General features: G+C 43.1%; 1 protein-coding gene and 3 long non-coding RNA genes across 7 annotated transcripts; 3 read left to right on the top strand and 1 right to left on the bottom strand.

Annotated features, from left to right (window-relative positions):
* LOC110437695 lies at positions 17,211 to 17,854 on the top strand. Its single transcript, XR_002455633.1, has 2 exons — positions 17,211 to 17,340; positions 17,557 to 17,854. It is a non-coding gene; the product is annotated as an uncharacterized LOC110437695 (long non-coding RNA).
* Positions 20,793 to 24,336, top strand: LOC8084764. 4 transcript variants are annotated; one of them, XR_002446938.1, is made up of 7 exons: positions 20,798 to 21,166; positions 21,265 to 21,396; positions 21,529 to 21,666; positions 21,779 to 21,864; positions 22,427 to 22,986; positions 23,093 to 23,452; positions 23,537 to 24,336. It is a non-coding gene; the product is annotated as an uncharacterized LOC8084764 (long non-coding RNA). The 4 variants fall into 4 exon arrangements; XR_002446937.1 differs by having other exon boundaries at positions 20,793 to 21,166; positions 21,253 to 21,666; XR_002446936.1 differs by having other exon boundaries at positions 20,794 to 21,166; positions 21,265 to 21,666.
* On the bottom strand, positions 25,710 to 27,471 carry LOC110429783. The gene is made up of 2 exons (XM_021446360.1): positions 27,005 to 27,471; positions 25,710 to 26,102 (listed from the first exon to the last, which is right to left on the bottom strand). The coding sequence occupies exons 1-2, from the start codon at positions 27,149 to 27,151 to the stop codon at positions 25,908 to 25,910; spliced, it is 342 nt and encodes a 113-aa protein (XP_021302035.1). The 5' UTR covers positions 27,152 to 27,471; the 3' UTR covers positions 25,710 to 25,907.
* LOC110429540 lies at positions 42,966 to 45,954 on the top strand. The gene is made up of 4 exons (XR_002446607.1): positions 42,966 to 43,067; positions 43,166 to 43,231; positions 44,753 to 44,899; positions 45,735 to 45,954. It is a non-coding gene; the product is annotated as an uncharacterized LOC110429540 (long non-coding RNA).

Genomic DNA, 72,089 nt, shown 5'->3' with positions numbered 1-72,089 from the left:
GAGCCGGTACTGCCCTTCCGGGTCCCGGTTCGGGCAACCGGGGCTAAAGCCCCCCCCTTTAACACGGGTTGGTAACACCAACCGGTGTTAAAGGGTCCTGCCAGGGCTGCCACGTTGCAGGACCCTTTAACACCGGTTGGTATTACCAACCGGTGTTAAAGGGTTTCTTTTTCTTTTTTTTGGTTCACTTCTTCGGTTCTATTTATTGTCTATATATAATATATAATAATAGGTTTTTCAATACATGTTTTGCTGATACAATAATATATTTATATTACACGCATATTAAGCATATATAAATGAAAATTATAGGCTTAGCTTAATAATTAAGCTTTGCCTATAATAAAATGAATAGACCACATCAAAAATTAAATATATATGTAAAAAGCTTTATATATATATAGTTTTATATGTACAAAATTCGTAACACATATATACATAGAGTTTTTTCTCCCAATGTCTACAAACGATACAAATGATCATCATTGTTTGGAATAAGAGTTTCGTTGCCGTTGAAGTGAAACTCGCCGTTTGGATTGATCACTTGGTCGCGGAGAAATCCTGCTATCGTCTCTTGGATAGCTTTGATTCGGTCTTGTTGTAGGACCTTTTCCCTCAGCCATTCCGTCTTTAATTTGAAATAAATAAAAAAGGTATTAGTTATCTAAGTTATTCAATATAATTCAGGAGATAATGAAAAGAGACATGTAACGTACTCTGAGCGTCTCTGTGGGTGTTTGATTGACTTGTGCCATCATGAATTTGCACACGTAATATGCACATAGATTGTTCTCCCTTCTTGTCTTAAACACCACTGTACGATATATATATATATATAAAAATATTCACGACCACGACAATAAGAAGGCTAAAAGTTAGCGAAAGTTTGTTAGCTAGTAGAACTTACTTGTGGATGTATTATGTTAAGCGGCGCTTTACATCCACTGAGATGTTCACGGTCAATGAATCTTTCCCAAACCCTATGCACAGCCATTGTGGATCGTGAACTAATAATTACAGAGTCATATTATGATATTTTTGTAGCTGAGATCGACATTACGTACCTTTGAATAACGTTTACCATTTGTTGATAATTTTCTTGTGGTTTTCTCATTGAGTCAAAGATTATCAATCGGTTCTTGGGAATTTCAATGAAAGCTATTTACACACATATATAGGGTCAGTTCTATAATGTAAAATAAAATATGCATGCACTTAATAACTATATAACTCACTCGAAGTTGAAGGGGAAGAGTATTTTTTGTTTTTCTTTTGGTTCACAAAGAACCTCATAAGATTGGTGCAGATTTCTGTCTCATGATCTGCTATCCACACTGCCTGCGGAGCCTTGAAAACAATATAAGGGTCAACGAACCCAATACTATTGTCATTTCTCATTCTGAGCTCTCTCATTTGGTGCCTGCATATATACGTACAAATCCTAAGTGTGTAAGGATTATATACATGTAATTAAAGAAGTTAGAAGTATAATAAAAAGAAAAAAAATACTTACAGACAAAAGCAGCTGACAAGAGATTTGTCAAGAGCGTCGAGGTGGCATAATTGGTGCAATTCTTCGAACTGCACGTATATGAGGTCATCTCCACGGAAGTAGTGATGTTGTCTAATACGAACAGAAATCCAATTCTCTCCCCTTTTAGACGCCTCAATGCACCATTTATTTATTGCAAACATTTGTGTGCCGAGCTCGTGTAAACGCTTAGGGTCGAATAGACTCCTGCCCGGTTCATATCTTGCCCTCCATTGATCAACTACCTCGGCTTTTTCAAATGTTTGGCATCCAAGAATGGCGGCAATTTCTTCCATATTTAAACCGCTCTGTCCAAAGTAACGCTCAAGCGAGTCTAGCTCAGACAACGCTAAGGATTTCTTTGGCATCAAGTCTTCATTTGAGTCGTATTGATTTGGCACAATCAAAGGGGGCACCGGTTTTGATACTTCTCCGAGTTGTGGGACCCCCTTTCCTACTCTCTTCTTAGTAGGCTGTGAAGACTTGACCAGAGACCGCTCATAGTCCGAAAGTGCTGGCTTTTTCTGAGCTTCGCGTTGCTTCTTTTGATGGTCCGCCACCTTCTGCCTCAGTTCCAATGGCTTCACATAAAAGTACGGCTTTTCTGGGTTAAGCCGTTTTTTCCTATCCTCCTTTATTTTATCAAAAAATTGTTTGACCTCAGCTTTGGATGTAGCAATTACCTCCTCTTTACTCTTTTCGTAAGGTAATTTTTCTAGCGTCTTAGCTCTCTTTGCTGAGGCAGCCTTCTTTGGAGGTGGGACCGATGACTTCGGTCCTTCTTGGGCGGACCGCTTCTTACTACCTCGCTTTGGAGGCGAGGGGACCGACCGTGCACTCTTTGGAGAGGGCGGTGCAGGCGGTGGAGGTGGTGGGGCCGATCTTTTTGGCGTTGGAGAACACGGTGGAGGAGTTGGAGACCTCGGTGGAGGAGTTGGAGACCTCGGTGGAGGAGGTGGAGACCGTGGTGGAGGCGGTGGCGGGGTCGGTGTGGCAACCGCAGGTGTTGGAGGAGATCCAGCATTGTCACCGCCCGCAGCACTATGATGCGCTGGGGAGAGAACTGGACTTAGGTTGGAGGAGTCCCTGCAAAGAAAACAATTACAAGTTTTGTGAGTAAACTTTTTTTTAATTTCAATACATAATAAATAATATAAGAAGTAAAATCACACACAAACCTATGCTGAGGAATAATTATGAAGCGCTTGCGCCAACAAATAAATGTCTTCTCAGCTTCACCTAAGGTCTTCTCTCCGTATCCCCCTTCTATGTCTAGTGGCACATTGCCACAACCTTTCTCAACCCTATCAACCGATACGCTAGCATATCCACCAGGTACTGGTCGATTATGGATTCTTGGAGTTCTCGTTCGGTCGATAGGGTTGACAACAGCGATAGCCACCTTTTTGGTGGCATTCCCATCTGGTACATGCAGCTCACAGGTAGTAAAAGCCTCTGTGACATCATCCACGGGGAAGTGTAGCTTCGTGTCATCCTGAATGGTTGGTACTTCCATGGATGCGCAGCTGCTTTTCAACTAGCCTGGGGGGCTAACATTGACCTCGCTGTGATGTACCTTGCCCTTTCGTCATTTGACTAAGTGCTGCTTGCACTTGCCTTTGAATCTCTGCCTGCATCCATTCTTCACGAGCTTTCTCGCGCTCTTGTGACTGCAGAACAAAAGCTTCCAGGCGGCGGATCCGCTCTGCCTCCTCATCCTTCTTTCTCTGGCGGCTTCTGTAGGTATCTTGATCGGCTTGGAATGATTGCAGCCACGGAACTGCCCCATAGCCTCTCGTACGCCCACCGTGCTCAGGATTTTCAAGCGCATAGGTGAGTTCATCCTTCTCCCTGTTAAGCCTGAACTCACCAGACTGAACCGCCTCTCGTGCACGGACTAGTCTCTCTGCTGCTCTAGAGATTTCTTGGCCCCAAACTAGCGCCCCGGTGTCTGGGTCCACGCTTCCCCCATGACCGTAGAACCAATGCTTGGGGCGCTCACTCCAATTCTTTGCTATTGTCTCGGGTGTGACCCCCCTAGCAAGCATCTCCTGTTCCATTCGGTCCCACTTGGGAACAACACTCTTATAACCATCTGATCCCATATGATGGTGGTATGTCTTTTTACTGGCATTCTCTTTGTTTCTATTGGCTCGTTCCTCGCCCTCTTCTGATGTTTTGTACTGCACAAAGTCATCCCAGAAGGCCCTCAGTTTTACATATTGCTTGAGGTTGAAATCTGGAGTCTCGTTTTTCTTGACATATTTATTGTACAAAGACTTCTTCCAATTCTGGAAGAGTACTGCCATCTTCTTCATAGTCCAGTCATAAATTCGCACCTTCAACTCTTCATCGTTGGTGTCGAAGGTGAAAACGTCTGTGACGGCTTTCCAAACTAACTCCTTGTCACGATCAGAGACAAAACTGATCTCAGGAGCACCTCGCTTCTCTCTCCATTCACGAGCACTGATCGGTATTTGATCTCTCACAAGATATCCACAGTGACTAACATATTTATTTGCATGCTTACCAAGTGGTCTGCCTGTAGCTATCTCAAACTCAGAGATTACATAGCGGCCCTCCAACGGCTTCTTTGGCCCTCGTGGAGGTACGCTTCTCCCCGTAGAGGTCGATCGAGAAGGCTACACGTACATATAGAAACAAAAATACTAAATTAATAACCAAGTAATAAGTCTAAAACCTAATGTAAGAGATGCATTAATTATATATGTTTACATTTACATACCTCGCCAGTATTTACATATTGTTGCACGACAAGTTGTTGCTCAGGGGCATTGCCCTCTTGTTGCTCAGGGGCATTGCCCTCTTGTTGCTCAGTAGGATTGCCTTGCATGATGTCGTGGTAATCAACAAAGTACTGACTACCGTCGTCGATCATATTTTGAATGGCATCTTCCATATAATCAGGATCATCATGAGGACGGTCAGCCATTTCTATGTCTGCAATCATACATATATATATATATATATATATATATATTCTATATAAGATAATACTACTACAAATGAAAGTGTTGGAGTGCTCTAAAAATGATACTAGGATCTTTTAAGCCAAGTAATACATTAGAATAAAAAACAATACTAGAATAATATATAGTACAAACAAAAATATATACAAAACCCTACTAGAATAAATTTGGTGGCTAAACACTACTAGAACATATATTAGAGACTTATATACTACTACTAGTACTACTACAAATGAAAGTGTTGGAGTGCTCTAAAAATAATACTAGAATCTTTTAAGCCAAGTAATACACTAGAATAAAAAACAATACTAGAATAATATAGTACAAACAATAATATATACAAAACACTAGAAAATAAAATATGATACAAGAATAATATACAACAAATATATACTAAAAAAACTACTACAAATAATATGTTAAAAAAAATAATACATACATACATACATACAAACAATTATAATTCATACATACAAACTATATATATGTGTATATATGTACAAAAAATAATATACATACATACAAAAAATAATACATATATACAAAAAATAAAACATACATACATACTATATATATACTAGAATAATATATTAAAAAAATAATACATACATACATACATACATACAAACAATTATAATTCATACATACAAACTATATATATGTGTGTGTATATGTACAAAAAATAATATACATACATACAAAAAATAATACATATATACAAAAAATAAAACATACATACATACTATATATATATATACTAGAATAATATATTAAAAAAATAATACATACATACATACAAACAATTATAATTCATACATACAAACTATATATATGTGTGTATATATGTACAAAAAATAATATACATAAATAAAAAAAACAATACATATATACAAAAAATAAAACATACATACATACTATATATATATATAGAATAATATATTAAAAAAATAATACATACATACATACAAACAATTATAATTCATACATACAAACTATATATATGTGTGTATATATGTACAAAAAATAATATACATACATACAAAAAATATTACATATATATACATAAAAATATATACAAAAAATAATACTACAAATCAAAACACCATATATACATATATATATATATATATATGTATATATGGTGTTTTGATTTGTAGTATTATTTTTTGTATATATTTTTATGTATATATATATATATATATGTAATATTTTTTGTATATATATATATATATATTTCTGGTCTAGCTAGTGTATATAAATACTTAATTAATCAATGGCGTTCTCGATCTATACTTAGCACACAGCCGGCCGGAGAGAGGAAGATCGACGTGGGATGATGTGTGGCCCGCGCGCTCGATCTGGCCGTGGCCGGCTGCGGCGGCGCTGGTGGATCGCCGCGGCGGCGGCGTTGGCGGAGGGCCGCGGCGGCGCTGGTGGAGAGCCGCGGCGGCGCTGGTGGAGACGGTGGTCGCGGCGGCGAGGGAGTCGAGAAACGACGGCGGCGAAGACGATGAACCCGGCGGCGCTGGAACGAAGACGAAGACGAAGGAACTGCGGATCCAGGGCAACTGCTTGGTTATATAGGGCTGGACCCTTTAGCACCGGTTCCCACTATGGGCCGGTGCTAACCCTTTAGCACCGGTTCCCACTATGGGCCGGTGCTAAAGGCCCATTTTTTTAGTTTAGGGTTTTTCAATTGTTTTATATATACAGTTTATATTATAAATTGTATAGTAAATTAAATATTTTGCATAATGTTTTTTAAACAGTGACATATATTATAATTTGTTTTAATGTACACATGAAAATTTTTAAACTTAAATATCTTATTGTATTTTTATAATTTGCAATGATTTTGTAAGAAATGTTTAGTATTTTGTTAATGCAAAAATATATTATTCCAATAAATTTACAAAAACTATATCCAATGAACTGGAAATTTATTTTCACATCATATTGACGTAAAACTTTTTATTTTTGTTATTTATTACTAGGAATGCTAGTTGGGTATAATTTTCATCAAATAAAAAATCATATAAAAATATATATCTTGATGAACACACCCTTTGACCGAACCCTGGATTGTCCCAAATGGAAAAGTCATGAATACAAAGTTTGCTACACTCATCAAGTTCTACATTTTGTCTAATGGTCAACTTTTCATTTGGAAAAGTTTGAACCACTGAATTTTGAATTTTCATAGAACTCATAGCCACGCAGCGGTTTCGGAACCCTAGATGGTCTCGAATGGAAAAGTCATGAATATCAATATTGTTCCACTCATGAAAATCTACATTTCATATATAGACCATTTTTGCATTTGACAAAGTTTTGGGAAGGTGTAGTTGAAAATCCACAATTGACACATATAGTCATGACAATTTTTGCATTTGATGATCTCTAACAATTGGAAAAGTCATGAATACAAAGTCATGAATACAAAGTTTGTTACACACATCAAAATTCACAATTCTCAAATATAGTTTCATACAAAGTCAAGCCGACACAACAGTGAACTTCTTCTTGACGTATGACCCTTGGTTATGATCCTGCCGTAACCATGGAGTATCCTCATTGTTTAACAGAATGCTTGGGTCTTTGTTGACTATGAAGGGCGGAATTCGATCATCCCTTTCGTAATCGCCTGACATGTCTGACTTGTCCTCAATTCTGACAATGTTTCTTTTCCCAGAAAGGACAATGTGGCGCTTTGGCTCATTGATGATTGAGTGGTCATCATTTTTTCCTCTCTTTGGTTTCGTAGACATATCTTTGACATAGAACACCTGACTCACGTCTGCAGCAAGGACGAATGGTTCGTCTTTGAACCCACTATTGTTAAGGTCCACGGTTGTCATCCCATACTCCTTGTCGACTGTTACCCCACCTCCGGTCATCTTCACCCATTGGCACCGGAACAAAGGAACTTTAAAATTAGCTGCATAGACTAGTTCCCATATGTCTTCTATGCATCCATAATATGTTTGTCTGTTCCCATTTGGATCCGTGGCATCCACGCGTACACCACTATTTTGGTTGGTGCTACTTTTATCTTGGCCAACTGTGTAAAATGTGTTACCATTTATCTCGTACCCTTTGTATGTGAGGACATGCCATGATGGTTGCCTGGCCAACAAATAAAGCTGCTCATCAATGTTTTCATCACCTTGACATTTTTTGCGCAACCAATCGCCAAAAGTTTCCATGTGCTGATGCATTATCCAAGCTTCATTCTTCCCAGACCACTGGGACCGTAGGAAATCTTTGTGTACCTCAACATATGGTTCCACCAATGAGGAGTTCTGGAGAACTGTGTAGTGTGCTTTATTGAAGTAATCGTTTCCCGTACCAATATATGTTTTCTTCCCAAGTGTTCCCTTTCCGCTGAGTCTGCCCTCATGTCGAGATTCAGGAATGCCAATTGGGTCAAGGTCTAGAATAAAGTCAACACAGAACTCTATGACCTCCTCTGTTCCGTAGCCCTTGGCAATGCTTCCTTCTGGCCGGGAATGACTATGGACATATTTCTTTAGGACACCCATGAATCTCTCGAAGGGGAACATGTTGTGTAGGAACACAGGACCGAGAATACGAATCTCTTTGACCAGATGAACTAGGAGGTGTGTCATGATATCGAAGAAGGATGGAGGGAACACCAACTCAAAGCTGACGAGACATTGAACGACATCATTCTGTAGAGTAGCTAGTTGCTCTGGATTGATTGCCTTCTGAGAAATTGCATTGAGGAATGCACATAGCTTTACGGTGGCTAGACGTACGTGTGGAGGTAGAATTCCTCTTAAAACGACCGGCAGCAATTGCGTCATTAGAACGTGACAGTCATGGGACTTCAAGTTCAGGAATTTCTTCTCTGGCACATTAATTATTCCCTTGATATTGGAGGAGAATCCAGATGGGACCTTGATGCTGCTAAGACATTCAAACATGCTTTCCTTCTCTTCTTTGCTCAGAGTGTAGCTAGCAGGGCTTAAGTAATGACGTCCATCATCTGTCTTTTCTGGATGCAGGTTGTCTCGTTCTTTCATGCGCTGCAAGTCTTGTCGTGCTTCAAGTGAATCCTTAGACTTCCCGTAGACACCCATGAATCCGAGCAAGTTCACACAAAGATTCTTTGTTAGGTGCATCACGTCGATCGCGTTGCGGACCTCTAGGACATTCCAGTAAGGTAGCTCCCAAAATATGGATTTCTTCTTCCACAAGGGTACGTGTCCCTTAGCATCCTTGGGAATAGGTTCGCTGCCTCGTCCCTTTCCAAATACCACTTTTATATCCTTGACCATTTCGAGTACATCATCCCCGGTTCGATTGAGAGGTTTGGTCCGGTGGTCTGCCTTGCCTTTAAAATGCTTGCCTTTCTTTCGTACTGGGTGGTTCACAGGAAGAAACCGATGATGGCCAAGGTACACGACCTTTCGACATTTTTTCAAAAATACACAGTCAAGGTCTTCATAACAATGTGTGCATGCATTATATCCCTTGTTTGACTGGCCTGAAAGATTACTCAGAGCTAGCCAATCATTGATTGTTACAAACAGCAATGCTCACAGGTCAAAGTGCTCTTATTTGTACTCATCCCACACGCGAACTCCTGGTTTGCTCCATAAAATTTGAAGTTCCTCAACTAATGGCCTTAGGTAGACATCTATGTCATTGCCAGGTTGCTTCGGTCCTTGGATAAGCACCGGCATCATAATAAACTTCCGCTTCATGCATAGCCATGGAGGAAGGTTGTAGATACATAGAGTAACTGGCCAAGTGCTGTGACTACTGCTCTGCTCACCGAAAGGATTCATACCATCTGTACTTAAGGCGAACCGCAAGTTTCTAGCATCATCTGCAAAATCTGGGAATTCTCTGTCTATCGCTCTCCACTGGGATCCATCGGCAGGGTGTCTCAGCATATTGTCTATCTTACGGTCTTCTTTATGCCACTGCAACAACTTTGCATTGTCCTTATTTCTGAACAGATGTTTTAATCGTGGTATTATAGGAGCATACCACATAACCTTGGCTGGAATTTTCTTCCTATGACGTTCTTCACCCTCAACATCGCCAGGATCATCTCGTCTAATCTTATACCGTGATGCCTTACATACTGGACATGCATCCAAATTCTCGTATTCCTCCCCACGGTAGAGGATGCAGTCATTAGGACATGCGTGTATCTTCTGGATTTCTAATCCCAAAGGGCAGACAACCTGTTTTGCTTCATACGTAGTGGTGGGCAATTCGTTGCCTTTCGGAAGCATCTTTTTTATGATCTTCAATAACTGCCCAAATGCCTTGTCAGATGTACCATTCTTTGCCTTCCATTGCAGCAATTCTAATGTGGTACCCAGCTTTTTTTGCCCCTCTTCAGCGGTGGGATATAGCGATTTTCTGTGGTCCTCTAGCATGCGCTCGAACTTGGCTTTCTCTTTATCACTTTCACATTCTCTTTGTGCATCACGGATGGCATCACCAAAAGCATCATCGCCCCGATCATCTTCTGCCGCCACCTCTTCTTCATTATCTCCCCCCATTGCAACATCATTGAAGCCACCGTACTGAGCAATAATATTGGCATGGTCCAATTCTTCTTCTTCTTCTTCTTCACCTTCATCCATTATAATCCCGCTTTCTCTATGTTTGGTCCAACAAATATAGTTTGGTACGAAACCAGACTTTAATAAGTGTGAATGAAGAATTCTTGAGTTAGAATATTCCGTCAAATTCTTGCACACGGCACATGGACAGCACATGAAACCGTCCCTCTTATTTGACTCGGCCACACTTAAGAAATAGTGCACGCCATTAATGAACTCTTCGGAGCGCCGATCGGCATTATACATCCAATTACGTGTTACCATCTGCATTAAATATAACATATATATTATGAAAACCATGCACACATATAGTTTCTCATCTTATTGCACAACATGTCTAAGATACATAGTTGATTAATTTAGGAAAGCTTGGCTACAACAAATACAATCGCAACTAGCACTAAAAAAACCAAAACTAAAATGCACTTAAGCAACATAATTAGTTCGCGTCCGATCCCAACTATAATAGATAGATCATTCGCTTGATCAACATCATTGAACTCCTTTCGTCGGCTCACTGTCTCACCACCTTCAGCCTCAACCACCTGTGCAAAAGATTTCTTAATGTGTTCAATGTATTCTTCCTCCCAGTACCAACCTGTACATCCGCCGGTACCGTCCCACTGAAATTAAAAGAGAGAATCAAAAGTTTAATTAATATCATTTAAAAAAATATGCACATATATAAGCAAATGTCTGGAAATAACTCACATTACGATCTGGACACTTGTAGAATATACGACCCTTGTTTACTCCCTCTTTCGACACTTTGTACTCCATCAAAATCTTCTGCCCACACTTGCCACAAGTAATGAGAGAGAGTTCCGGACGATATCGCTTTTGAACCCGTTGAGAGACCGAAGACCCGGTCACGGTTGCCATCTACTATCCATACTCAATTTTTAAACAATTATAAATTCCACATTTAAACATGTATGATACAATGGACATTATATGTAGTAATAAAAATAAATCAAGTGATATTAACAAACCAATTAATTTGAACTATCCTACTTTCTAAGATCATAAAAATATACTATAATTCATTCTTGCAAACTACATTAATACTAGGTCAACCATGAAATATGATATATATATGGATACTAATTCATGTGAAATGATTGAAAATAACAACGTGGATTTGAGCTAAAAATAATGGAAACATCACAAGCCAAAAACAACATGAAAAAAACAAGAAAGACAAAAGTTAGTCACCTCCAAACACGAAGAAACGATGACGGAGTCGAATAAGATCAACAATGGGCGTCGAAGACGAAGAACAAATGAGGAAGAAGAAGCTCCAAGAACAACAATGGTGAATGGTGCTCTCGGTTTCAAATAGGCAGAGAGGAGGAGTGATCCGGCCTATAAACCGGACCCTTAGAACCGGTTCATAAACAAAACCGGTGCTAAAGGGTAACACTCAAACCGGTGTTAAAGGCTTTGTCTCGCCCCGTGGCGCTGGCCGGTGCTAAAGGGGACCCTTTAGCACCGGTTGGTAACACGAATCGGTGCTAAAGGGTCTCTGCCCCGACAGCACCTGTCAGTAGCCGTTGGGCAGGACCCTTTAGCACCGGTTCGTGTTACGAACCGGTGTTAAAGGGGTCTTTAACCCCGGGCCGCAAAAAGGCCGAGGTTTTTAGCCATTTTGGGCATCGACCAATGCCTCATTCTGTAGTAGTGCGGGTGGCATGGGACATAGTGGGACGCAGCACGAGAAGCAGTGGGAGGCGAAGCTCACTGGTGCGGCGAGGCCCAAAGCTCATCGCACTTGTGGGTGCCTCCACCTGGACAAGTCGTTGCAACGAGGCCTCCCAGTCGACCTTGGAGCATTTCGCACCGGCTCCCGCTTGCTAGTTAGAGTGACAGTAGCAAGGGTGCCTCCTTCACAACCGTTTGTAGGTACAGCTTGCACGCCATGCCATGTTGATAGAGCACCCACACTACTGGAATCTCGATTACTTCTGTCAAAAATCTACAGAAAATGCGAATACCGATAGAAAAATATTTTTCTGACGGTGTACTGACAGAAAATAACACATAAAAATAGCATGACAGAAAAATCAATTTTTTCTGTTGGTTTGCCGTCAGAAATAGTTTTTCTGTGAGTGTCAGTTCTTTTCGTGTGTGTATTGTCACGCACAGAAAAATCATACAATTATTCTATGGGTTTTCGTATTTTCCTTGTGGATATTTAACAGAATAATAGTAATTTTTTTGTGCGTACCAAAAAATTACAAACACAGAAGTATTCGAGTTTTCAGTAGTGCCGTTGGCACCAACAGTTGCGTCCTACTCACCCCTATTGCATTGTGCGAGCTGTCAAGGGCTCAGACGGTGAGGGTGCGCCGGCGAGGTATTGTGGCTTTTGGCTTAGAATAGCTGTTGTCAGCGTCCCTTGCAGCTCTGAAGAATGCGCGTCAACATGCCTTGCGCTCGTCCTCATGGTTTTTAAGATGACAACCTATAGTTCATGGGTATGGAGAGCTTAGGCACAATGCCATCCGGTGCCATTTACCTCCTGGGAGGCATTGATGTGTAGGCTCTCCACCCTATTACTATAGTTTATCTTTCTCCTCGAGGTGAAAACCTAGTTCTAGTTATCTAGAGCCGATGGTTTGGGTGATGACTAATCTTGATGGTAATTATTATACTTCTCACTTTGGAAGTTTAAGCATAACGTAGCAATATAGGTTTAATAATAAAATATAACTAACTAAAAAGGCTTATCGCGGTCAAACCAAATTAAGCCTTTTGAGCCTTGCATCCCCTCGTATTATACTTGATGAGTATGATGCACTCACACTTGCTTTATAATCAATAAAAATCTCATATGACTACCAGATGGTGATTCAAAGGTACAGTTCTCTGAGATGTTCCAGGAGTACTAGGCGAATGTACCTCCAGTCAACCATCTCTGTGGAATATGGAGACCCAAAGAGAAGATAGAGAATAGTTTCCACTATGCTTTGTAATAGATGTAAGTCTTGTTGTAACTATGTTTCAATATATAATAAAACACTATTTTTGATATTCTCCTTATTTATTGCTATGGGGAGACCCTAGCTAAGTTCCGGAACACACTTGGTTTCTTAGTTAGGGACAATCTTGACATCACAATCTAGCAGCAGAAATATGTGTCAGACGATGATAAGAAAACACTGTGGGATAAGCTGTTGACGAGGTTTGTTTCACCTCGGGGTTGAGAACAACTCGTAAAGAAATATGCAATGAAGTAGTATGCGATCATGTTCCAAAACTGAAGGTCCGAGATGAATACCAAGTGGGCAAAGAGAAGGTTGTGCCCAACAATAAGGTACAAAATTTTGGCAAGTCAATGGACAGTTTTTTGAGCAGAGGTGTACCCCAGAGTTGTTAGCTCTGAGCGAAGCCAATTCGGAGCTTGTAAAGAACAACAAGTACCACCACCACCACCACCTAGGCATAGGTGATTGTTAACCCCAAATTTTTACAAGACAGAGTCCGCCTGTGGGACCGCTCTATGGGAGGAAAGGTGGCTGATTGTTAGATCGACTAAATTGAAGTTTGAACAGAGATAGTCGATCAAAACGTGTTAGGCCACGACAAAATGAGAAGGAAGACACGTCGGACCTCATTACAAGGAAGGATTGGAGTCCAAGTTACCTTTTGTTTTTAGTAATCGTATGATGTTAGGACATATGGTTAGATTTCTGGGTTATAAATACCAAAGGCCCAATCATTGTAAAGGACAATCCATAATTCAATATAAAACCTTTTCGGCTCCGGCCACCAACCTTAAGAGTAGGAGTAAGAGTAGATCTCGACAAGACCTTCGATAAATCGAGCTACATCGATTGATTTTGACCTTTGGTTTGCTTGTAAGTATTGTCACAGTTCATATCTAGTTGATCACGGCTACATCGTTCGATCTCGTGTTAAGCTTGATTTGAGCTAGTTATCAGTTTAGATCTTATTTGTAAGGCTATATTATTTCAATCTCTTATAAATAATTGATTTAATCTAGTTATCGACTCTACTAGATTGGCAATTTGGTAGATTCATTAAGTTATCAGTATTGTTTGTAGTTAATGATTTATTTATTGCAACAATATCTTGTCTGATCAAGATTTGACAGATTAGTTTGAGCTTTAATCTTTGTCATAACAAATTCTAATAAACATTAATTATCAAATAAATTGACCAAACTTTTGTTAACTATGCTGTTGATCTTGATTGTTACATATTGTGCGTTCGAGATATTTATTCAATCATAATTAATCTGGAAGTTAATCCAAATTCAATTAAGATGAAGTAGATAGATCTTGTTCGTGCTTCATGAATCTTACATTGGCTAAAGAGCCGATCAAGCTTCAATGAATAGTACATGTATGGAGATTCAATTAGGACATTAGATAAATTAGTAATATGCATTGAATTTTTTGAAACCCGCTGACCTTTAGACCAGATGAATGTAAGTTTAATGTATTTATGAAAATAACTTGTTAAAAGCACAGGCCTTTAGACCAATTTTGTTATTTAATAAATAAAAGAATAAACATGTATAAGCTATGTATTTTATATAGACAATGTATTGACTAAATTAGAATGTATTGACTAAATTAGTTGATCCGGTTACTTTCGCTCGTAACTCGATCATACACTTGCATTAAAGAGAGACTTAAATGAATGAATCAATGGATAACAAATGTCCTAATCTATCATTATTGAAATATTGTCAGGAGTTGACTTTTTAGTCAATTTCCTCTGATCAATGACTATCTTGAGCCAAATATTTTGGAACTGTTTGACAACAACCGACATGTTCTATAATTTGACATTTGCTTTTTTCTCCTTGTCAATTTCATGTCAAATTGACTGGCACGTCGTGGATTTAAATCACCAAGCTTAGTTCATGCATCGAGCCTTAGGAGATCAAGAACTCTAGCTTCTAGAGTTCCATAATTAAATGCCAAAAGTCATTAAGGTTAATGACCTTAGGTCATCACATAATCCCAAAATCACTCAAATTCTAATCTTGAATCTAAGCAAATTATTATCTAGTTATTTTAATATTCTTAAATAACTATTAATTAAGGGTATATTAATATTTTAATCAAAACTTGTCTAAATACCACCAAACGTTTTGTGAAGAACAACATTGATACGCAAAGACACCTCACAAAATTTGGTGATTTTTGGATATTTAGATTAATTCCTAAAAATCAAAGAAACTTCATTTAATAAATACTAAACCTATTTTTAAAACATGCCCAAAGTCTCGGAAAGTGAAATCTAACATTTTTCCTATGTTCTACTTACTACGCAGAGCATACCCAAATATTATCACTCTTTTTGGAACTGCTCATGTATTTGTATACAAATTCAAACAAAAATCACTTCTGAAACAAAAATAAAAAGAGAAAACACACTGTGCACTAGGCCGGCCAACAACTCAGCCCGCAGACCGGCCCACGCGCGTATCCGGCGCCTCTCCCCTCTCACGACGTCGCTGACAGCGGGCTCCTACTGTCAACTTCGTCTTCCAACTCCGGCCGGCCGAAGGCCATGGCTCGGCCGAGCTCTCGCTCGCTCCTGACGCGGCCCCCGGTCCCAGCAACAATGAAGCCTCGCTCACTACTCCTTTGTGCACCCATGGGCACCCTCAAGCATCACCCTACCCTCTCGTAGCCCTTACGGCCGCGTCCATGGCGGACGGCGACGCCGACCGCGTGTAGACCGGCCGTGACAAGCGAGTAGAGCATAAACAAAGGGAAGCACAGGCATTAGCAGCTCACCGTGATGTCAAGGAGCTATTCAGCAATGGCGGAGGCGCTCAGAGAAAGACTGGCCATGGTGAAGCGTCCCGTGCTGGCGTTTTCTACCGGAGGTGGGGAAGACAAGCTTGGCCGGGGCTTTAGGGGGATAGAGCATGCGGTGGGGAGTTCAGGCGATGACCGAGCTCTTGGCAGAGCTCAGGACGGGCGCTGGGAAACAGCAAGGCTACGGTTACGACAAATTTTGTTAATGAAGGGAGCTCACCAGCGTTGAGCAAAATGGAGAAAGAGGGGTTGCAGCGAAGTGTGGGCAACGGAAAGAAGTGGATGAGGACGCCATCGGCTTGTCCACTTCACGGTGACCTCGAGCAGGCTAGCAGCTGCGTGGCTCGGCACGTGGCGACATGAGAAGCAGCAGCGCCTACCGGCGACAACAACCGCAACCCCCCCTGCCGAGCACTGTACCAGTCCTTCTCTAAGGATTTGAATTACAAATTACTCAAGATTACTCTGGAAAGTTGTTCACTCTAGAAAGCTCTACAACTTTTGTTTTGGTCACTTTTCAAGATTCCAAACAGATTTTGAAATAGAGATTCAAATTCAAAAGGGGACACATTTTGGAAAACTGTATTTTCAAAATTACTTTGAATTTTTCATTGAAACTTCAAAAACTAAAAATACCAAAGTTGTACATATTGACAGGACCTACAACTTTGCTTTTGGACTCAACCCCAAATTTTGCTTGGATTTTAAATTGCATAAAAGGGGTAGAATCTAGGGTTGAAAATTAGGGTTTTTCCCACATTTCCCCCATTTTAGTAAATTCTACATCATCACACAACTCTCTTAGCAAAGTAAAACTCACTCTAATCACCTAAGCACAACAAAATAAACCTTATTTTAAGTTAATGCATCATGGTGTGTTTAACAAGTATGCTTTGCAATGCACATGATGACATGATCAAAGTATGCGTAACATCAGGGATGTTACGTTTAATGAATAAGGATGAGAGAACTAAATAGAAATGGAAACATTGATGGTTGCTCTAATATTAAAACCTACCATAACTTCAATGCAATTAAAATACAGCTACCTTAACTAGGATATTTAATGGTAATAAAAGTTTACTAAGTTAAAGGAAATGCATATAAATTGTTTCCCAAAAAATGCATTCCCAGCATGTATTTTATGTAGCAAGAGATAATCACGCATCAAATTTTGTTCAATATACACAGAACTAGTTTAGGCAATAATTGATTTCCTCAATACTATGCACTATCAGACTCTATATATTACCCAAAATTGTTCTGTATATTTTTCGTGATTTTAGAAGACAAAACATATCCACCGAAGAACAACTTGGTTCTGTTTCGGTACATCTCTATGGGGAAAAAGGCGCAAAATGTTCTTGCTCTAATTTTGATCCCTTTCTTTGTCTACATAAGCCAAGCTGAAGGTGCGTGCAATTGTGTGAACACTATGAATTTAAAGCATTATTAAGAGAGTCAAGACTAATTGCACTATTGTTTCTATGACACAATTTTTGTTTTCTCAGTATGTGGCTAAGAATTAGCACTTGTATACTCAAGTCGTGCAGTCTGTTGAGATGAATTTCACTTGTTATCTTGTGATTTTGCCCAAGGAGTATAACCGTGGTTTGCATCATAAATAGGAGCAATGGAACCTGCAAGTAACATTACTGAAGTCGTGGATGTGGAGTCCATCAAGACATTGTTCCAGTTGGCTTACATGCCAGAAGCAGCTCGAGTATATCATACTTGCGGACAATGCAGCTGTTGCCAAGGAAAAATCTGTACTGTAATGGCATGCTGCTGGGAGTATAGATGCGATGGCAATGCACAAGTGTCTTGTGTAGTTGAGGCTAAGACATGCGGCTGTGCAAACTGCAGCTAGTCATATCGTTTCTATGCTCACAAATGGATGACAATAAAATTTTCGTTTAGAGATCATTGAACCTGTCGATTTGTTTATGATTGACGTATGTGGCAAGTTGCATAAGGAAAAAGGAAATAAATAAGAAAGGGAGAGAGAGGAAATACGTAGACATGTTCCGATCCATGAAGTGCTGGCGATGGACCGGTGAATACCTGTTGCATTTTTCCCCATTGCAAGAGCATTTACCTATTTACATATATATTTGAACATGTGTATATACTAGCGAAAGTGTTTATGCGTTGCAACGGGACAAAACATACTATCTTTTTCCTCCTTTTTATAAAATTTGAGCGATTCATATATCTACACCAGCGACTTTGCTACACCTCTACTCTGCATGGTCTCTCACAAGCATTTTTGTTCTGTTTGTGCTCTTCAAGTTGTTTATCATCATCATACAATTCAGTCATCTCCTTATCTATAAATTAAGAAATTAGAGATAATGAATCAGTATTACAATGAAAAGGATAGACAATACAAAAGTACATAAAGATGAAAACGTTACCTTCAACTATGATCTGTTTGTTTTCTTCTAATTGTCATCATCTAGTTCACTCGCTTACTTATCTTCCAATTCAAGGTTTGGAGATAATATAAGGATATATCTGCAGCAATAACAAAACAAAAAAAACATGTTTTTCACATACTCGAGAGCCAAAATCACATATTGGCCTAGCACAAGTGCACTCAAATTGCACATATGAAAAACTAAACCTAGCGAATCCAGAATCCATAGAGAATATCATATATGAACTAAAATTTTAAAAATCCCAACTAATAGTATTTATATCGGTAAACAATGCCGCAAACTGCTCCTCTATTGCGAAGCTAAAAATAAACTCAAGCGGCCACAACCTGCGCAGCCAGGGGGGAAGGCAAAACCTCCGCCCGGGCGACAGCCAGGGGGGAAGGCAAGGCCTCCGCCCGGCTGTCAGCCAAGGGGGAAATGAAAGGCCGGAGCCTTTGAACGCGTGGTCCACAAGTGTGGCCACACGACCAAAGTGGGGGGAAATTGTTGGGGACTCAACCACGCCTTCCCCCCCCCCCCCCGGCTGACTCGGAAGTAAAAAATCGACATCGCCATGGACTGACCTTTCGTACGCGACACCTTCGTACAGTAAGGGACGATGGTTCGCGAGGAGTTAACACTAATGCAGATTGACTCTATGAGACGTGTGTGCAGGAACTGATCAGGCGCAGAGGATCTCTGGAGGTAAGGGCCCATCCTTTGGACCTTGCACGACGAAGGGCGTGGAGACCCCGATCGAGGGCTAAGCAAAGAACCTCAGAGAGGCGAGCGCTGATCCCTCGACAGCCATGCGGTAGAGGATCTGTGGGTCTTGGCGAAGGATCTGGCCATGTCTGGGCGAGAATCCCGTCACGCCAGCTTGTAAAGTGCGCGTGGTTCGAAATTACTTAAGTAACTCTGCGGGTTGTAGATCGCAGTGGCGGAATATGTTGGAATATTCGGCCACCGTCACGGGGTACTTTTGTAACAGATCCCGGGCAGAATCCGTGCCCTATATAAAGGGATTGTAAATGCTCTCTTGGGGGTGGTTGAAATCAATTTTTTGAAGCACTGATCACTAGGGTTTCGGATCTGACCTCGCTCGTTGGGTTACATGGCCTCTCACAGCAGCGAGTGAGGAAGCCCCTTATCCTTCGTCAGTAAGGGTTGAGCAGTCGCCAACCAGCATTGGAGGTTGAGCAGTCGCAAACCAACAAGGATAATTATAATTCCTCTGTCGGTTGGTCTCACACAGACAGGAATATTTCAGTTTCCAGTAGTGTACCATACAGCTACCCTGACTAGGATATTTAATGGTAATAAAAGTTTACTAAGTTAAAGGGAATGCATATAAATTGTTTCCCAGAAAATGCATTCCTATCATGTATTTTATGTAGCAAGAGATAATCACGCATCAAATTTTGTTCAATATACACAGAACTAGTTTAGGCAATAATTGTTTTCCTCAATACTATGCACTATCAGACTCTATATATTGGCCAAATTTGTTCTGTATTTTTCACGAGTTTAGAAGACAAAACATATCCACCGAAGAACTTGGTTCTGTTTCGGTACATCTCTATGGGGAAAATGGCGCAAAATGTTCTTGCTCTAATTTTGATCCCTTTCTTTGTCTACATAAGCCAAGCTGAAGGTGCGTGCAATTGTGTGACCTCTATCAATTTAAAGCATTATTAAGAGAGTCAAGACTAATTGCACTATTGTTTCTATGACACAGTTTTGGTTTTCTCAGTATGTGACTAAGATTAGCACTTGTATAGTCAAGTCGTGCAGTCTGTTGAGATGAATTTCACTTGTTATCTTGTGATTTTGCCCAAGGAGTATAACCGTGGTTTGCATCATAAATAGGAGCAATGGAACCTGCAAGTAACATTACTGAAGTCGTGGATGTGGAGTCCATCAAGACATTGTTCCAGTTGGCTTACATGCCAGAAGCAGCTCGAGTATATCATACTTGCGGACAATGCAGCTGTTGCCAAGGAAAAATCTGTACCGTAATGGCATGCTGCTGGGAATATAGATGCACTGGCAATGCACAAGTGTCTTGTGTAGTTGAGGCTAAGACATGCGGCTGTGCAAACTGCAGGTAGTCATGTCGTTTGTATGCTCACAAATGGATGACAATAAAATTTTCATTTAGAGATCACTGAACCTGTCGATTTGTTTATGATTGACGTATGTGGCAAGTTGCATAAGGAAAAAGGAAATAAAGAAAGGGAGAGAGGAAATACGTAGACATGTTCCGATCCATGAAGTGCTGGCGATGGACTCAGCCGGTGAATACCCGTTGCATGCCTCTATACGTTTGATTCATTTAGGGACAACAGAGCAACCCAGCCCACCTCCTAAACAAGCTCCTATTTCAAATTTAGGGACTTGATTCAAAAAAATAAACTCCAGCCCACCTCCTATTTTCCATGTCCTCTCAAATTTTAATCTCAAGTCGCCAGATCCAGCAGCCCCCTATCCCTCTCTCTCACTCTCTCCCGTCCGCAGGGCGCCGCCCCGCCGGCGAGCAGGCCGGCCTCGCGGGCTCCCTCCTCCGAGCTCGCCCGGCTGCCTCCACCACGGTGCGTGCCTCCTACCCTCCGGCCGAGCGAAGGAGCACCGGCGAGCGAGGCCCCTCTTCTCCGGCGAGCGGACTCGCCCCCTCTGCTCGCGCAGCTTCTCCGCCACAAGGAAGGCGCCTTTTCCCCTGCCGCCGCGTCCATCGCCACGGCCGGCCCTCCGCCACCGCACCAGCACCAGCCGAATCGTGCAGATCGGGACACCGGAGATTGAGACAGCGCAGCCGCAGGTAACCGCAACTCCTCTCCTCCTCCTCCTCGTCCTCCCTGCCTTCGCGAGGCCAGCCGCGCTCAAGTCCTGTGCCAAACTGACCAGTGCTAGCGTCAGGCGGTGACAATGGGACGTGGGATCAGAAATGCAGACTAGTAGCAGTAGAGATGGAGAACTGGGAGAAGCGTGGCATGGCAATGGCATCAGGGCTCAGGAGGGGCTCGTCGTCGTCAGGGGGGCACGGAGACGGTGGGCACGGGCAGGGCAACTGCCGCTCGCTCGCTGCTGCAGGCTCTCCTGCGCCCCCGCTTTTGACCGGATGAATTCTGTGCAGGGTGACTAGCTTCTATTCTGAATTACCGCCGTGTGAATTCTGTGCAGGGAGTGGTAACCACACTGTCAGGACAGCTCTTCTGGTGTCAATCCCTGTCGCTGTTGCGCTGCTGGTGTTGCTGCTAGTTGTTTCCTGTCTCTGCAAGAACAGAAAACCACACAAGCATGTGTAGATTGCAAGCATCAGTAAGTGCTGAAACAATGTCAGTACATTATATTTGACAAGTAGTGTGGTGCTATGTTTAGGCCTGACTCCTGAGGTTTTTGTGTTCTGTTATGATTTATGAACATTGAACAGGACGTGAAGATGAGGAAGGAATGAGAAGCTCAGAGTCTCTCCTGTAGGGGTTACATGTTTGATATAAGATTTTGCACAATTGAAAGGTATGCAACTGATTTTTGGGATTTCATATAGAAAATGGTGCTGACAACATGGTTATTAAGTTCACTATGAATTACTAGAAAGACTAGTTATGCCATGAATACATAACATGTGGTCTCTGCTGAGAGATGACAATACCCATCATAATATGCACCTGGCCAGAGGGAATGCATATCAACTGTTGTTTCAACAGGATCTATCATCGATCTTTATCCCACATAACAGCTAGGATGGCCACTTCGAGACTTCTGCATGAGTTTGAAATTTATACTTTCAGACATCCTAGCCAGTGATGTACTTGTTTGAGGCTAGAGGCAGGAACCTTTGTTCCATTATTAGGTCTGCAAATGTAATCCAAACTGACCAGCTTTAGTTCTTGTATACTGGTAGTGCAAATGTGCAATAGTGCCAAACTGACCAGCTTTAGTTAAAAAATATAATCAACAAATTTCTGACTATTAGTTTTAAACTCTATGTTTATGTTATCTTCGTGTTGCCCAATGATCCTTTATGTTAAACACTTGGATTTTTATTCTTAGTGATGATGGGTACTTTTTCCTGCAGACCATGGACAGGCACAGTAGTGACTACTACGACGAACAGGAGTACAACATCTTTTCCCAGGAGACGTCGTATCCTCTGACAGCCCCTAGCCTCTCGACTCCTAGGGGACCTGGTCTACAAAATCTAGACCTCAACTCCCAGGCCGACGGCTTCCCGCACATGGACTCCTATATTGAAATCCCACAATCAGAGAAAGGTGACAGTGAGGCACGGCTACCTCCTCTTCCCCCAAGATCAAGCCAGGCGCCGTTCCAGCCTCCTCGTCAAGGCGGTGGTGGGAGGGGACCTGGCCGTGGAGCATGCCAGGCTGCGGGCAGACAAGGTCACCGCAACTCTCGCAACTCCCTCAATAGTAGAGCTGCAGCCGGCCGCGTGCCACAAGAATATGCTCCTCCGGCCTAGTTCAATCCTCCGGTGGTTGGTGGCAGAAGCCGTGGTACTTCGATGCTTAACCGTCCTAGCGTGCATCATCTTCGTCTTTTGCTAGGAACTCCTTTCCTCCACAGGATCTCAGTGCCCACAATCAGTGGGAGCAAGAAGATGATAGCGTCTCTCAGTTGGTAACTGCCCACAATCACAAGCTGATCCAATTTGTGTCTGTTAATCACTGCTCTCTTAATATCCTAATGTGTATTCAGCTAATCATTGCTTCCTTGTTCTTTGCAGCAACCATGGGCATTGGATGATGGTTTGGAATTGCTGAGGCAGCAGGATGGCACTCCAAGAACTGGTGGGAAAGGACCATCCAAGCGAGGCAGTAACTACAGTGCTGTTGAGGATGTCCAACTTTGCAAATCCTGGATTCATATCAGCAATGATCCTATCATAGGGAATGATCAGTCAGGAAAAACTTACTGGGAGAGGATTGCTAATGATTTCCACATGAACAGGGACTTTGAGTCGATAGGACTCCCAATTCACTCGAGCATCGGTTTGGAATCATACTAAAAGGAGTGCATGAAATTCCATGGCTTCTTCGAGGAGGTCCAGCGTCGTCATCGAAGTGGTGTCCCGTACCAAGAACATGTATGTGATCTTGCACTTGGTTCATCCCATATGTTGTCACTGCTATATATCTAATTCTAATCACGCACTTGATCTTTGCTGCAGTTGGGGGAAGCCCATGGAAGGTATGTCAGAAAAGAAAGCGCAAAGAAATTTCAATTTGAACAATGTTGGCTCACGTTGAGGAATACTCAAAAGTTCGAATCAACACTTGAAGTCAGCAAGAGGCCGACCAAGTCCAGAGAGCTCAACCTCTCCGTAGGAACTCAACAAGACAGTGAGACAACCGCCCAAGGTCAAGAGAGCTCCTCCATTCCTTCTACCAAGACAACCCGACCTCCGGGTAGAAAGCAATCCAAAGACAAGCTGAAAAAAAATGAAGGAGATGACGGCTATAAGGATATGATGCAAAATTTTTTGGTAATGAAGACCGAGGAACAAATGATGAAGAAAGCAAGGTGGGAGAAGGATATGCTGCTTGAGGAGCGGAAGCTTAAGGTGGAGGAGCAGCGGCTGCAGTGGGAGCAGGAACAGAAAATCATGTTTTGTGATGTGACCGCTATGGACGATGATCAGAGGGCTTATGTGTTGGCGAAGAGAGCGAGGATTGTGAAGGATATGAGTGTTGGTATAGGCGAGACAGTTAGTGGTGAGAGCGGAGTGTAGGTTTGGTGAGAGTGGAGTCTCTGTATTTATCCCATATGTATTTTCACATATCTTCAGTCGGTTTATTATGATCCCCCTTAAAATATTTATAATTCAGTAACTGAACCGAGGAAGCAACATGTATTTTTTTCTTTTGTTAAGAGGATCTGCTCTTTCAGGCAATCATTTATTTCTGGTTCAATGTCATGAGTCTATGCTTCATGACTGGTTGATTATAAATGTTTTTTTGTGGGCGGCAATTGTTTATTGCTACTGTGATGTTACTGTAGTAACCTTCCAGTTTGTGAAAACAGGCTGAAGGATTGTTTATTGCTACTGTGATGCATTGTGAACATGTATTCAAGACTTATTTTGGTACAGGGACTTGCTTCAGTTTAACATAAGTGAAGATCTGAATGAGGTTATTGATGCAGTGGAAGTAGAATCTGCTACCCCAGGTGCTTCACCGAGTGAGTCAAGCAGGGACTCGATGCTGCTACTTTCTTACTGAACCAAGGAACTGCAACCTTGGTTATTTCAGTGCATCTCATGATAACAGTTCACTTCTTCATGAGCACTCTGATAATTAATAAATTGCATTCTGATTGCAAATATAAGCCCCTGGTAACGGGGAAGGGATTAATCTAGTGCTATATTTCAAATTGAATGATAACTTTGAGAAAGAAATTTCTCCTCAGTTTCATGACAGCATCAAGGTGAACTTCTCCACTGTTGGACGGTGTCTCTTTTCACAAATTGCTGATGCCTACTAATGCATAGCTGAACTTTACTGAATTTATGTCTGTTGGTTTGTCTGTTTTCAGATACTTGTAAACGATGAAATAGAAAAGGTTAAGGCTTTCCCATTGGACTCAACAGTCCCTTTCAGAGAAAGATTGAAGATATTGGCAGGGTTGGTTAACCCAGATAACATGAATCTGAGTTCTGCAGAGAGGAAACTTGTTCAGGCTTACAATGAAAAGCCAGTCCTCTCAAGGCCTCAGCACAACTTTTATGTGGTGAGTTGCTTTGTTTGGTGTGGTTCTACTTTTCCTCTCTTTCATCTTGACCCTTACATGACACTGGGGTATGTTGCAGGGATCAAATTACTTGGAGATCGACCTTGATGTACACCGCTTTAGCTTCATCTCAAGGAAAGGCCTCGAAGCATTCCGAGAACGATTGAAACATGGGGTGATTGATCTCGGCCTAACCATACAGGTAGGTTGATGGTTCTTTCTGCCTTCTTTATTCATCTCCAAATTACACAAAAGAAATGCCATTTGCCAATTCAGTATCAGCCAGAAAGTTGTTAAGAATGTATGAAGATAAAACTGACCTAAAGAACCCTTTGTACTAATAGATTTTGGGCTGCTGAATGTTACTGAGTTGTAGTTTAGCTGTTTTCCTTATTGGATCATCGGGAAATGTAATATGAACCTTCAAACTGTACCACTTGCCTAGTCATTGTTCTTTCATGCATAGTAAACCACTGCAAAGGTAACAGCATAGTATTTCAATAATTGTAATGGTAACAGGCTAACAGCAGACCTGTACTGCATAGTGAAATGGTACTCCAAAGTTAGAATACTGTTAGAATCGGCAGCACAGGACCATACATGCAGCTTAGTAGTTTTGGACAACAACATGGTTTCAAAATTTCAACAGCACAGGACCATACATGCAGCAAAAAATTCTGCTCCAAAGTTTTGGACAACAACATCGTTGGAAATAAAATGTGCATAGTAAATCACTAACTAGGGATTACATTCACAGAACTACACATCTGAACTAGAGATTACATGCATAGTAAATCACTAACTACCTAGAACTATGAATTGCGATCGTGACCTCCCGAAATGTCCCGTAGCACTTTGCGGCGGCCCGGCAAAGATCCACGGAACTTTTTCTTGCGCTTGTTCCTCCTAGAGCCCTCAAGAAGACCAGCAATGATGAAGAGGTCGTCATCATCAGATTCATCCTCCTCGTCCCACCATCGACGAAGTCTTTTTCCAGACCTAGACATCTGCCATAGCAACAAAAAAAAGGAAAAAGTTAACAGAAAAGTTTGTATTGTTATTAACACAAAAATGTAAGGTGCAGTAAAAAACTGTAGTAATACAGCCAAGCTGCAGGAAGTGAGATTAGGAGATCGTCAGTGCAGTGTTAGGTGCAGGCCGATCCTCAACCTGCAGAGTCAACCCTTTGTTTCGCGTTATCATTTGCACTTGCAACACCTACTGCCTCTTTATTTGTAGACGAAAAGCAACAGGATATATAGTAGCTTCAACCTTCTGTTAAAAAAGCTCAAATTCATATTCAGTAGTTGCCTCTCTAAATCAATAAATGTCTGAATTGTTTGTAAAGACGAAAAGCAACAGGATATATATAGTAAAAGAAAAACGAGCTTATATTCAGTAGTTGTCACCCTCTGAATAAACGATGAATGAATGAGTGAATTGCTGAATTGGGTGTAAAGATTCAGTCAGCAAAGCACACAGTCGACCGGTGCGGAGGCGAGGTCAACCGCAACTTGTTTACAGTTAGTTGTTGGGGAGATAAGAATCATCATCATCAGAAGAAACTAGTCAAGATTCGACGAGGAAACATAAGAGTTCACAAATGCTATGCTAGCTCTAGCTCATACAACAATGGACAATATCTCTTCTCTGTTATGCTCTTCAGCATTCACAAGAATTAAATTAATACACACACAAACTAACCCAACAAGATGTTAGTTTTTTACATACAGGCTCTTCATCCTACAGGACATGAGAAACAACAGAGGCGTTTTTGCTAGCAGGGCAGAAACTGGACAACACCCTATATAGTTTTCTACAACCAAGCTGCAGGAATACAGAACAAGCACTGATATACTACAATACAAGCACTGATATAAGTTACAAGAAGTGAGATTAGGACTAGTACCTCGCTGCTTGCCTGCCAGCCAGCTGCTTCTGGGGTTGTTGAGAGGGCCGAGAGGGCGCACCCTGTGCTCTTGCTCTTGCTCTGTACCAGCAGCAACCCTGTGCTCTTGCTCGTGTCTCTCCACACCCCGGCCCACCCTGCGCTCATGCTCTGTACCAGCAGCAGGTGATTGGACGGCCGATGGCGACGCCACAGTCTTTACCGTGCAGCCGGTCAGCCGGAGCTTGTCTTTCTCACCGCCGAGTCGCCGTCGCCGTCGCCGACTAGCAGATCGAGCCAGCCAGCCGCCAGCGTGGCGCGACGGTGTCCGTTTCTCCCCGTACTGCCATTCTGCCGGCGGCGGGACCGGGACTGCGTGGCCGAGAGGGCGCCGAGGGGGACGCTGCGGCGGCGCCGAGCAGCGGCGGAGGAAGCCCTGGTCAGCGTCGCGCTGCTGTCCTGCTGTGTCGGTCCGTCCAGTGATTGGTTGGACTCATCGGTTGGAGTTGGACTCAGTTTTGGGCTCCTATTATATGCAGCCCAGCATGCAAATGAAAAAAATAGGTGCTCAATTTGCATGCTGGGCTGGAGTTGCTCTTAGGATCATGTCCGTGCGTTAAAAAAAATCATACAACTTTAGATTAAATAAATTATGCCTCGCATATTTAATTAATGTTAAGATATGCATAAGCTCCCAAATAACCCATATGATCAGTTGTCAGAACCATAGTAAGTCATTAAGCCATATTATAATATAATTATGGATCATCATGTACCACATCATCATCAGTGTGAGTTTTCCAGGCCACCCGTGATCGTGACCACGGCTGTTATAACAGTTATACACTCTGCAGAGGTTGTCACTTTCACCGTGAGTCGTGTTGCCCATATGCCTGTGGTCCGTCGACCCCAAACACTACCAAGGTGAGCGGGCAGGGTACACTATGAAGCTTTTCATAGGCCTATTCTAACCAGTTAGGGCCGTGAGGTTTTTTCGGCAGACAGATGTAGAAAACCCTTCTTTTCTATGGCACATTTCCATCGCAGCTATACTCATAGAAACAGGGGCAGCCCTACACCCAAACTGGCAAGCCCCTCTTGTGCCTTTTCGAGTAACCTCTAACAAGTTAGAAAAGATCCAATTTCTGAGCTAAAGTCATAGCCATACGACTCTCTCGATTGCACTGTAAATCCTAGCTTTTGCCGACAGATAAGTCCTTACGGAGGGTCTAGGACAACATAACCAACAGTCATTTGTACCATAGCCCTAAGTTTCATTAATTATAATCATGTTATATCAGTTAAACCATGGTTCCTTAACTGGAGTATATGTAACACCCAAAAATTTGATTAGATTTATTTAAGTATTCTTGTGAGCATTTAATTTAGTAAATAAATAACTTTTGTTGAAATTAAAATTTATCATAAGGTTAGAAACTTATTTATGCATTCATGCTGAAGCATATTTTATTTTATGTTGTTGGCTTTTTGGTTGGAATTTATTTGATTCAATTTGTATTTGGAAAAATTCTTTGGAAAAGAAAAAAAAGAAAAGAAGGAACCAACCCCCTGCTCTCGGCCTGGTGGCCCAGCGGCCGAGGCCCAACCACCCCGCTCTCCCTGAGCCTGGCAGCGCCACCCCAGCCCAGCTACCGGCCTGCTCGGCCTGCCAGTGGGCCCACGCCCGATCTCTCTCCCTCTCCCACTGGCAACCGGGCCCCACCCGTCCTCAGCATGACCGAGACGAACTCCGCCAACGAACGGAAGCGAATCCCGATTTCCACGGGATTGACCGTGTGGGAGATCTTCCCCGAGCCCTATAAAGCGCTTGCGCCACCCTGCAACTCCCCTTTTGCATCCAAGTCGCTTCAACCGAGCCCTAGCCACCGCGGCGAGCTCTCCCTACTCCTTCTCGGTTCGTGTCAAGGCCCAGGCGGGTTCGTGGCAAGCTCCTCGTTCTCGTGGTAGTTTTCTTTCTCGCTTTGGTGCTCGGAATCACGGGAACAGGGAACTCCAGCAAGCTCTACGGCGGCGGCCATGGCGCCACCGCAGCAGCGCTCGTTTTCGGCCGACCGTCGGCCACCGCCAGCGCTCAGAAGCTCTCCCAGCCGTCTGATCGGAGATCTGCAGGTCCAAAATAGAAGATACCCCTTCGGGGCGTATTTTGCTAAAGAGACCCTTTACTTCTTCATAATGAAACCCGCGGTCCAAGACGTATTCTCTGGATTACGTTTTCAATCTCAGAAACGTATTTCTGTGTTGGTTCATTTAAAATATGTTTTTCAGTAATTACAAAAATGCCATTGAATTTATAATGCTTATAAAATGCTCATTTTAGCTCCGGTTTGATCCATTCAAATTGCATTAGATTCATCTCATCGAGATCTACAGGATAGGATTACTGTTACACCAGTTTGAATCTTTTTAATTTCTTCGTACTATTTAATTAATTATTCTTCAATAGGAAATCTTAGAAAATTCATAACTTCTACGTTTTAATTCTAATTTTCGCGATCTTTACGTTTGTGTGATCGTAGTGCTGCGTAGAATGTTTTTATAAACTTTTATATTTGTTTGACCACTGTTGGTGTATTATTCTTGTTGATGCAAAACTGATCTGCAAACACAAAGGGCTAATACCCGATTCAAACGTTAAGGCGTGCCAGCCGATTTGACCTTGCTATCGGCAAAGGTGATAACTCGAATACTTTAGTCCTGACAACAGCGATGCGCCCGGATGTCACGGCTAAGAGGTACTCACGCGGAACTTGAGAACACGCCGAGCTTAAGTCGACGAATTCCTAAGAACTCGTAACAAAAGGAAAAAGTATGACGAAGTCGTCGAAAAGTAAATGCTGGAATATGAGTAAAAACATGTGTTTGATTCATTGATTGATTTCTTATTACAAGGCCCTAGGGTCTATATTTATACCCTGCTCAAAGAGCTACAACTAGACACGATTAGAATTCGAATTCCAAATTACACGGAATCCGTATACAAAACGATGCAAATAATTAAGGAAATAACAAAACTATCCCTCGTGACAAACCGAAACTCCTCCACATAACGACTGGCAGCTTCCGGACTCCCTCTTTGCATCATCGGCAGACCCTTTGCCATAGTCATCGGCAGACTTTCTTATCTAGCCATCGGCACCATATTACTGCCTGTGGACTGTCACGTTCAACTTCTCCCTTATCGGCAACCATCCTCATCGGCAACCCACTTTGTAAACATCGTACTGCCACCTTATCCTGCCATCCTAGACACGTGCCCAAAAACGGTGTCAACACATGCCCCCCAGTTTCGGAGTATAAAACTATTAATGCTCCGAAATTCTCTGCAGTAATGATGCCTTTTCCGCAATTAATGCTCCTAATCTGGTAACCGACAACCTCAATCTGAACAACTCTGATCCTATTCCTCCGCAGATTTCTCGAAATCCCCAACCTCCTAAACGGGCATTTTTCTCAGCCGTACATCGGCAACAATACCGTTACAAAGATCTGCCGATGTTCTGACCAGGATATTCGCACAAACGGTTACTTCCCCTCTATCCGCCCATCGGCAATATGACCGTTATAGAATATTGCCGATGGACCGACCAGGAGATCTCGCACAGTAAAATATCTTTAGATAATGACCGCTTCCCGTCAAATCACCTGCACAATCCCTGGATTACCGTGCGAACAGTTACCATATCCACCTGAGTACCCTCGGATTTCTCGGATGCGGCAAAGAGATAAGTCGGATTTGCCCTTGCCCATTTTGTCCTATAAATAGTTCCTTCTTGGGTACTCCTTCCCCATCACACCATTCTACTACCCAACTTTACTTTTCCAGCGGCGGCGCCACCAAAAACTCCCAAGGTCTCCGACAAGTACCCCTCTTCACCAACTCCGGCGCCTTCAAACGCTTCCTTCGCAGCAAGATGGCCGTCGGGTTCGTCGTCCCTGAGGTCAAATCTCCACCCCGTCTTCTGTATTTTTCTTCATATCCCTGTTCACTCGCAATTCATTTTACTGAACATCTTCCTTTTCTTTCCTCTTTGTATTTCCTTTTACGCCCAAAATCACTAGGAATTGTCCAACAAAATTGTCATCCCCACCGATCAACCACACCTTCAATGCCTCGGCCCTCTAGGGGACCCAGATCCAACTGACCTTATTAACACAGAAACCAACAGGATCCCCTTCAGAGCCGAAAACTTTTCCTTAGATCTGTGGAAGGACACCTTCCGCTCTTGGCCCAGCCCAACTGTAGGGTGGAAAGACTGGTTCTTGAGGGTCAGCAACTCTAATGAAGTTCAGTGGGGTGAAAGGAATCTAGCCCAATGCATTAGATTGTCCATTGCCGATATGCATAGGAACGAGTCACTGCTGATAGCTGCATCCTACTTTTGGTCAGACACCCTCAATGCTTTTGCCTTTGGCCACGGCCCTGCTTCTCCTACTCTTGCCGATGTAGCCATGCTTACTGGTCTAGATATATCTTCTGCCGATAGCACCCACTTTTTTGATACTACCCCTAGTGCCAAAGTGGAGACTCGCGCTATCGGCGGTTGGTCGGGGTACATTCAGAAGTACCGTGGGAAAGGATCTGTCACCACAAAGGAACAAACCACCTTTCTGAACATGTGGCTAGACAAGTTTGTATTCTGTGGTCGATCGGCAGGACCGACTTCTGTCTACCTATCGGCAGCAGAAAGACTGGCTAACGGTGGCCGATTCCCTCTCGGCCGATACTTGCTTGGCGCTGCTTACCACCTTCTCCATCAAGTATCCCAGAAACTTCTGCTCGGCCAATCCACTGGCAACTTGGGAGGCCCCTGGTGGTTTGTCAACATGTGGCTCAATCTGCATCTGCACAAGCGTCTCAACTTCAACCTGTTCACACAGCGTTTCCCAAGAGATATAGCTGAAAACCATGTATTGGGTGAAGAGGAATCGGCAACACGCACCCCCTTGAACTTTGGCGAAGCTGTCATAGTTCTGCCTGGTTCAGGGGGTAATCCAGATCAGATCGGCCGATTCTTCCAGACTCTGTATGAGGGTTTGACCAGAGACGAACGACCATGGTTGGCTTATGATGACCCAGATAGCATGCTCCCTCTGACCTTCAATCCATTTGATGAAGCTCTCGACAGGGACAATGAGGCGATGATGGCAATTGTGACTCCCAGAATCATTCCAGTGAATTTCTTTGGTAGCACAAAAACCTCCCCTCAAACTTACGAATTTTACAATCCATCGGCATTAGCTCGCCAGTTAGCTTTCGGCCAGTTGCCGATTGCACTTCCTTATGCCGATGTGATAAAACCCAGAGAAACTATCAACAACCTTCTTGAGTGGACTCGAGCAGCCCAACTACCACCAAACGCCGATATAGACGTAGATCTGTCAGAATGGGTTCCGGCTGCTTTTATCACTCAGGCATACAAGTTATGGTGGGCAGAATGGAAAGAGCATCTATTCTGCAGATCGGCACTTTCATACCGCGGCATGATTGACTCCGAATACGAAGTTCCCGATGACACTGTAAGTAACTCAAACCAACGTTTCATTTTCTCAATATTACCTCCATCGGCAGCTTACCCTTGTATTCTTTTTGCAGGTTGACAATATTCCTCCATTGGTTAGCAGGAGTGGCAGGCCGATCGACTTGTTTCCATCAGGCCCGATTTCCGCAATCGGTCACAATGCTCCCACTCTAGCTTCCATCGTGCATCGGGGTGTACGCCTCAGGAAAGTCACCACCAGAAGAACCCAGACATCACCAACGGTAGCTGCTCCCACTCTTGCGCGGGCTTTCAAGGCAATTTGTCAAATCTTTTCCTTTATGCTGACTATCTTTATATCGGCTATATTTATGCTTATAAACTCTTGTTCATTATTGCAGCAAACCGGCGCATCGGCGAAAGCCAGGTGTGAGAGTATCGATGCCCCCCAGTCTAGCCAACCCAAGAGAAAGGGCACCACGGGTGCTAAGACTGGAACAAAGCGCCAGAAGGTAGCAACTCCCCCTCCTCCTCCGGTATCTCCAATTCCGGTGGAGTCTTCTCCTTCTTCTCCAGAAGCCCAGCCACGGCAAGCACCATCTCCCCCACCTATGCAGGAAGCACCACAGATAGAAGAACCCCAACAGGAAGGATCTCAAACAGAAGGTACATCAGCTGACATGGGTGAACAAACAACTGGCCCGGTGGGTCCAGTTATACCATCGGCAGTTCTCCCGGTTCAGACAACCGTTGTCCCTCCTCCAGGTAACATACTTTAACAATATCGCTACCGATGAACTTATTCTTATTTAGTCTCATAACTCCTTTTGTCTTCTTTCAGTTGATATCGTTCCATCGGCAATCTCAGCCGATCAACCTGTAGCTCCATCGGCATCTTTGGCCGATCAGCCTGCAGCTCCGTCAGCACTTCTCAGTCAAAGACAAGAGATCGCTTTGAAGCAAGTAAGCCACCGTTTACCGTTAGCGCTATTTGCCGATTCTCTGAGTATGAGCTAATTTTGCTTTCCCTCCCAGGAACAAGATTCTCCCGATAGCCTGTTCTCCTTCGCCATCGATCTCTCTGAAGAAGAAGGTGAAGAAGCAAGCTCTTCTCAGACGGTCGGCATCACATCGGCAGAGATCAGGGTCAGGCTGGAAGAATTGTCAGCTCTCCTTCACCAGGACACAGCGCAATTGGTTGATGATTCCGACCCTACCAAGACCCTGTTCAGAACTCTCAGAGGCCAAATCCCAGCCGATGTTGAAGAAATCCTGTTCCAAGCCGCTCATCTGGAGAGTCGCCAGCTGCAGTACCAGAGAGCTTCTCGGCGTCTTGCCGATAGAGCCGCTCAGACTCAACTCTCCGATGAAATGAGGAAAGAGAAGCTTTTGACCGATGAGAAGCACAAGAACATCGGTATCCTGAGATCTTCTGGAGACGCGCTGAAGCAGAAGATATCCGATCTATCGGCAAGAAAAGAATCCCTGTTGGCGGAGCTCAAGGAAGTAGAGAACGCTCTGTCCCAAGCCCAACAGGAAGAGAGCCAATTGCCAGAGACCATCAGGCTTCTTGAGCACGAGCGAAATGCTCATGGTCGCAAGGCACTTCAATTGAAGAAGAAGCTGAAGCCGATAGAAGGTTCTGCCGATGATGACATCAAGGAGATAGAAGCAGCCAACCAAATTCGGCTACGCGCTATATCGGCAATCCAGACGCTGCTTAACACATAGAGTTTCCATCGGCATTATATCTGCGCTTTCCTGCTTCCTCAGCTTTTAGTCTAGCCGATAGGACTGTTACCGGCACCTAAACTTTTGAAACACCAAGTCTTGTCCCCAAGCATTTGGATCCAGCCGATAGGAGTGTTATCGGCACCTAAACTTCTATGCATCGACCCATATACTGGGGTAGTACTTCTTTAAATATTTGCCGTTTAATGCTCTGGGAAATTCAATTCCTTCGAGGGTTTCTAGAATGTAGGCATTGCCATTAGCCGATCGACTTATCCGATAAGGACCCTCCCAATTAGGAGACCACTTTCCAAACTTCAAACTTTTGGTTCCAATTGGTAAAATTAATTTCCATACTAAATCCCCATCGGCAAACTCTTTAGCCTTCACTTTCTTATCATACCATCTAGCAACTCTCTTCTTATTTTCTTCTATACTCATTAAAGCTTTTAACCGATGCCCTGCTAGATCGTCCAATTCATCGGTCATCAAAGTGGCATAACCATCGGAAGTTAATTGATCTTGAAAAGATAATCGCCTAGATCCAGCCTTAATTTCCCAAGGCAACACTGCATCATGTCCATACACCAATTGATAGGGTGATACTTTGGTCGATCCATGACAAGCCATCCGATAAGACCACAATGCTTCATTTAATAATGTATGCCACCGCTTAGGATTTTCTTCAATCTTTCGTTTAATAAGCTTGATAATTCCTTTGTTAGACGCTTCGGCCTGCCCATTGGCTTGAGCATAATAAGGAGAAGAATTCAACACTTTAATTCCCATACCGATTGCGAATTCATCGAACTCCCCCCGATGTGAACATGGTGCCCTGATCGGTAGTAATCGTTTGGGGAATCCCAAATCGGTAAATAATATGCTCCTTCACAAAATCAATCATATTGGCCGATGTGACTTTCTTCAAAGGAATAGCTTCAACCCACTTAGTGAAATAGTCAGTGGCAACTAGAATGAACTTATGCCCTTTGCTAGATGGTGGATAAATCTGGCCGATCAGATCGATGGCCCATCCCCGGAACGGCCAAGGCTTTATTATAGGATTCATAGCCGATGCGGGTGCTCTCTGGATATTACCAAACTTTTGACAACCTTGACATCCCTTGAAATATTTAAAACAATCTTCAAGTATGGTTGGCCAAAAATATCCATTCCTTCGAATCATCCACTTCATCTTAAAAGCTGACTGATGCGCTCCACACACTCCTTCATGGATTTCCCCCATCAAACTTCTAGCTTCATCATCACCCAAGCATCGGAGAAGAATTCCGTCGATAGTTCGATAATACAATTCATTTTCAAGGAGCACATACTTGGTTGCTTGAAATCGAACCCGTCTTTCAACTTTTTTGGATGGATCTTTTAGATAATCAATAATTTCTTTCCTCCAATCACCGGCACCGACTGCCGATGTCGCATTAATCATTGGCTGATATCCCGAGGCATGCTGAGCTAACCGATTAGCGTCTTCATTATGCAATCGGGGAACATGCTCCAATCGAAAATCCTTGAATTCCTTTAACAGTTGCATACTTCTCTCGAAATAAGTTATGAGAACTTCACTTCGGCATTCATAGCTTCCGGCCAATTGATTTATAACCAACATAGAATCCCCGAATATTTCAACAGCATCAGCACGAACTTCTCTTAACAACTCCAATCCCTTGATCAGAGCCTGATACTCAGCCTGATTATTTGTTGATGTGGCAACAATCGGCAAGGAAAACTCATACTTCCTCCCCTTAGGGGAAACTAATACAATGCCGATTCCTGCCCCCCGGTCACAGGTAGATCCATCAAAGAAGAGCGTCCAGGGTACAATTTCCAAGGTTTCCACTAGACCGCAATGCTGAGTCACAAAATCGGCCATAATCTGCCCTTTGACTGCCTTAGCCGATTCGTAACGCAAATCGAACTCCGACAGCGCTAAAATCCATTTACCGATCCTACCACTCATAATCGGCATAGATAGCATGTATCGGACCACGTCATCTTTGCAAACAACAGTGCATTCGGCCGATAACAGGTAATGTCTCAGCTTGATACATGAAAAATATAAGCATAAGCATAGTTTCTCAATGGCCGAATACCTGGTTTCAGCATCAATCAACCTCCTACTCAAATAATAAATTACCCTTTCTTTCCCTTCAAATTCTTGAACTAAAGCTGAACCGATAACCGATCCATCGGTAGATAAATACAATCTGAAGGGCTTCCCTTGTTGAGGTGGAACTAGAACTGGAGGATTTACTAGATACTTCTTGATTTCATCCAGAGCCAACTGCTGTTCTTCTCCCCAAATAAACTCTTGATCGGCTTTCAATTTAAGAAGAGGACTGAAAGCACGAATCCTACCAGACAAATTCGATATAAATCTCCTGATAAAATTTACCTTGCCGATCAAGGATTGGAGCTCGGTTTTGTTGGTAGGGGCCACTATTTTATTGATGGCATCAATAGATCTTCGACTAATTTCAATACCCCTCTGATGTACCATGAAACCAAGAAACTGCCCCGCCGATACACCAAATGCACACTTGTTGGGATTCATCTTCAATCCATGCTTCCTTGTGCACTCTAACACTTTTTGTAAATCGGCAAGATGCTTTGAGAAATCTCCAGACTTAACCACTACATCATCAATATAAATCTCCACGAGCTTGCCGATGAACTCATGAAATATAAAATTCATAGCCCTTTGATAAGTAGCACCAGCATTCTTCAACCCAAAAGTCATGACTATCCATTCAAATAGCCCGACATGACCAGGACACCTGAATGCGGTTTTTGGAATATCCTCCCCCGCCATGAATATTTGATTGTAACCTGCATTACCATCCATGAAGCTGATGACCTGATGACCAGCCGCAGCATCAACCAGTAGATCGGCGACAGGCATTGGGTATCCATCCATCGGCGTAGCTTTATTGAGATTCCTGAAATCAATGCACACCCGAAGCTTCCCGTTCTTCTTGTAAACCGGAACAACATTGGAAATCCACTCGGCATACCGACACTGCCGAATAAACTTAGCTTCAATAAGTTTGGTGATTTCGGCCTTAATATCAGGTAGAATGTTAGGATTACATCGGCGGGCTGGTTGCTGATGTGGCCGAAATCCAGACTTGATGGGTAACCGATGTTCAACAATTGATCGGTCTAAACCAGGCATCTCGGTATAATCCCAAGCAAAGCAATCTTTATATTCCTTTAACAAACTAGTCAATTGTTGCTTACTCTCAGGATCTAATTTAGCACTAATAAAAGTAGGCCTAGGCTTATCACCACTACCTATATCTACTTCTACCAAATCATCGGCCGATGTGAATCCCTGGCCTAATTTTCCATCATCGGCGAATCTATCCATTAAAAACCGTCGTCAGAACCGACTGCTTGGATCGGTGGAATCTCATAATCGGCAACTTTGAGAAAATCTTTCTCCCAAACTTCTCCTGAAATGCACCTGGTCCTTTCGTAAGTATCCGCTTCTGCCGATGCGATAACATAAGAAGAATCTCCTGGGACAATCTCAATCTTGTCACCTACCCACTGAACCAAGCATTGATGCATTGTAGATGGGATACAACAATTGGCATGAATCCAATCTCTTCCCAATAATAAGTTGTAAGCACCTTTTCCGCTGATCACGAAAAAAGTTGTCGGCAAGGTTTTGCTGCCGATGGTCAACTCTGCACATATCGCCCCCTTGACTGGAGACACGTTTCCTTCAAAGTCTTTGAGCATCATATCGGTTTTGGTCAAGTCTTGATCCCCTTTCCCAAGCTTCCGATATACTGCATACGGCATAATATTAATAGCAGCTCCACCATCAACTAGGATCTTGGTCATTGGCTGCCCATCAACCCTTCCTTTAAGGAACAGAGCTTTAAGATGCTGCCTCTCGTCATCGGCAGGTTTCTCAAAGATAGCCGTCATCGGATTCAGAGCCAACTGAGCTATCTGATCAGAAAATTCCAACTCATCATCACTGGCTGGTGCAAGAAACTCCATTGGCAACATGAAGACCATGTTGACGCCTGCCGATGGACCTTCCCTCTTAGTGTCTGACGGCTGCCGACTTCCAGAGTTCTCTCCCTTGTTTAGCTCTTCTTGCCTTTCACGTTGCAATCTCCTTTTCTGTGTCTTGGTTAATCCTCCAGGGCACCATGGAGGAAGTGGCCTTTGCCTTGCCGTCGAGCGTCGGTTCTCCCTTGACTCCATACGATGCGTGTTAGCATCCCTGCAAAATATGAATTCATCGGGAACCCGCGCATCAGCCATTTCCTCGAGCTCTTCTTGGTTCCTGGGAAAATACTGGACACGGTCACTAAGTCTGTCATGCCCACTAAATCTGCCCCCCAGCCGGTCATGAACTGACACCCTTCCTCTGATCGGCCCATTAAATCGCCGTCCATCATCATGATACTGCCGATCGAACCTATCGTACCGATCATAACCGTTGCACTCAGGGCAGTCTCTGACAGTAGGAAGCTTGATATTTTCCTCCCAACAATGGATGAAGAATGGACAATTCCAATGATCCCTGTTCCGATTCCACTCCTGTCGGCGTCTTTCTTCTTCCCGTCGATAATCTTCCTGCTGGCGCCGATACCGATCTTCCCGTTGTTGCCATTTTTCTCGAGGCCTTCTATGAGTTATGACGATACCAGATCGAGGAGGCCTTCCTGAGCTAGTTCCTTCCTGGACCAAGCCCTTACTTCTTGCATCGGCAGTAGTAACTTGATACTGAGGATCTACCGATGCACTCTTCTCAGCTGTCTCCGATGTTAAGACCTTAGCCTTCCCCTTAGCATCCAACATGTTTGTCGGGAAAGGATGTTGGTCTATCTTCATCGGCTTCTGGGCTTTGGAACTGTCAAACTTGATTCTCCCTGACTCTATAGCCGATTGCAGCTGCTGTCTGAATACTTTGCACTCGTTGGTGTCATGGGAAGTTGCATTATGCCACTTGCAATATCTCATCCTCTTCAACTCTTCTGCCGATGGGATCACATGGTTAGGTGACAGTTTGATCTGACCTTCCTGAAGTAGAAAGTCAAATATCCTATCAGCCTTAGCGGTGTCAAAAGCAAACTTCTCTGGTTCCTTTTGCCCAAAAGGACAAGACATCGGCTTCTTGTTTTTTACCCACTATGCCAAGCCGATTACTGGTTCTTCATCAGAATCTGAGCTTGTTGCTTCATCGACAAATGACACTTTCCTATTCCATGCTCTTTTAGGCTCGAAAGGCTTGATGTCTTGATCAGAAATCCTCTGCACCAAATGACTTAAACTTTCGAACTCCTGAGAGGCATACTTATCCCTGATATGTGGCAACAAACCCTGGAAAGCCAAATCGGCTAGCTGCCGATCATCCAGAACCAAGCTATAGCATTTATTCTTGACCTCTCGTATCCTCTGCACAAAACCCTCAACCGACTCATCATTACGTTGCCTCAACTTGACCAAGTCGGTGATCTTCTTCTCATGAACCCCCGAGAAGAAGTATTTGTGGAATTGCTTCTCTAGATCGGCCCAAGTAATTACTGAGTTGGGAGGTAATGATATGAACCAAGTAAAGGCCGATCCAGACAATGATGATGAAAATAGACGAACCCTCAATTCGTCCCTGTTACCAGCCTCTCCACATTGAATGATGAACCTGTTGACATGCTCCATGGTTGACGTGTCGTCCTGCCCGGAGAACTTTGTAAAATCCGGTACCTTGTACCGATGTGGAAGCGGGATCAAATCATACGCGGGAGGATACGGTGTCCGATAAGAGTAAGTGTTGACTTTGGGTTTTATCCCAAATTGTTCCCTCATTACTTCAGCAATCTTATCGGCCCAATATGCATCGGCATCTTGCCGATGAGGCGGCTGCGGATCTGGCACTTGGTGGCGAACCTCCACGTGTCTGTTCGGGACGTGATCTGCACGGAACATTGTATTGATCACCTGTCCTCCAATCTGCGGACCACCAAACTGCTGTCCACCGATTGGCTGTCCTCCGAGTTGCTGTCCAAAATTCATTGGCTGGTTGGGAATCCCCTGACCTTGGAACCTGGGATAGACCTGCCCTTGCTGGAACCCTGTAGTCTGGTAACTCTGCTGGGGCGATTGTGGAAAGGCTTGCTGTCCAAGCCATCCATTATTAGCGTTCATCGGCATAGGTGCTGCCGATGATTGGTAATTGGGTACCGTCGTTGAATTGACATACCCCGACTGAGCCATAGACCTCTGTTGCATCAGCATTGACTCTGCCGATGCGTTGGGCATCTGGAACATTGAATCTTGAGGATTTCCAGTGTGAGGCCTTGCAGTAGTAGTTGTGGTATACCGAGGACTCTGGTTCACTGGCGCATTGGGAGGTGCCGATGTCATAGGAGTTTTGCCCCTCATGTCAGTTATTTGTGATGTTCCCGGTGTCAACCCTGGAGGCATACCGTAACCCCACCAGTTGGGAGGAAGAGTCAACCCTGACATTGCCGATGCCAACATATCTGTTGTCAGTTTATGCTGCCCAACTGAAATTTGTGGATTGGTTGTCATCGGCATAGATAGTGCACCAGTAGTCCCCGATGTACTTGGAGGGACGGCAGATTGTGCACTTGCAGTCGTCAAGGCAGCCGATGGAGCCGTGACCTCTGGTGCCGTTGGCTGATGATGGGAGGGGCCCACATAATCTGGTGGGATTTGTCCTTCCTTGAAAGTTCTTGCCATGACATTGAAAACCGTATTAGACAGTACACCAGCTTGGTTAATCAACGCTCGATTGATGGCATTGTCAACCATATCTTGAAGCTTGCCAGGATTGGCGTCAAAGGTAACCTGTCGTGGTGCCGGCAGTGCATCTTTCTAGACCACTTCGCCGCTCCTGTTTATGCTGAAAGACCTCAGGCATTGCTGCTTGAACTCTTCCATGGCTTGGGCAATAGCTTGCTTCTGCTCATCCTTGAGGTTGGCCTCCGTCACGGGGATGACGTTCTCTTGATCGAGGTCAGAGATCGACATGTTGATCTTGATCTTGAATCCGGTCCCACCAGGCGTGCCAAAAGATGTGTTGATGCAAAACTGATCTGCAAACACAAAGGGCTAATACCCGATTCAAACGTTAAGGCGTGCCAGCCGATTTGACCTTGCTATCGGCAAAGGTGATAACTCGAATACTTTAGTCCTGACAACAGCGATGCGCCCGGATGTCACGGCTAAGAGGTACTCACGCGGAACTTGAGAACACGCCGAGCTTAAGTCGACGAATTCCTAAGAACTCGTAACAAAAGGAAAAAGTATGACGAAGTCGTCGAAAAGTAAATGCTGGAATATGAGTAAAAACGTGTGTTTGATTCATTGATTGATTTCTTATTACAAGGCCCTAGGGTCTATATTTATACCCTGCTCAAAGAGCTACAACCAGACACGATTAGAATTCGAATTCCAAATTACACGGAATCCGTATACAAAACGATGCAAATAATTAAGGAAATAACAAAACTATCCCTCGTGACAAACCGAAACTCCTCCACATAACGACCGGCAGCTTCCGGACTCCCTCTTTGCATCATCGGCAGACCCTTTGCCATAGTCATCGGCAGACTTTCTTATCTAGCCATCGGCACCATATTACTGCCTGTGGACTGTCACGTTCAACTTCTCCCTTATCGGCAACCATCCTCATCGGCAACCCACTTTGTAAACATCGTACTGCCACCTTATCCTGCCATCCTAGACACGTGCCCAAAAACGGTGTCAACAATTCTAATTATAGCTTGTTTGCCTTGTGTATGATTGTCTCCATTGGAATGCGTGTTGTTGATTGATGATCGAGTATAGATGGTGAGCAATACGTGGATGAGCAAGACCAAGTCTTTGACGACCAGCAGCAGTCTCAGGAGAGCTTTGATCAAGGCAAGTATAACTTGGGACTATCCTTGTTACCGATACACATTTAAATACAATATATGATATGCATGTGTCCACCTTGGCAACCTTAGCAAAAATCATAGATGGTTGTTATCTTGGATTCCTTGTTACCTATTTGATATGCATTTGATGTAGTTATTGCTAGTGCTTGATGTAATTCATGATCTTGTAAGGTAGTTAATGACTATGCAATGAACGTAAAAGATGACATATAACTATATGTGTCACACCCCAAAAAATAAATAATTTGATATTTGATAAAATTCCTAAGTTTAATTTTATATAGTGTCAACTAGTTATATAAGAATATGAATCTTCAAACTTTTCTGAATTAATTTTGACAGAATTTTGGTTGATGTGATAGGTCAATCTTCCTTATCTGGCACGTCTTTATCTTTTTTTTTATAATCAAATTCCCTGTTTCTCCACTCAAGTTTTCACTAGGAGCTTCTGAAAATCTTTTCTTTCTACAAATCACTCATTTGAGTATATTATCTATGAATATGTACCCACAGTCTTCTCTGGATATTTTCTGAATTTTCTAAAGATTTCTCTCTTCTACCTCAGAGAAAAATCTATTCTTTTAGATGGTCCAGCTAAAATTATTATTTTTTAGTTATCACGGTAAGATTTTTTGCCTAGTCGCGACAACTCCTCTTCGTTGCACCAGCATCGCAGCCCAAATCAAACTCGGCCCGAGTTGGCATGTCGAGGCCCTTCATCAGCCTATAATAATCAGCCTAGTCCTTGCCCAGTATCGTCAATGACTTTGCATCACTTAGTGCCCATCATCACCATTGTCACGAAAGTCAAGTGTTGCCGCCATCAGCAAGCTGCATACGGCACCAAGGACTGCTGCACAAGTCCCTCCGCTGGTCATCCTTACCTCTGGAATCTCCTTGCCGATCCATGTAAAAGCATCTAATCTCATGCATGCTATCGCTTTGCTTTCCATCGCTACTTTCTTCTAAGTATTTTTCTGATCGCGAGGCAAACAACCATATGGCAGATTGTAGCCACGTCCGTAGAAGCCAGTAGCAGGAGGTTGGGCAATCAAGATCGAGATTTGGTTTAGGTAATGAAAATATCAATTTCGTTTTTGTCCTCTACCTTGATTAGTTCTGGTAATTAGGTTAGTTTTACCGCAATATTTTATTCTTTTGCTAGATCTGTCATGGCGTTTGTTTGAGGGCCTCATAGGTCGGTTTTGTCAGGAGAATAAACTAACTTGGTTTATTCAATTATTTTGCTTTCATGTAGAATGCTTATTAATTGAATTCGTTGCACTAAATGAGGATCTGTGCAATTTCTGAGTAATACTATGTTCCAAACCAGCGTGTTCATATTGTAGCTTAGATGAAATAATTTAGTGTCCCAAATAATTTTATGGTGAATATAAAAGTTTTAGATAAACTTACATAGATGCTTGTGCCGTGTTTGATCATTGTTTTTGCTTGTATAAAATAGATTTCAAAAAAACACAAAACAAGTTGACCACTTAGAAATAGACAAGAACTGCTTGTGGACGCTGAAGATCAGAAGATGATGACCAAAAGCTGATGATGTGACAATTGCGCAGGTGTTTAAGGCAACTATAACTTGGGACTCTCCTTGTTACCTATTCACATTTAATACAACATATCATATGCATGTGTCCACCTTGACAACCTTAGCAAAATCATAGATGATTGTTATCTTGAATTCCTTGACACTTATTTGGTTATGCATCTGGGTAGTTCTTGCTAGTGCTTGATTATAATCAATGATCTTGTAACATAAATATTTGGATATACAATAAACAATAAAAAAAAGCTTTCTAGCAACTTGAACATGAAGGGTGGAAAGAACTCTAGCTTTTGCTAGATTGATCTTGACCCTCCATAAGGACTTATCCCTTGGCAAAAGCTGTGACAACTCGTACAACCATGAGGCCTATATGGCTCTGGCTTTAGCTCAGTATGAAGACCTTATCTAGCTTGTTAGAGGTTACCCGAAAGGGCGATAGAGGGGCTTGCCGTTTTGGGTATAGTGTGGCCTCTGTCCTTATGTGTATAGGCTGCGCGTCATTGTGCCATTTGGAAGGGGGGCTCTATATCTGTGCGCCCGGGAAACCTTGCGGCCCTAACTTGTTAGATGAACTTTTGAAAGGCTTCATAGTGATCCCTGCCGACCTTCCTTGGTAGTGCGTTAAGAGGCTGATCACCTCGGACGAAAGGGTAAATCAAGACTCATGGGTAAAGATGTACAACCTCTACAGAGTGTTAAATCTGGTATACTAGCCGTGCCCACGGATACGGGTGGCCCGGAAAACTGACGGAATAGTTGGACACTGATGACCATGATTAATGATAATAAATGATGGTTTATTATGTTGTTTGTATGTGTTATTCTTTATTCTTGTATACATTGATCATGTGGTTATGGGATTAATTATGCTACCTTGATATTTGCTATCCAATGATAAATATGCTATGTACATATAAAAGCTAAATGCGGTTAAACCATTGTCAGCTTATTGAGCCTCATGAACCCCTGATTATACTTGTTGAGTACGAGTACGATAGGTGCTCACCCTTGCTATTTCCCACCACTCTAGTCTACAAGAACGAGTTGATCAGAAGAGCAATGGAATCACGAAGGACGTTCTCAGGATACAAGAAGTGCTAGGCATATGTTACCCCCAGTCAACCGTCCCTGTGAAGATTGAGCCTGAAGTTTAGTTACCGTTCCACAATACTATGACGTAAGTGTTAATTATAAGTATGTTTCCGTTATGTAACATTGTTTTTGATACTGTTCCTTTCTGGTGTTGTATGTGTGGACTTCCTGGGCACACATATGGCTAGCCTGGTTTTGTTCTTTAAAACCGGGTGTGACAATATGAGATCTTGTCTGTATGTGATTACTCGAGATAACAGTGCAACCATGAGGGCTATAATGGCTCTGGCTTTAGCTCATATGAAGACCTTTTCTAGCTTATTAGAGGTTACCCAAACGGGCGCTAGAGGGGTTTGCCGTTTTGGGTATAGTGCGGCCTCTGTCTTTATGTGTATAGGCTGCGCGTCATTGTGCCATTGGAAGGGGGCCTCTATATCTGCACGCACGGGAAACCTTACGGCCCTAACATGTTAGACGAACTTTTGAAAAGCTTCATAGTGATCCGTGTCGATCTTCCTTGGTAGTGGGTTAAGAGGCTGATCACCTCGAGCGAAAGGGTAAATCATGACTCATGGGTAAAGATGTACAACCTCTGCCGAGTATTAAAAACTAGTATACTAGCCGAGCTCACGGTCAGGGGCGGCCTTGGGGATATTTACATTAAGATGAATACGCCTGTTATGTTATTATGTTCATTTGTTTATCATTTATGTTTAGTATTAATTATGCTTACATTTGATCATGTGGTTATGGGATTTAAATATGCAACCTTGACATTTGCTATCTAAATATGAACATGCTTTATACATTTAAAAGCTAAATGCAGTTAAACCAGTGTCAGCTATTTGAGCCTCATAAACCCCTGGTTATACTTGTTGAGTATGATATGTGCTGACTCTTGCAATTTCCCAACACCTCAGGTTATGCAAATGATGATGATTGGATTGAAGAATATCGATATGAGTACTAGGTTTGGAGTCAACAGTCAACAGTTGTCCCTATGTGGTGCTTCCGTTGAGGGAGTTATTTATTATAGTTATCTTTAGTGTATAAGACTTTGAGATTATTATTGTTCCGTTATGTAATAAACATTGTGATGATACTTTTGAGTTTTGTCTACTTATGTGTGTGACTATTTCTAGGGCGAACATGAGTCTTTTAAGCATCCTGTTTTGTTCTTGAAATATGGGTGTGACAGTATAGATCATATATGTAAGGTTAGAGCACTAGCATTTCTACCCATATGCAATAGAACCCTTAGGTATCAAGGTAATATTCATCAACAACTAGGATGTCCTTATAGTTTTCAAAATTAGACACATGCAGTATGGAATGCTTAAAGTGAGTAGGACATCAAGGTAAGCCCATGCTATATTGCCTTGGTTCACAATGTCTTGCTGGTCCTGCTGGTCTTCAAAGAACTCCGCGTTCCTGTAGAACTCCTCACCGTCTGGACTCGATCAACACATCACAACAACACACATTCCAATGGAAGACATGTAAGCAACACATTCCTAAAGTTAGAATAGTACACTAGCATTAAATAAATGTAACTAAAAGGTTTTCCAAAATCATGTACGTGGTGCTACGATCATAGAAAATAGAGTTACAATGCGAAAACTATGCATTAAATGACACTTCAAAGGCTATCTATGGACTTGTAATATTCTAGGAAATTTAACAGTGGTGAACCTAAGAAATAGTGATACCAACCTGAAGCTTACAAAATTACGAAACTAACGCAAGTTGAGTGGATTAATTCGGAGCTAAAACGATGATTTTATAAGTGAAATAGTGCAGTGGTAGTTTGTTAATACTGCTAAGAACAAATGAATTAAAATAAATTAGGAAATCCTAGAAATTCTATCGGCCAGGGACTGCGCACGCGAATTCAAGGAACTTGGGGGTTTTCTTTAGCAAAAAGACCCATGAGGGGGTATTGCGTGCTCTTTGCCGTTGGATCGGTGTTGGGCAGCCGAGATTAGAGATGGGGAAGAGAGGGTGAGCCGTTAGATCGGTGTTGGGCGGCCGAGATTAGAGATGGGGGAGAGAGGGTGGCACCAGTGGCCAGAGCCAAAGGGGAGAGCGGTGGCGCGCCATGGCCAGCGGCGAGAAGGTCGCCAGCATGGCCCGTTTGAGCACTAGAGTGCATGATTTTCCAAACCTAGAGCACCGGGAGAGAGAGGGAGACAAGATGAGTCCATCCATGCCCTCTGCATGGCCGAGGGTGTGCCCGCACGACATGCTCCATGGCCGGCAGCAATGGAGCTCATCGGAGCTCACGGCTAGGGCTTTAGGACACACCAAATCACATGGAAATTGATCGGGAAGAACACGGGGAGCAAGTGGAGCTCACCAGTGCGAAGATTGGGAGCGGTAACGGCTCGATTCGTTGGGACAACATGTGGCGGATCGGCGGCTCCGGCGGCATTCCTTTTGCTGCGGTTGCTATGCGCGTTTGAGCGAGAGCAGAGGTGAGGGAAGAGCGAAATGAGGAGAGGGAGGGCGGCTCAGGCTCGGGCTCTCCTCAAATGAGGCCGAGGCGCGGGGGATCGTGAGGAGAAGGAGTAGAGCGGAGCGTGGCCGGTAGTTGCTGAGCACTGCGAGCGGAGGAGTGGTTGGGGGAAGGAGATGGCGCTGACGAGTGGGCCCAACGTGTTAGAGATAGAAGGGAGGAATAGAGGGGCAGCCGGTTGGGCTGAGCCCAAGAGGAGAATGGGGAGGCGCGGGCTGAGGGAGAAGCTAGGCTAGGCCGAATTAAGAGAGGGAGAGGGAATGGGCCGTGGGGAAGGATGGGCTAGCAGCCTGAAATAGGGAGGGGAACATGATTTCCTTTTTATTTTTCAACCAATTTTCAAATGCTTTTACAAATTGAATTTTGAATAAGTTTCTTTTGCATAAATTCACACGTCACAAAAATAAAATGCTGCAACATGAATGCATCAACATATTTCTAAACTTATAGTAACTTTTAAATTCCCAAAATTTATTTATATTCTCTATATTTTAATGCTCACAAAATTAACTCAATAATGATATTCAACTATTCAAAAAGAAGGAAATTTTAGGGTGTTACAACAGCCACCGCTAGCGTAGAGCTTTTCTGTACTAGTGATGGATAGAGAATACAATAGTACATTTTCCTGCCACTTACCACATAGGCTTCAGCTCAGCTAAATGAATTACAAGCTTTGATCCATGAGAGACAGTGGGAGATAATCTTAAGATAACTGGTCAGGCTCATATTCTTATTGCTCAAGGAAAACATACTTTCATATTCAGGGACCTATAGAAGCATCAGTCTTAATCAGCTGGCTTTGGTCCTCAGGAAGCCTTCGCAAGCATAATTTTTTCTGCTGTCTTCTCCCCACTAAACATCCTTCAAAGAAAAAACCGACATCTAGATGACTGTATTATGTCCTTCCATCTCATCTTTGAATGCCCCTTCAGCATTGATTGTTGGCATTCTCTCTCCATTCCTTGGAATCACACCCTTCTGCCACTGGACATGATGATTGTGTTTAGGGAGTGTTTGGTTGGTGGTGTTAAAGTTTTATAGGAACTGTAGCATTTTTATCTTATTTGGCAATTAGTGTCCAATCATGGACTAATTAGGCTTAAAAGATTCATCTCACAAATTACTCTCTTGTTGTGTTTTTAGTTTTATAAATAGTCTATATTCGTTCATTATTGTTGGCACAATACTCGTTGCTTCAACGATGGTGAAGCACTGGAGCGGTCAGGCCAGCTAGGATAGCCCATAGACGCTGCGCACCTAGAGCATCGTTAACAAAGCCTGGTAGTTTGGAGTGCTCAAGCATACCTTAAGTGAGGATTTTGGTGGTAATTTACCCATTGTACAATATGCATATGATACTCTCTTAATTTTGCTTGCAGAGCAGAACCTTTTTTAACCTGAAAAGTCACCTACTCCTTCCGTCCCAAAATATCTATCATTTTCGTTTCCTCATAAACAACTTTGAAAAAAAATATATGTTAAAAACATTAATATTTATGGTACATAATTGGTATCATTGGAAAAATCTTTGAATCTAATTTTTAATTAAGTCGTTTAGAGATACAAATGTTGCAATTTTTTTTTTATAAATCGAGTTAAACTTGTGGCACAAAAACAAAAAACGATAGATAATTTGAGACAAAGGGAGTAAGGTCTTTCTCTGATTCTACTGGTCTACATGTAAATTTTAGCAAGACTGCAATGCTACCACTTAATGTAAGCTCAGAGAACCCTCCATGTGGCAAATACCTTTGGCTGCAAAGTAGGCATGCCTTTCACCTACTTGGGTCTTCCGCTGGGCACCACTAGACTAACCATAAACGAATTCTCCCTTGTTTTGTCAAGAATAGAAGGAAGATTGTCTGGCATCAGCAAAATGCTATCCTATCATGGAAGAGTAATCCTGCTCAATTATGTGTTTTCATCTCTTTTAACCAAAATGACAGATATAGAAATAAACTCATGGAGTGGAGGAGATATTAACAGAAAGGGGGGGGGGACCTGTCTTGCAGCCTAGGAACCAGCTTGTAGAGCCAAAAGTGAGGGTTGGTTAGGCATTATAAACCTCAAATCTCATAACACAACCCTTTTTTTTCTCAAATTCCTGGACATCCCTCACTTGGTCAAAGCAATATATTTCATCTGGTATCAAAGCTTTCGTTACCACGGTAGGAATTTTATCCCTAGCTACATATATATTTTGCTTCGTCCTATCCACCAAAAAGCTAGAAAAATATATTGCTTAGACCTTTGTTTCAATCTGTTATTTTAGTGAGTTCGGTTAAGTCGCAGTCCATTAGAGTCTTTGTTTTAGTTGCTGATCATTTATCCTTCGCGTGTTCTTTGTGCCTCTTTTATATCTAAAAATCCCCACAAAAAAAATCTCTATGGCCTATATCATCCTTTGTGTTAACTTTGATCCTATCTAGCTACTGGTTGTTGTTTATTTCTGTGAGTTGTGATGGCCACCAAATTTTCATATTCCACAAATACAAATTATTTGTATTCAGCTAACCTTACAGGAAGATGGGTGATGGAATAGATGATTGTGTCACTTTGGCACAATTTAATGAACTCTGACAAAACATAGAAGAAAAGCGAGATAGGTTGACACAAGATCTTCAGAACCTTATGACTGAAATCAGAAGGCGTCGCCAACCTCATGATGGAGCAAGCAACCATGGTGAAGATGGAGATATGAGTGATAGAAGTGCTGCTAGTAGAAGCTCAAGGGAACAAGGAAGGAGGAACCGAGGTAGGGGAAGAGGTCAAGGTCGAAGAAATCATGATGATGAAGAATCTGAAAAGGAGGATGATGATGATCATTCTCAATATCGATATGGTCGCCGACATCGTAGAAGAGGCAACCATGAGGAGAGGCTGGGAAAACTGAAGTTTACCATGCCAAAGTTTGATGGTGGGTCTGATCCTGAAGCTTATTTCACTTGGGAGCTGAAAGTGGATAAAATCTTTTGCTTACATAATTATTCAGAAGAGAAGAAGCTGGCAATGGCATCTCTGGAGTTTGAAGGATATGCTCTGATATGGTGGGAGCAGCTCCTCAGTGATCGTGAAGAAGATGGAAGACATCCTATTGCAACTTGGGATGAAATGAAGAGAGAAATGAGAAGTCGTTTTGTGCCGAAGCACTATCGGCGTGATCTTTTTGATAAATTGCAGAATTTGAAGCAAGGAAGTCTCTCTGTTGAAGAGTATTATAAGGAGATGGAGAAATCTATGATTAGAGCCAATGTGTATGAAGATGAAGAGCAAACTATTGCACGTTTTATGGCTGGGCTGCATCGCAATATTCAGCGCATTGTTGAGTTTCAGCCATACCGATATCTTATTAATTTGGTACATCAAGCAACCAAAGCTGCACGTCAATTGCAGAAAGATGCTAAGAGCAGCAAGTCCTTGTCCTTTGGTATGAGGAACTTCTCTGGAGGAAGCAAATCAATCACCAAGTTTTTTGCTGAACCATCCATGGTGAAAGGCTCAAGTGGAGGCTCACGATCTAATTTTCAGGGTACTTTTAGTGGAAAGAACACTGTTGTCCCAAGTTCAAAACCAGCAGCATCAAACACTACTTCAGTAGGTTTCACTTCCAAGAGTAGTGGAATTCAGTGCTTCAAGTGTGGAGGCCGTGGACATGTATCAAGAGAGTGTCCAAATAATCGTGTGGTCATTGTGAATGATAGTGGAGAATTTGAATCAGCTAGTGAAGAGGAAGCTGAGGAAGAACATGTTGGTGAGGCCCATGAAGATGAGGAACATACTGGGTGTGAATTTGAGCATGGTGCTGCTCTTGTGGTGACTCAAATCTTGAGTGTTCAAATGAAAGAAGCTGAAAATGGGCAGCGACAGAATTTATTTCAAACCAGAGCAAAGGTACATGATAAGGTGGTGAAGGTGATTATTGATGGAGGGAGCTGCCATAATCTTGCTAGTCGTGAGATGGCTGATAAACTTGGCCTGAACCTGCTACGACACCCTCATCCATATCATGTACAGTGGCTGAATGATTCGGGAGATATCAAGATTGGATATAAAGTAAACGTTCCATTCAAGATTGGTGAATATGTTGACACAGTAGAGTGTGATGTGGTGCCTATGTCGGTGTGTCACTTGCTGCTTGGAAGGCCATGGCAATATGATCGATATAGCCAACATTGTGGGAGAACAAATCAGTTTACTATCAATCTAACTGGGAAGAAGTTTGTTCTCAAGCCTATGACACCCCAACAAATCATGGCTGAACATTTACAGAAGAAATCTGAAATTGTTCCAGTGAGTAGAGAGGAAGGAGAGCAAAAGAAATTGAGTGCCATCCACAATTCGGTGAGTGAGTGCCACAAGCCAAATTTGAGGGAGAAAAAGAAAGGAGAGGGAGAGAATTTAGTCATGCTAGCCACAAAATCTGAAATGAGAGAAGTGAGGAACAACCCCGAACAAGTGCTCTTTGTACTTGTATACAAAGACATTTTAGTTTCAGCTAACGACATGACCTCTCTTCCTAGTGTTGTGTCTCATCTTTTGCAGGACTATGGAGATGTCTTTCCAGAAGAAACACCGGCGGGACTACCTCCAATTCGTGGGATTGAGCATCAAATTGATCTCATTACAAGGGCTGCACTACCTAATCGACCACCGTACCGAACCAATCCAGAAGAAACAAAGGAGATACAAAGGCAAGTGCAAGAACTTCTTGATAAAGGTTTTGTTCGTGAAAGTTTAAGTCCTTGTGCTGTTCCTGTAATTTTAGTACCTAAGAAAGATGGTTCTTGGAGAATGTGTGTTGATTGCAGAGCTATAAATAACATCACTGTTCGCTATCCCCATCCTATCCCACGTTTAGATGACATGCTTGATGAATTAAGTGGTTCAACCATATTCACTAAAATTGATTTGAGAAGTGGATACCATCAGATAAGAATGAAAACAGGGGATGAATGGAAAACTGCATTTAAAACAAAATTTGGGCTGTATGAATGGTTAGTTATGCCTTTTGGTTTGACTAATGCTCCTAGTACTTTCATGAGATTAATGAACCATGTCTTGAGAGCTTTCATTGGAAAATTTGTTGTTGTCTACTTCGATGATATCTTAATTTACAGCAAGTCTTTTGAGGAACATGTGAATCATATTCAGCAAGTCTTGGAAGAGCTTAGAAAGGAGAAATTATTTGCTAATCTTGAGAAGTGCAGTTTTTGCACAGACCATGTTGTGTTTCTTGGCTTTGTTGTTTCAGGAAAGGGCATAGAAGTGGATGAAAGCAAGATGAAAGCCATCAAGGATTGGCCAACTCCAACAAATGTAAGTCAAGTAAGAAGTTTTCATGGCCTTGCTGGTTTTTATAGGAGGTTTGTGAGAGATTTCAGTACCATCGCTGCTCCTTTGAACGAATTGACAAAGAAAGGTGTTGACTTTAAATGGGAAAAATCACAACAAAATGCATTTCAAGAATTAAAGAAACGTTTGACTGAAGCACCTGTACTTGTTCTTCCTGATTTCACTAAAACTTTTGAAATAGAATGTGATGCTAGTGGAATTGGGATAGGAGGAGTTTTAATGCAACAAGGAAAACCTGTAGCATATTTTAGTGAAAAACTAGGAGGTGCTCAACTGAATTATTCTGTGTATGATAAAGAATTATATGCTTTGGTGCGTGTGCTTGAAACATGGCAGCACTACTTATGGCCAAAAGAATTTGTTATTCACTCTGATCATGAAGCTTTGAAGTACTTGAAAGGACAAGCAAAACTGAACCGTCGTCATGCCAAATGGGTTGAGTTCATCGAAACATTTCCATACATTGTGAAATATAAGAAAGGTAAGGACAATGTTGTTGCTGATGCTCTGTCACGAAAGAGTGTGTTGCTAAACCAACTTGAGGTAAAGGTTTTGGGACTTGAAAGTTTGAAAGAACTGTACCGTAATGACCCTGAATTTTCAGAACCATACAATCATTGTAAAAATGGAAAAGGTTGGGAAAAGTATCATATACATGATGGATTTTTGTTTAGAGCTAACAAAATTTGTGTTCCAAATTCTTCAGTTAGATTGCTTTTGTTGCAGGAGTCTCATGGGGGAGGATTGACAGGCCATTTTGGACAAAGGAAAACCTATGAACTGCTAGAAGATCATTTTTATTGGCCCAAGATGAGAAGAGATGTCATCAGATTCGTGGAGCGATGCGTTACCTGTCACAAAGCTAAGTCTAAACTGAACCCTTATGGTTTATATACTCCTTTACCTACTCCTAGAACTCCTTGGGAAGACATAAGCATGAATTTTGTCTTGGGGTTGCCTAGAACTCAGAAAGGAAAAGATTCAATTTTTGTTGTGGTTGATAGATTTTCAAAGATGGCTCATTTTATTCCTTGTAACAAGAGCGACGATGCTTCACATATTGCTAATTTGTTCTTCAGGGAAATTGTGCGCCTACATGGAATGCCTAGAACCATTGTATCTGATCGTGATGTCAAGTTTGTGAGCTATTTTTGGAAAACATTATGGGCAAAGCTCGGAACCAAGATTTTGTTCTCCACCACTTGTCACCCTCAAACCGATGGACAAACTGAAGTGGTGAATCACACATTGTCAATGTTGCTGCGTACTATGGTGAAAAAGAACCTGAAGGTTTGGAAGGAATGCTTGCCACATGTGGAGTTTGCATATAACAAGGCAGTACACTCTACCACTAATATGTGTCCTTTTGAAATTGTATATGGGTTCAAACCTATTGCTCCGATAGATTTGTTGCCCCTTCCATTACAGAAAAGAACCAATATGGAAGCCTCCAAGCGTGCTGCATACATCAAGAAGGTACACGAGAAGACCAAGGAAGCAATTGAACTCAAGGCAGGACGCAAGGCTGCAAGTATGAACAAACATAGGAAGAAGGTGTTATTTGAACCCGGGGACTTGGTGTGGATACACTTGCGCAAGGATCGTTTTCCTCAGCAGCACAAATCAAAATTGCTGCCACGAGGAGATGGTCCATTTCGTGTTCTTGAGAAGATCAATGACAATGCATACAAGATTGATCTTCCTGCAAGTTATGGCGTGAGCAACTCCTTCAATGTTGCTGATCTCTCACCATTCACAAGTGAAGACACTTTAGAGTCGAGGACGACTCCTTTTCAAGGGGGGGGAGGATGATATGACCACGCCACCAAGCAAGATGTCACAAGCTCCAAGTCAAGCTACACCCACTCAAGTTTCACCTACACCGACACCAGCTCAAGTCATCGATGGACCGATTACACGTAGTCGTGCAATGAAGCTACAAAAAGAGGTCCACGCGCTACTTTGTGAGATTCATTTTAACATTAATGAGAATTATATACTACCTAAGTGTTGTACCTTGATTGTACTCAGGTATATAGAAGAAGAGAAGGAAGAATCGGACCATGAAGAACGGACCAGTGCAAGTTCAAGAAGAAGTCAAAAACGGACCAGTGGAAGTCAAAAACGGACCAGTGCAAAGAATCTTCATAACTTTTTACTCACAAAAGCTATGAAGGTCCATGAGCACTTGTTGGGAAGCTTGACGAGTCTACTTTCCAATGAAGCTAGTGGCGACCAGTTTGGATACTCCATATTGCCTACAGACCAGAATTAGTACAGACTGCTCAGAAGGTCAACAGTCTGTCGTGACAGAATGTTGGTACAACTTGCCAAGTAAAACTGTACCAATCTACAACGTTTCGTGCTGGTTGGCATACATTGCTGGAAAGCCCTTTGAGTCTAGTTTCACACCCAAGAAACGGTTCATCATTTGGACTTCCCAATAAAAAGTTATGGTCAGTTTATTGGAAACTGCTCTGGAGGCCAACAGTCACGCGAAGCCACTTCGGGAATCCATTTCGAGGGGACCTTTCACATTGCCTTCCCTCAGAAACTCTATTTCGTTTTCATACCTATCTAGCAGGGCTGTTGCTAGTATAAATAACCCCTAAGACTCATTGTAATCTAGGACTTTGATAATTGAAATACAGAACCCCTTTGTTCAGCTGCGTGCTAACAAATCCAGAGAGTGATCTCTACCCCTTTGCTCTTGTGATTTCCTCGTGGGATTACATAGGCGGCGGCTTCATCCACTCCCAATTGGTGCTCCTACTCCCTTCAAGGTATTCCTTGATTGATTGTAGGCTGTGTTGGTTGGTTCCTTGAGAGTGTGGTTGGGCGAATCCTCGATTCAGGTTGCCGGTTAAAGACGGTGGTTGGCTTCGAGTTTTATTAGAACAATTGCATCCCTCCACATGCTAGAATCCCCATTGGTAGGCCTTGTTTAGTTTTCAAAAAAACTTGCAAAATTTTTTAGATTTCCCGTCACATCGAATCTTGCGGCACATGCATGGAGCATTAAATATAGATAAAAAGAAATAACTAATTACACAATTTACCTGTAATTTGCGAGACAAAATCTTTTGAGACTAGTTAGCCATATTTGTCGAATACAAACGAAAGTGCTACAGTATCCATTTTGCAAAAAATTTTGGAACTAAACAAGGCCTTGTTCTTAAGGATGGGGGTGGTTCTCCAAAATGGATACCCGCGGTTCTTCTTTAGTGTAACTAAATGAACTAAATGAAAAAAATAAGAGAAGGAATTGTCTATTTAGTTCATTTAGTTATACTAGAGAAGAACTGCGAGTATCTATTTGGAGCTCCGTCCCCATCCTTATTTATTCTGGTGGAAGGACATTCTTAAGTTGCATGGAGATTTCAGACTTCTAGCAAGGTGCAACCCCCAACTAAAGGAACTCTGTCATGCTATGACAAGATATTTGGTTGGATGATTCCCTCTGGTTCAAGTTTCCCCATCTTTTGTCCTTCACCAGAAAACCAAAATGCTCCATCCACTGGTACAGAGAAGTTCTAGACAGGAGGTTCGAAATCCATTTGCACAGGTGTTTTTAGAACCGCCAGCGCTAGGGGCCAGTGAAAATGGATCTTTTCACTGGCGGTTAACTGAGAACCGCCTGTGGAAAATGATATCCACTGTCGGTTCGGCTAAGACAATCGCTTGTGGAAATCAATTTTAGAGAAGTTCTATACCTCTTTTCGTAACCCATTTGCACAGGCGTTTTTTAGAACGGACGGCGCTAGGGGCCAGTGGAAATGGATCTTTCCACTGGCGGTTAACTGAGAACCACCTGTGAAAAAGATATCCACTAGCTGTTCAGTTAAAATAAGCGCCCGTGGAAGTTGATTTCCACAGGCGGTTCAGTTAAGCAATTCACCAGTGGAAACATTTAACCAAAAAATATAAAATCTAGTATGTGGAAACGTCTAACCAGAAAATATAAAATCAGGTTTTAAAAATAGGAAAAAATATTTTAATCCTAGAGAAGACACAGTGACCAGTTCCAGCCTCCTTACCACTACACCCATCACTCTCTTGTGTCTATATTAGAGTTTGGTTCCCCACATATTATCCTAAACTGAGCATCCATTGATTGTTTGAGGCCCTAGATGAATACAAATAAAAAAATTGTCAACTACAAAGTTTTATAATTTTTCAGGGTCTATAACTTTTATATTGATAGTTTCTCAATGTGAGGTTGTTTACAAAAAGTTGAATTTTAAATTTGATAAATTCAAACTTAGTTTTTGATCAGAAGATGATTTCAAATAAAAAAGTTATCAACTACAAAGTTTCATAACTTTGTAAGATCTACAACTTTTATTTGTCGTTTTTGATACGAGGTCATTTGAAAAACTTTTTAAAAAAATCAATTTTAAATTATTTCTACAAGGGATTTCCTTAAGAAACCGCCACTAAATCTGATTTTTAGTGGCGGTTTTGGTAGGAAAACCGCTTGTACAAATGATTTTTAATTGTGGTTCACTTAAGAGAACCGCTAGTGGAAATGCAACATTGCATTAGCGGTTCTCTTAACAAAACTGCGAGTGAAAATATGTTTCCACTAACATTTCTTGAGTCTAGCCCGCCAATTTCTTTCCTCGTCCTTTAATTAAAACCGTCTGTAAAAAGGAATAGCCACCGCTAGCGTAGAGCTTTTCTGTACTAGTGATGGATAGAGAATACAATAGTACATTTTCCTACCACTTACCACATAGGCTTCAGCTCAGCTAAATGAATTACAAGCTTTGATCCATGATAGACAGTGGGAGATACTCTTAAGATAAATGGTCAGGCTCATATTCTTATTGCACAAGGAAAACTTACTTTCATATTCATGGACCTATAGAAGCATCTGTCTTATTCAGCTGGCTTTGGTCCTCAGGAAGCCTTCGCAAGCCTAATTTTTTCTTCTGTCTTCTCCCCAAAGACAGATTTTTATTGAACACTAAACATCCTTCGAAGAAAAAACCGACATCTAGATTACTATAACTATATTTTGTCCTTCCATCTCATCTTTGAATGCCCCTTCAGCATTGATTGTTTGCAATCCCTCTCCATTACATGTAATCACACCCTTCTACCACTGGACATGACGATTGTGCTTAGGGAGTGTTTGGTTGGGGGTGTACAGGAAGTGTAGCATTTTCAACTTATTTGGCAATTAGTGTCCAATTATGGACTAATTGGGCTTAAAAGATTCGTCTCACAAATTACTCTCTAGCTGCCACTAGTACACAGAACCACTACACAGGCGGTTCCCAACCCCTTTCCACAGGCGGATTGGAGAACCGCCTGCGCTGGGTGCCTGTAGAAATAATTATTTCCACAGGCGGGTAATCTAGAACCGCCTGTAGAAATCCATTTCTATAGGCGGTTCAATTATGCCACCCGCCTGTAGAAATGTATTTTCTATAGGCGGTTGTCATTACAAAACCGCCTGTGTTAACATTTTTAAATCTCCTGCCAATTTTCAAATTTTCCAACTAGACCCTATTTTCATTTTATATTTAATATATACATACAACATACATATATATACACATAATATTGAAAATACTAAAGCCTATAGATCATGTCAACCATTGCAACATGCAATTTATTTATATATATATATACCGTTACTTTATACATGAAGTTACATAAACTTATCCAGCACCAGCCTCTAGGCCATCCAACATATTGCCTGTAGCCAAAGCCATGGTTAGATTTGCCAGCTTGCTGCCCCCCACCGCACTTGCCTCCTCCATTTGTTCTACTTGCAGCATTCCAACCTTCCCTAAAGGTTGCAAAAATATAAATAACATGCCTCAAGGATATGCAATAATAACTCTTTATAGCACATTATAAGATTTGACATTCTGGAATGGGTCAAGTTTTTTTTTCATGTCCATTCTAGACCACTTAAGTAATATCTATTATCAATCAACATATACATTCAAAAATTCTAAATAGTCATAGGTCACAATTGACAGCACAATCAACTCAATGAACAAGATATAGTCATGTTTCAAACTTCTTTATAATTATTAGAGTTGGAATAATCAGTCATATTTGTAGAACTTGCCATGCTCAACTGAAGTTTCAGCTATCACCATAGTACTTGAATATGCCATCACATTGGAACATGACTGAAGTTAATATTTAAATATAATTTTTTTTCAGGCATGATACAATGCAGTAATCCTCGCTGTGGGCAAAAGGCCAGAGTGCACCTTCCAAATTCAATCAGCTCATTGTGTGATCTGTGTGTGAGAAATGATGAAAACAGTATGTGGCAATTAGAAGCCATGCATTTTAAATGTCCTATGAACTTGACTAAATAATTATTTTATCTTGATGCAAATTATATGCAATACGTAGATTCACAAATATTAGCAAGAACTGTTGAGAAATCCCAACTTATGATGACTGATAAGATGATACTACAGGGATCATAGTTGTTTAAATTTGAATTCAGAATCACGATTTTAACATGTTAGGGACGTACTATGAATTTCCACATGAATAGGACAGGAAGCAAACTGAACTTACATCCATTTTGGGAGTGTTTTCCATACTTTGTTGTTGTCAGCCCTCATGTACACCTGAAACCACAAAGTCAGACTCATAAGCGCTGCCAAACTGAACTAATCATACCACATGATAGCTATTATATTGTTAAAAACGTTTTTGTCTTACGCAAAGTTAAAGGAAAAGTGAAAAATCAAGGGAAATACATGCTGCTTTGTGGAAACGACTTACATATTTAGTGTAGGAAGCTCCAACAGACTAATCCTCCTCTGCTTGTTATCCTGTCTGATTGTCTGCACACCAAAATGACACATATTTTTTTGTTAACTAAATATTACTTACAGTTGACAGAAAAATTCATAATCCAAAGAAATCAAGAGCACATCAACATTCCACAAGGCAAGTTTCTTGATGCAGGCTAGAAGTAATAAGAAGAAACAATGTGTAGCACAGACCAAATGCATCATAAGAGCCTAACAAGTTCCTACAGGATCGGATGCAGGACCCCAAAAATAAGTTTGAGTGTCATCCATAGCAACCTCACCAAATAACCTGTTATATAGTCTGTAAATGACAAACATAAATAAGCTAAACAACCTGCACCAAGGCTACAAAATCAAGCTACAAAATTGTCTTTCGGTGTGGACATGACTGCTATGAAGCAAAGCTAGCTGATCCAAGGCCATGCCTTCCATTTCTCCTATACGCATATAGTTCACAGTCAAATAGGAAATTAATTGCTTACTATTCCAAGGATGAGACATCGGTTAAGTTGGTCAAAACCCTCTTATGGAGTTTGGGTGGTAGAACTCGACTCACAATGAGTCCCCTTATGAACACTTTTCTTTTGCCACAAAGAATGCAGTCTTAATGACTCACTAATTGCCAACACCTGAATAATGTCAATCCAAAAGGTAAGAGAAAAGTATTACCTTCACGGGAGTACATAATTGCATATGTTTGGGAGGGAACTAATCACACAATAGTCACCCTCGAGATTGTTATGATTATAAATTAGATCAATTCTATGTCATGTAAAGGTCTCACACAATGACCATCCTTTCACTAAGTTACTCCATTTTGTTAGCTTTTAGAACAAAGAATATGAGCTAAAGATTTGATACAGCTACTGAACAAACAAATATATTGTATTCCACACTGTCTACAGGAATTGGATAGATCATCTACTGCATCCTGTTTATCAACCTCTTGTCCAAATATTGATTTAATAGCTGATGAAGTAAAAAAAATCTTGCTCCTCAGCTGCGAAAACAAGGCAGCAAACCTCGAGCTGATGCCAACAGGGACAGGGTTGTCAGAACACAACAATAGTCAGCTAGTGAAATATTATCTTTTGGTCATGATATCTGAAGAATAGCATCATATCAAAGTCCAATTAAATTACAGATAGCAGATATATAGTCCAACATAATTTTGAACAGATTAAATAATGTTTTAACAACCTACTGATGTGAAGAGATAGTAATGGACCATATGCGGCTAGGACTCTCCAGATATACAACTGAATGTAGTTCACAATCTGGAAGGGCGAGGCGGGTAGAAGGCGGAGGTTGCCGTGGCTGACCATGCCGCCGTCGAGCTGGCCACGCCGGCTACCTGCCTTGCCGCTGCTGCTCTGGCTGGCACGGCCGGGCAAATCGTCGAACATTTGGACTGCGCCGACCCCACAGCCATCACCCAAGCCTGCAGCCCACCACCTGCAGCGCCTACAGCATCGGCTCGGAGCGCAGCAACCGTGGCAGGTGGCTGGCCATCACGGCCGACGGCTCGGTCGAGTAGCGCGTTGAAGTGGACAACGCCGGGATCAGGGTCGTCGTCGAGGGAGCCGTCGTAGCCACCGAGCGGGGTGTCGCGGAGCACGCACTTGACAGGGCAGAGGCGAACGCAGAGGAGCGTGTCCAGGGGCGCGGCGAGGATGGTGGCGGCGTGCTGCTCGGACTGCGTGGCGGAGTTGGCCATTGTTGATGCAAAAGCTGATCTGCAAACACAAAGGGCTAATACCCGATCTAAACGTTAAGGCGTGCCAGCCGATTTGACCTTACTATCGGCAAAGGTGATAACTCGAATACTTTGGTCCCGACAACAACGATGTGCCCGGATGTCATGGCCAAGAGGTATTCACACGGAACTCGAGAATACGCCGAGCTTAAGTCGACGAACTCCTAAGAACTCGTAATGAAAAGGAAAATATGACAAAGTCGTCGGAAAAGTAGATGCTGGAATATGAGTAAAAACTTGTGTTTGATTGATTGATAGATATCTCACTACAAGGCCCTAGGGTCTATATTTATACCCTGCTCAAAGAGGTACAATCAGACACGACTAGAACTCAAATTCCAAATTAAACAGAATCCGTATACAAAATAAATTTAAATAACTAAGAAAAACATAAAACTACCCCCTTTAACCGACCAGGACACCACCATGGATCGATCGACAATCTCCACGCTTTCCTTCAGAGTCATCGACAACCTTCCTCTTATGGTCATCGGCAAACACCAATATTGATCATCGATAAGAACACGTCACCACCCCTAGACTTAGTCATATTCAATCGTCTCTTCATCGGCAACTATCCTCATCGGAAACTCTTCTGCAGACCAGTTACCGTTGCTCCACCTGCCGATCTATACTCTACAGATCCTTGGGTACGTGTCCAAAAACGGTGTCAACACATGCCCCCCAATTTCGGAGTATAAAATCATTGATGCTCCGAAATTCTCTGCAGTAATTATGCCTTTCCGCGATTAATTCTTCCAATTTGGTAACCGACCGTTTAAATCTGAACAACCTTGGCCCGATTCTCCTGCAAATTTCTCGAATTCCTCAACCTTCCGAACCGGATTTCTCCACTTTATGCGCCCATTGGCAATATTACCGTTAGAGGGAACTGCCGATGGACCAACCAAGAAATCCCGCACAGTGAAATATCTCCAAAATCATGACCGCTTCGTGTCTAATCACCTGCGCAATCCCTTGATTACCGTGCGAACAGTTACCATATCCATCTGAGTACCCTCGGATTTTACGGATGCGGCGAAGAGATAAGTCAAATTTGCCCTTGCCCGTTTTGTCCTATAAATACTTCCTTCTCGGGTACTCCTTCTCCATCGCATCATTCTACAGCCCCAACTCTGCTTTTTTGGCGGCGGCACTGTTCGATAGCTCCAAGAACTCCAGCATGAACTTCCTCCAACAACCCCCAAGTTTTCGATCTTCTTCCCCGCGGAGCAATGGCCGTCAACTTCGTCGTCCCTGAGGTTATCTTACCCCTCTTCTTTTTTCGTACTCTTGTTGTACTTTTGTTCATCCGCAATTCCTTTTACTGAATATTCCCCTTTTTCCTTCTTTTTACTTTTTCTTTTATCCTTACAATCTTTAGGATTTGGCCAACAAGATCGCAATCCCTACCGATCAACCCCATCTCCAATGCCTTGGTCCACTAGGAAACTTAGACCCCACCGATCTTATAAACGCAGAGACAAACAGAATCCTCTTTAGAGCCGAGAATTTTTCTCTAGATCTATGGAAAGATGCCTTCCGATCGTGGCCCAGTCCTACCAAGGGATGGAAGGATTGGTTCCTGAGAGTCAGTAACTCAAATGAGGTCCAATGGGGTGAACGGAAATTAGATCAGTGCATTAGATTGTCTCTTGCCGATATGGAGAGAAATGAGTCACTACAGATAGCTGCCTCATACTTTTGGTCAGACACACTCAATGCTTTTGTGTTTGGTCATGGCCCTGCCTCTCCTACACTTGCCGATGTACTTATGCTCACCGGCTTAGATGTATCCACTGCCGATACCACCCACCTGTTCGACACCAAACCCAGTGCTAAGGTAGAAACTCGTGCTATCGGCGGTTGGTCAGGGTACATTCAGAAATACCGAAGAACAGGTCCTGTCAATGCAAAGGAACATACCACTTTTCTGAACATGTGGCTAGATAAATTTGTGTTCTGTGGCCGATCGGTAGGACCAACTTCTGTTTACTTGTCGGCAGCAGAAAGATTAGCCAATGGTGGCCGATTTCCTCTCGGCCGATACCTACTTGGCTCTGCTTATCACCTCCTCCACCAGGTAGCCCAGAAACTATTGCTTGGTCAACCCATCAGCAACTTAGGGGGTCCCTGGTGGTTCATCAATATGTGGCTTAGTCTCCACATGCACAAGCGCCTTGAGTTCGACCTCTTTGCACAGCGCTTCCTTAGGGATATAGCCGAGGATTATGAACTAAATGAAGAAGAATCGGCAACTCGTTCCCCTCTGAACTTTGGCGAAGCTGCCATAGTTTTCCAAACTCTATATGAGGGTCTGACCAGAGAACAACGGGCATGGATGCCTTATGAAGATCCAGATACCAGATTTCTTTTGACTTTCCACCCCTTCAACGATGCTCTCAACAAGGACCGTGATGTGATGATGGCAATTATCACCCCAAGAGCCATACTGAAAGGTCCTAATATGGCTAGAGGGAGGGTGAATAGCCTATTTAAAAATTCTACAAAACTTACTAGAGCAAGTGGTTAGTAAATAACAAAGCGAAGCTTTTTGCTCTAGCTCTAATGGGGTGTTTGCAAGCCACCTATCCAACAATTCTAGTTGGTATGATCACTAGGCACACAAGAGCTATGTCACTACTTACACTAGAGAGCTATCTAAAGTTTCTATACAAGAAGTAAGCTACTCTAGTTTGCGGGAAAGTAAGAGAGATGGTTTGATCTTTATACCGCTGCGTAGAGGGGATGAACCAATCAATAATATGAAGTCCAATCACAGGGAGAAATCCAATAAACAATCACAATGGAGACACACAATTTTTCTCCCGAGGTTCACGTGCTTGCCGGCACGCTACGTCCCCGTTGTGTCGACCAACACTTGGTGGTTCGGTGGCTAAGAGGTGTAGCACGAACCTCGTCCTCACTAGGACACCACAAGAACCTACCCACAAGTGAGGTAACTCAATGACACGAGCAATCCACTAGAGTTACCTTTCGGCTCTCCGCCGGGGAAGATACAAGACCCCTCACAATCACCGGGAGATGGCCACGAACAATCACCAACTCGTGCCAAAGCTCCTCCGCTGCTCCAAGCCGTCTAGGTGGCGGCAACCACCAAGAGTAACAAGAAAACCACAGCTAGAACGATCCCCAAGTGCCACTAGATGCAATCACTCAAGCAAATGCACTTGGAATCACTCCCAATCTCACAAAGATGTTTAATCTATGAAGGAGATGAGTGGGATGAGTTTGCTTAGGCTCACAAGGATGTCAAGTAAGTTAGAATGCCAAGAGTATTAGCCCCAAGCCGGCCAAACACGTATATATAGCCCCTCAAACAAATAGAGCCGTTGGCTCTTTCACTGGGCGAAATACGGGGTCACCGGACGCTCTTAATGGGGCACCGGACGCTCAACACCAGCGTCCGATGCTCCAAGGTCAGCCGCGTGTCAGAGTCTAACGGTAACCTGCAGAGCACCGGACGCTGAGCAGGTTGGCACCGGACGCGTCCGGTGCACACCGGACTCATGCGCAGAGAGCTCCGCAAACTCGCAGGGTCACCGGACGCAAGCCACCGGACGCACCCTGAGCGTCCGGTGCTCACTGGACTCATACGCAGAGAGGTTTGCAAAACCTCCTCACACCGGACGCACACCACCGGACGCTCCAAGCTGCGTCCGGTGCCTATCGTCCGGTGCCTAACCCTAACCGAGTCAGGCTGCCTGCTCACCGGATGCACAGGAACAGCGTCCGGTGCTTCTGAGCCCGCGTCCTCAGCGAGAAACACTCCCGCGACTTCTCCAAATTTCCCACCAGCGCAATAGAAAATAAGCACTTCATTTTCTCGAAAAGCGCCTTCAAACTTCAAACTTCAACTCCCTTCTCAAAGTGTGCCAACACCACAACGAGTGTACCAACAAGTGCACATGTGTTAGCTTTTTCACAAACATTTTCTTCGAAGGAGTTAAGTTAGCTCACTAGGTTCTAAATGCATGCACATGAACAATGACACCTAGTGGCACTTGATAACCGCTTAGCCAAAGAATTCCCCTCTTTATAGTACGGCTATCTATCCTAAATGTGATCACACCCTCTATGGTGTCTTGATCACCAAAACCAAAACCCTAATGTATGATAAATTTTTGGAATATAATATTCCCTGTGCCAAGTAACACGAGCTGCCAGCAGGGAGTGACCCATGCAATATTTTTTATGTACGGCTCTATGAATAAGCATATGCTATGACTTCTTAGAAATTATATGGTGTTAATTAAGTTCGTACGTTCAATGATCTCTGGATCGACCCATGGACTGAAATTTGGTCAGGTCCCATGACATGCTAAAAGTTTATCGGAGCTACTTGCATGCATATATGCATGACGAGTGTGTATATATATGGTTAGTTTCTTAACTAGCTAGCTTATTCCTAAATAACATAGGTATGTACCCATGTATGGATCCCATGTCCTGACGTATATGAGTCTCCATGGAATACGTATTGTCATAGACACATGATTATATGAGGAGTTGAAGACGAATCATATGCACCTATTGTATACGGCTTATATATAAGCAGAGCGCTATGTAGAACCGATGTGGTCCATCTCGGCTAGCCTAACTTAGCCTGGTGATTGTTTGGGCCTTAGTTGGATTCTTACGCAAGCATAAAAAGTCTTTTAGAAGGATCGATAACTCCTTGAGTGGATAATCATCACGGGGCTTCACCTTGCCTACGAAGGAGACAACTCCGAGTATCTCGCGCCGGCCAACGAGTCCCAGGCGGCGACGCATACTTGGCCACCAGGAGGCCAACGCCTGCTACAGGCCCCTATATAAACCAGCCCCCGCCAACAGAAGGAGGACCGGAGTTTTTTTTACGCATACACGCTGCCGCTTTGCTCTCGGTGGCACGTATTCACGTCAAGCCTCTCCCAAGTTCCCTCACCCATACGCACGTCCGCCGACGGCATTGTGGTCATCTCCTGTTGCTGCACGTTCGTCTCTACAAGTTGAAGCTACTGCCTGCAGGCAGCGAGTCGCCGAGAAGCAAGCCCGCGTCAGCAAGTCACCGGTCTCTGCTGCGACATCGAACGTGCTCACGTCCATCACCTCGACAACGTCTTCAAGTTCAACCATGTCATCCATGCCGGTTGCCACGTTCCTGGGTGAGCAATCAATCTGAGTTGTTAATAGATCTATATGAGTATGGGTGAGCAATCAATTTGGGTTGTTAATAGATCTATATGAATATTATATTATGTCAAAAGTTATTTGGTATTTTGATCTACTGTCGTGAGAAGGCCAGCAACTTTGATGACATCAGAACCCTCGCCGCGCGAGGTCGCGTTGTCAAGTTGCTGATGATGAAGTCAAGCAACAAAAGATGCGTGGGACAGGCTTTAGTATAATGGACATGAATGTGCCGGCGCTCTGCTACTTGGAAAGGCTGCCGTACGAATAGATGACAGGGCCTGCTAGTTGCTTCAAGCCATGCACATGATCGAGTTATATGCTGTACAAAAATTCAATGTCCGTACGAGTTTCGCCGGATGGCAATTCTGCCATATCGACTGCACGTCTGCATCTACATATGGTCCACGCACTGTTCCGAAGGCCCTGCTGCTGGGCGCTTTCGCTGAGTTTCCAACTCCGATCATATCCACTGTTACGTTTTTTTCGGCGAACATATGATCCAATGCAAGTTCACAAGAGCAATCGTCCATAAGATCCATATGCTCCGAGCTGTTTTTTTTACTCTATTATTTCTACGGCGGCGGAGGGGTCGTTTTGGCCTACTCTATTATTTCTACGGCGGCGGAGAGGTCGCTTTAGCCTACTCTATTCTTCCCACGGCGACAGCGGAGAGTGCATGATGAAAGTCGTTCTTTTGATATACTATCACGAGAAGGCCAGCAACTTGACGACGTCAGAACCCTCGCCGCGCGAGGTCGTCTGTCGAGTTGCTGATGGCAAAGCCAAGCTCTATATATAAAAACGGGTTCAAGACGCACGAGACGGCAACGTCCCGCTCGTTGCAGGGCGCGAGACGGAAATTTCTGCTCGTCGCGACGCTAAAAGAGGGGATGCGCGAGATGAAATCTCCGCTCGTTGCAGTGCTCAAGACGAGAACATTCGCTCTTCGTGCTGATAAAAGACAAGACGTGTGAGACGGAAAAAACGCTCATCGTAACACGCAAGACGGGAAATTCCCGCTTGTCGCGATAATCAAAAGTCAAGACACGAGATGAGTACGCCTCGTTTCGTTATAAAATATTGATGCCGACAGGCTGTCGATTCAATCACATGAGCAACTGTTGTTCGAGCATATACTATGTCATGATGAGAGTTGCCATCATATATATGTCTTGGAGATACATACACACACATGTACATGCCGGCGCCCTGTTCCTTGGACCGGAGAGGATGCCATATCAGAAATAGTTGGATACCCCTGCTAGTTGCTCCACGCAATGCATGCATGCAAACATGATCGTATGACTTGTTGAATTTCTACCCGAGGCTCTGCAAGTCTCCCGAATGGCAATTGTTCATGATTACGAGTTTGAGCTAGTTATTGGCTCTATTATATCATGATGGCAATTTTACCACGCCGTTCATGTACTAAAACACCTTGCCGTACTAACTCGGATAGCGAATTATTATGGCTATCCATGGTCACAAAGATTTGGTGACTAATGAAGCGCTTGCCTCTATAAGTTCTATTCCTACGTATAAAAATTGTTGCGACCAAATTTGGTGTAACGCCCGAATTAACACAAGTAATATCGGGAGGTTGTCAATTTGATCTTGTGATGAGAAAGCATCGTTCAAGCAATACTTTGCCGTTAATTGATTTTTGGCGGATTTATACTATTTGCGTCTAGTACCGACGAGGCTAGGCGGAACTCTGGCCAAGTGCCAACGAGGCGAGGTTACGAGTCCATCTACACGTCCCAATTGACGGGATCAGACAGATCGTTGCTGGGCACCGACGAGGCAAAGGCAACTCACATATGTCGGTGTTAATGAAGGCCGGCGTACATGACTGGGCACCGACGAGGCGAAAGTCACCCCCTTTATTAACATACTCCGTTTATTACTCCGACGTGGCGATGGCAATGTCGTGACCGAGTTTCGGCGACATAAAGCCACCCATAATCATTATGCCGTATATCACATATGGCTATGACGGCGACCAATATATTTGACGACCATAAAGCGCAGCTTAATCGGAGGTTTTCCGCAAGCTCGTCTTGCGGATGTAATTAACCGGAAGCGCCCAACAGGACCCGGGAATCGGCGAACTACGCAATTTTCTCTACAAGTCAGACCTCTCCTCAAGCATGACGCTGAAGACGGAAGAAGACAATTTTTTCGTTGATCATGTATTTTGTATATTCAAAAAAGAATTAATGAAATATGTGGTTCTCGAATATGTGTGCATGTGTCTCCCTTGCATTACATTATTTTTCTATGTCTTCGCCCGGTTTTCGACCAAACAAAATGGCACGCCCAGTGGGACCCGATTCTCCTCCCATCTTTGCTGCGCTTCAATGGTCGTCAAAAAAAAAGAGATTGCTCGTTCGTGGTCGCTGTATATGATTGAACGATGCTTACTCCAAAGACATGCCTCTCGGCTTATACACGAAGGAAGAACAACAATCTTGCCGCATCATTAAAAGAACGTCTTGCATGCTTATGCAGACTCATATATTTGTATACACGAAAGGGCATTCAGTGCCTAGTTTGTGTGCTTGGTTCACTCTCTATGTCTGGTTTTTTTTTTAAAAAAAAAAGAGGGAAGAAATTGAGCGTGGCTTGCTGGTCCAAACAGCCAAAGCCGTTTTAAGAAAAAAAACTAGAGGAGAAGCACGCCGTGTTTATATATACATGTGAAGCATTAGAAAACATATATTCCTCCGTACAAGTTTTATTACACGGTGTACTAATTGAAGGATTCCCTCTCGCAGGTGAGTCCTTCCCTGCCATCACCATCGAAGAAGCGATGAAGTTCTCTCCTGCTCCGTGTCTGATTCATTTCGGCACTCACGCGCCCATGGCGGTCTTCACCCACGGAGAGAAAAAGTACTACCATCTCACACAAGATTTTGCACCAGTTCAAGCTGGAGAATCGAAAAAAGCACGCGAGCATGCGGCTGCTAAAGCCAAGAAGGCAAGACAAACTGCCGTTGCCGACGCTCGTGAACTGCTAGGGAAGCCCGAAGCGCTCTCTAATGCACGGGGGCCGAGTTGTCCAATCTCAGAGGCCAAAGTCCTCGAGGCACTTAATGACGCCTCTTATTCCTTGTCCTGGTCAATGTGCAATGCGCGCTCTAGGAACAAGAAGAATGCTCTCCGCAACTATCGAAGGAAGCGGAGTAATGTCAAGAAACTTCATGCTGAATTAAGCGCACGCGTTGTAAGGAGCACAACGCCTAAGCAAGTGCAACAAGTCCCTGAGTTCCTCGACGTTGTGGGAGAGCCTTATGTGCTATCTGTAAAGGCCAATAGGCCAACTGAATTAAAGAAGCTTGTCAGGCAAGCTATTATGAATGAATTTTGGACACGTACATTAAAACGTGTAGCCAAATTTCCTGAGTGCGAAATTGCAGCTCGCACTAAAAATATTCTTCTACGCCCGCCTATGATGGTTGCATCATACCATACCACGGCTGATGCCAGCCCCGAAAACAATAAATTTGCTGCACTAGCAAATGAAGTACCGGCGCCTCATGCAAACGTACCACCAACCGATCAGCTCCAGCAGCAATTTCAGCAGCTGCAAGCTCAAATGAAGGAGTTGGAAAGGAAGCTCCAGGGTCGCCAGCCAACTGCATATGCAGGGGGTAATCGGAGGCCTATCTCTCCTGTTCGTAACTCTCAAGAATCGAGGCCATTCACGCGAACTGGTGGCAGGTCTAAGTACCAAGGCCCTGGTCGTTATGGTCACGCTCCGGAGTCTTCTCAACAAGCTGGTGGCAGGTACTATGTCGCTAGCCATCGCCCCCAAGATGAGCGGAAGACGCTAGCACCACGGAGGGATCTCCCTCCACGCCCGTTTCATCATTCAAGACAGGCTCCATTGCCTCCTCGCTGGAATTCGTGGGCACACCAAGAATGGCAACCAAGAGATTTCAGAAGGGACCAATATCATGCAAAAGAGCAACAACATGAACATGTTGCGAGCGCACCACCCACACGACCAAGGCAAGTGCCGCAGGATGAGCCGCGCTTGAAGGTCGCACCTACTCAGGTGGCGTCTTCATCAGGCCCTCAAGTAAACTCGTCGCTCTTGCCGACTCCGGCAATTCCACCTAAAGCTCCGCGGCCTCCTACCGCTAATCAACGCAAACGCGAAAACCGCAGGAGGAATCGACGCGCCATGTACCAAGAGCTACAAGATCTGGTACTTGGCAGCGTGCATGTTCGGGTCCGCCCCGAAGGGCAAGTTCACCCCTTCTATGACAAGATTACACTTCGCCTTTCGCCTACTCTACTCCAAAATGAGAGATACAAGTATCTCGTGGATAATCTCGTGCCGAGACCACGTCTAGTACAAGGGGATGAAAGGCCAAGTGTGGCCAAAGAAGAGAACCCTTCGCTCCAAACCTCCGCTAAAGGGTCTTTGGAGAAAACGCAAAATGATGTCACTATGGAAGACTCCCATAAAGATATTCAACAAGAAAATATGCACCCATCGTCTCTGATAAAGGAGATTGAGCAAGCGGTGTTGACTGCTCACCAATCAAGAGAGCAGTCTAAAAGAATGCAAGTTGAAGATAGGGAGCATGGTTCTACCTCTCCTATTCAGATGGCCTTGTGTGGCACTACGTTCACACATGCTGAACATGAAGATGATTTGATATGGGTACCTCCACAAGTTACCCATGATTTCTCATATCCTTCGGATGAGGAGATCGTACCTAACCCCAAAGCAACCTTTTCTAATGGTTCGCTTTCGAAATTACGCCGCCGGTCCAAGGGACCTGGTAATCAAGAACAAGAGGGTGTGTCATCGGCTCCATGCTGCCCGATTACTTCTGGTGGCTCTAAGTCTGAGGGTGGATTATCTCCACGTGCTTATAATGACCTACAATCACAACTCCCTCAAAATCCTGCCTCCTTAGAGCGGATAGCACGGCGCCCGGGTGCTTCAACCCGATTGAAAGGAATCGCTATGCAAGAAATTGAAGGCACTATGAGTCCAGTTGATGGAGCCTTCAAAGATGGAGAGTTGGATGATGATTCCAGCATTTCTCTAGAACAACACACTAACTCCCCTCGCTATTCTGAACTTGCTCATTCTGTAGTATCTGACGAGGAGAGTGAAAACGAAGGTCAAAACACTGTCCCGGTTCATATGGTCTCGGACGAAAATCAAAAGCAAGATGATCTAGTTGATCCCAATGGGAAGGACGATACAAGTCAGGCTAAACAGCCAAACCCCAAGAACAAAGACAAAACCCTTCCTGAAAATCCACAATATGGAATGCCCTCGCACCTTTGGCCGGGAACAAGTGCACAGGGAGCTCATGACGGGTCGATTGACGAGAAGCTGCGTAACCAGCAACAACAAATAAATAATTTGTCCTTAAAACTCGATCAACTTGTTGAGATCCTAACAGGTTCTGGGCAAGGTGTACCTCGAACTCCACAGAAGGCCGCAGCTGACCCACAAATAGAAGAGCTGGAAGATGCGGGTCATGTGCCCAAGACTAATGAGGTACCCAAGCCTCCGCCGCAATTACAGTTCACCTCACTGGGTGCAACAGCTAATGCTGCGCCTCCCCCGAACACATTGAAGAATTTTCATACTATCATAGAGGACCTAATAAATAAAAAGATGAGA

The sequence above is a fragment of the Sorghum bicolor genome, chromosome 8 (assembly GCF_000003195.3).
Source record: "Sorghum bicolor cultivar BTx623 chromosome 8, Sorghum_bicolor_NCBIv3, whole genome shotgun sequence".
Classification (NCBI taxonomy): domain Eukaryota; kingdom Viridiplantae; phylum Streptophyta; class Magnoliopsida; order Poales; family Poaceae; genus Sorghum; species Sorghum bicolor.
This window is presented reverse-complemented; position numbering and strand designations above follow the sequence as displayed.

What these genes read in the sequence shown, in the direction of transcription:
- LOC110429783 (XM_021446360.1), bottom strand. Translation starts at nt 27,151, where the DNA reads ATGAGCGCAGGGTGGGCCGGGGTGTGGAGAGACACGAGCAAGAGCACA. An exon ending in GCTGGCAGGCAAGCAGCGAG is followed by an intron (nt 26,103 to 27,004) that starts GTACTAGTCCTA and finishes TTGCTATGGCAG; the next exon opens with ATGTCTAGGTCTGGAAAAAG.